Here is a 72,089-nt window from a genome sequence, read left to right on the forward strand (position 1 = left end):
GGGCATAACAATTTAGGAGAGGAGGGAGAAGGCCAATCTAGCAATGGGAAGCTAAATGTAGCGAAACACAGACTACACTGGCAGAAAGAATGGTTTTTATAACACCTTTCAAGAATATCGGCCTGCAAAGAGAAGAATAGCATTTAATTTGGATAGCCAATCTAAAAAAAATGTACACCTCTACACCTAAAAGTATAATTTGAGTAGCATCTTTGCTATACCATCCATTATTATGCACAATACTGAGCTGCAACAATGATTTTTGTGGCTCAGCCATTGATCCTGGTAATAGTACACTATCTTAGAAACTATTTATATTCAAAAAGAGCTATACAAATCAGGGCTACACTCCTCCCAAAGGATAAAATGTTTTAGGAGAAGAGAGATTTATTGATGTAGATATTTATACCTCACTTTTCTCCCCAATGGAGACACAAAGAGATTTACAGCAAAAATTTCCCCTTCTCCATTTTATCTTCACATCAGCCTGTGAGTTGTTGGACTGAGAGAGGGAGCGAGGGGCCCAAGGTCACCCAGCAAACTTCCCGAGCAGAGTGGAGACTCCGACCTGGGTCTTCCAGATCCTAGTCTGACACTCTAATTGCTACAACATGCTGGCTAAGCACATGCTCGCCATTTTCACTTGAACTAATAAGATTTGAAATCACTTTATTGAGTTGAGCCTCTAATAAAGAACAACATCCTACTAGGTGTATTTACTTATTAGCTAGAGGGGAGTATGCGTGGAAGAACAAACTTCAGCAGGGCTCTCACAGAGTCCTGAAAGCATCCTCTGATTCTCTCTCACCCCCACCCCGCCCACCAAATATGAATCAGGACCTGAATATACTGCTCATTTTCCTTTTAAAACAGCCACAGATTTTAGCACTGACTTAAACAGATTGAGATAGCCTATTTTTTCAACCTTTCTTATTCTTCGTGGTCAATAGTTCAATTTAATAACACCTTAAAACTGAAGAGAAATGGCAAGTTAAAAAAAACTGAGCCACATTTAAAATCTATCAACAAAACAATGTCATTCACTATCAACAAAGCAATGCAGACTTCTGGTTCCGGGGGGAATGCCGCGGCAGCAAGAACGATCGTGCTCCGTGCTTAAAGCAGCAGGGGGCAGGGAATCCGCCCCCCCAACACCTGGTAAGCGGCACCCCTTGGAGGAGAGGGGATGCTGATCGGGGCGCTGGTGAGCTCCCCGTCCTAGGAGCGGTCGATGCCTCAGAAGAGGCGATGAACGCTCGGATGGGAGAGCCATGGAGCAGGCGCCATTGAAATCTAAAGAGCCAGAGAAAGTGTCGGAGAGACCCGGAGCTTTGCAAAGCAAGGTTTTTTTTCCATTTATTCGGACATAATCAACCAATCTCACTGAGGTGTCTAACAGTAACTGTTTAGGATTAAAAGCACTCTGGACTGTATCTAAGACTCACTAACAGATCCAAGTCGAACTTGGCTTTTTGCCAGCTGTTGCGCACTTGAAATTCAGTCCTGCCAGCCAAGCTAACTTTCAGAATCAAATCTAATTAAAAACTTGAAGGGGTTTAAAAGCTGGCAAATGACATTAGACTGAAGAAACAGATGTGCTAAAGTATTCTCCCAGTCCTGGTTTTTGACTCAACTTAAAGTTCCAATGTTAAATGAGTTTTAAGCAGATGAATTAAATAACAAGCTTCACACACACCCTCTTTATTTCTTATTGGATTACAAATATCAGCCATTTTAAGCTTTTTGGGAATGGGAGTTAAAGATAAAGACAAAGAAAAGAAAGATACTGAAAAGCATCCCAAAGGACTCATAAAAGATCCTAAACAACTTCAGATTCAGCAACCTTTACCACCCCACAGAAGAGCTTCTGTTACCAGCCCAGCTGTTTCACCAGCCACCTCACCAGTAACAGCGACACTTGTAGCTACATGGATGGCACTCAAAAAACCTGATGCTACCCTGAACTCTTTACAAGAACTGTAAACCAAAACACTTCAGGAGGTGACATCAGTGAAACAAGAGGTGACAGCAGTGAAGCAGGAGATGGAATTAGTGAAGCAAGAGGTGGAATCAGTTAAACAAGGCTTGAATCAAAATACAGCGGTTGTAGGTCAAAACACAGCTGCCATTTCTGCGCTGCAAGACTCTCTCATCTTTGACAGTGAGACAGGACAAGTTAGAGGCAAAACACCAGAACACTCAAAGGACAACAAAGAAACCAGAAAATGTGTTGATGTCTTAGAACTGTCAATGGAGGCAAGTCAAGAGAGAGAAGAAAAATGTGATGACCATACAGCAATGATAGAACTAAAAATAAAGGAGAGCCGGATTTGTATACGCGGCCTCAAAGAAAAACTTGAGGGAAAAGACTTAAAAAACTATCTGAAATTGCTGTTGGCTGATTTTCTTCAGGAAGAGGAAACAATTGTAGAAGGCATGATTGTAACAGCCTATAGAGTCAACTCTGCTTGTGCAACAAAAAATAAAGTTCCAAGGGATTGCTTGGTTCAACTTTTTTCCAGAAGTCATCGGAACCTGATTCTGAACAAGCACTACACAAATCCACTTACAATAGAAGGTACACCGGTGAGGCTAATGAAGGAGATCCCTAGAAGACTACTGAGGAAACGAAAGGACTTTGCAGAGATTGTGGAAAGGCTGAGATTCAATGGAATTCAACACAGATGGGAGTACCCTCAAGGCATTTCTTTTCTCTTCGAAGCAAAAAGGTTCAAGATCACAGACATTGTTAAAGCTGAACAATTTCTAAGAAGATATGAAGGAGACCTACGTAAACCACCATGTCAACCATCTAAAGACTTAGCTGGAAAGGATCTCACTGAAGAAGAAAAGGCAGCAGAAGCAACCGGGGAGGCAAAACCATCATCGTCAGAGGAGGACTCTCAAGAAGATGGCTGAATTATATACAAGGGAAATTAAAAGGAATAAGGGGGGAGGGGGGGAGATTAGATTTGGAAAAAATTAATTAAATATGGGGTTTGATTGAACGTTAAAATGCTGCAAATACTGTCTTGGAATGTTAATGGTTTGAATTCTCCTAATAAGAGGAAGAAAATATTTCATCATCTACAAAAATTAAAAGCTAAGATTTTTGTTTACAGGAGACGCATATCTTAGCAAAGGATGTTATAAGGCTGGAGCAAACAAAATTGGGTAAACTATTTACATCATGTAATGAAAAGAAAAAAACTAATGGTACAGCTATGTATATCCCTTCAATACTAGAACCTAAGATTTTGTATAAAGATAATGATGGGAGGATCCTGTTGGTAGAAATTGTAAGTGGTTTCCAAAAAATCATGTTAGTTGGTATCTATGCACCTAATATTAATCAAAAACTGTTTTATAATAATTTAGCATCGATATTAGCTGAATATGCTAAAGAAAAAATGATTTGGATGGGAGATTTTAATGGAGTGATGGATCCAAGGTTGGATAGATCAGCAAAGAAGAAAAAGGGTAAATGTGAGGGTAAATTACCAGGTATTTTTAATCATCTTACAGAACAATGGGAAATGTTTGATATATGGAGACTGGTAAAAGGGAATAAAAAGGGATACACTTTTTATTCATCGAGACATTGTTCTCATTCAAGAATAGATATGTTTTGGCTTTCTAAAGATATTACAGGTTTATCTGATAATCTTGAAATTTTACCCAAGGTACTATCTGATCACAACACGATTTTGATTAAAATTAATATGGGGAATAAGAGAAACAAACCCTGGACTATAAATGAATATCTATAGAAAAACAAGAAAATAGTAGATAAGTTAAAAATAGATATACAGAATTATTTTTCGGAAAATGTTGATAAAGGGATCTCGGATGACATAGTATGGGATGCTGGTAAAGCAGTAATAAGAGGATTATTAATACAACAAAATTCAAGATGGTTTAGAGAGAGGGAGACGAAGAAGAAGATTTTAGAGGAAATTAAACAGGGAGAGAGACAACTAAGAAAATTACACGATAAATTATCTAAACAAGACCAGATGGATAGGTTAAAAAAATTACCACATCAATACGAATTTTAATAACTTCAGAAATAGAGAAAAAAATAATGTTTAATAGACAGAATTTTTTTGAACATGCCAAAACTGCACACACATGATATCCAGCACCTAGTTCATCCCACCTTCTGCTTGGCTTGGCATAGCCCTAAAGGCTTGAATAAAAAAAAGATGACAGGTACCAAATTGAATCTAGTTTGAAAGCAAAATGTGATAGGATTTTATCTAACTATAAAATGCAAAACTAGAATATCCACTAGTGAGTACCCAAGAAGAGTCTAGCTGGATCAGACCAAATCATCCAGCAATTCTGTTTCTAACTCTGGCCAGCCAGATGCTTCTGGGAAACTTATCATTTCTTTCAGCATAGGCATTCAGAGATTTTGTGCCGCTGACCACAGAGGCTCCATTTAGCCATCCCAGCTAATAGGCCTCTCATCCACAAACCTGTCCAATAAATATTCAAGATTTGTTCAAATGTTTTAAGTTCACCAGTTAACATCAAAGTGTCAGGGGTCAAGGAAAGGGGTCAACTGAACAGCCTTATATCTAAAAACAAGGACTGCCCCCCATGTGGATCTCTAGAGTTCAGAGGGCATACTGGCTGTTGTAACATCTCAAATGGTGCCCAAAGTCGGTGAGAATGGAGTAAAGCAGAGCTAGGGCCGTGGTGGAGAAAAAAGTCAGAGACAGGGGGGTGGGAAGCAAGGGATGGTGGGGGAAGGCAGTACCAACATGAACAGAGAAGTGGAAGAAGAACCAGGGAGACGTGGAGTCAGTGTGGGAGGGAAGCAAAGCCAGAAAGCAAGGAAACCATACCGGGAACCAAAGAGGGGGAAGTGGGGATCAGTGAGGGAATGGGATTTCCTCTTCCCACACAAGTCCTTATAGGTCCTCCTCTTGCTGCATCCAATTTTCTATAACATAAGTTCCCCTATCACTGGCTGATCAACCTGTAGCATACCAACCATAGCAAACCACTAGCAGATAGTATCCCCACCGCACACCAGAGTAACAACTTCAAAGGACTCAAGCAAAGAGGTGGCAGCCCAGGCAAAGGGGGATGCAAAACTCCCACAATCAGTACTAGCCAGTTTTGGCTTGGGGAAAATTCTCTCCTGTCCCCAGATACAATGATCAATCAAGCTTTGCTCTAAGCACTGTACACATTCCACTGCTCACAGCTATGATTTTTCTAGTGTAATCACAGGGTTCTGGTACTTGAAATACCAAAAAAATCAAGAACACAATCCAGCCAAGCAGAACTCTTCTGAAACACACTGATCCACATGTGAATTAAGTGTATGCTTTAACTTTCTCTTCCCATTGAAAGGTCTGCAAGGTGGTCATTTTACAGTTAATAGGACAGGAACATGGAAACCAGGGACAGGAACCTGAAGCCCATTTTTAATACTTTACTATGCACGTATCATAATGTGTCTTGAGGGAGATCGTGGCTCTGGAATCTCAGACTGAGTTTGGTGGAATTGATGTAACAACTGCACCACCATGACCTAATGTATTTTCTGCAGCCATTATAATGTGTTCATTTCCCCAATGCATTTTCAAACCAACTTTATTCTAAAATGCATGCACTAAAAGCTAGACACCTGAACCAATATCTGCAAGATCAACACAGCCTCTTCAGCAGAAACAATGATTTCAAGGTAACCTTTCCATAAATGGGATTGAGACAATTTTTAAAAAGAGACTTTAAAGCTGTGTAGTTTACTATCATTTTAATATTGGATGGGTAATTATTGTTTTATTTTAATTTCCACTTAAATTGTTTATATTGCTGCATGAATGTCTCAGGTTCCCCAAATCCAGAGCCTCTTGAATGATTTTTATAATTACAGTGTTGTGTTTATTATATGCAAATAATTATATGCACCTGTCACATACAATGGTTTCTAGGGATGTGCAGTTGGAGTTCTACTAATCAGGATCCAATCCAAATTACGGCCATTATTGCAAATGTTCCAAAATCCAAACAGAATTATTTCCAACATTTGTAAATTATTGGAAGCCTGACAGTTATTCTGGTACCTTACTGTCTAGTTTCGGTTTCCCAAATGGTGAGTGAAAGGAGAGGAGGAAGCACCACAGGTGATGTGTTTGACAGGGATAACAGCCAGCCAGAAATCATCTAGCCACTATAATGTAATGATCGGTTCAGATTGGAAGTAGAGGCTACGCCCCACCCACCCCTGCAGATAGCGTGATCACTTCGTTGGGCATAGACACAGTAACTAATCACACTATATCCCCTCCCCAAGATAGGCAGGAACATCTTTCCCCATGTTTCCACAGAGTAGAGGCTGCTTGCCCTGGAAAGTCAATATTGGGGGTGGTGAGCAAAGCCAAGCTATATTTCCATCCTTGCACCCCATGAATAGTATTTTTGCTGGGGGAAAGGCAAAAGGCATCACTTACATTTTCCGTTTCTGACAGACCGGCCAGGTATGAACCTTCTTCAGGCGTTACTTTTTCTGGCACTTCTACATTGCATACTGGGACAGCATGCTATACATGAGCCTCTTAGTATGCGTGATTGCCATTTTGTATAGAACGAATAATGTTCACATTTTCTGGCTATTGTACACACACTACCCAGATATTCAATGGTATACACCTGCAGCTTTAATATGCACAAACTGTGTGTTGCCCTTTTCACACAAAGGGGCAATTGTGCGTACCAAGAGGATCACATGTAGCATACTGTCTCACTATGCAAGATTAGAGTACCAGAAATATAATTCCTGAAAATGACTCTACTGCAGGCAGTGGGAGGAAAATCTGAGGCAACAGCTTTTCCCCTCCCCATCCTAAGAAAGACAGAGGGAGAGAAGATGTGTGAAATAGCAATATCTGAATACTCACCGTGTGAGAAAGATCAATAATGAGCATCACATTTCTGACATCCAAACCTCAGCAAAGGGCCTTGATTCCATATACACCTAAAGAAGATTCTATCTACAAGAATATCCCTAGCTAGATGAGGAACCAGAGGGCGTCAGTTAGGGCTTTGTATACTGAATCCTAAAATTCCACCATCTTTCTGTTTGTAAGGTGGAAACCAGGGGCTGGATTCACTTCCCCCCCATCTCCTTTCCCTACCAAAGAGCTAACAATGGGAAAAGACTATTCTTATGAATGTTTGACAGAGCTATGGGGGTTGATTTACACAAATGTACATGGCCACAGGGCACCGGACAAGCACTCAGACACTATAAGTCTTTAAAGCAGTATCCATAATTTGAAGGTGATGAATGTGAACTCTGATTTTATACTTTTAGCCTGGGTTTTAAAAAATCTAATCTCCCCCTTTGGACTGCAGGGTTGAACACTGGCCAGGTACAATCAGTTCTTGGCAATTCCACATATTGCCAGTTTCCAGAGAAGGTCCACTATTATTGAATTAGATATATATTCTGGACAAGCGCCTGCCAAGAGGAACGGGAACCTGATTGTAGATGCTGCTGGCAAGACTTGCAATTAGCTGATGAAGACCTTGTTCTTGCAAAGTAAAGATCTGAATCAATCATACATCCTGTCTAGCCCGATTACTTAATATTTTAATCCATTAATTACGGAGGAAAAGTTGGTTGTACTTAATTGCTTGGTATGTCCCTCTAAGGCAGACACATGACTACTGACATTTTGAAAGAGGAGTATAAGAAAAATCTTTCATCTTTATGGTACCTAAATTAAATAAGAGTCATGACTGACTGAATTCTAGCCAATAACTGTTTTAGATCATTCATGCTCAAAATCTCAATTAATAGAGTTAGAATGCTCTTCTATTGGCATAAAAATCAGCAAAACAGCACCACAGATAGACAGTGAGTTCTTATGAAAAACATCTGAATGAGTTAACTCCAGCTGGCCCTTCTTTGTAACACCCCTCCCACCTTCTGTCCTGGACATATTTCCATATAGATATAGACTTGCAGTAGCAGGAAGCCGCCCACTAGCAAGCTCCATTGCCCATGGCTGCTCAGAGTGACAATAGGAGAGGGGAAAACTTTAAAGCAGTGATGCCACCAATTTTGCCAATTCACTTCTCTATGCAACCTGAAAGTAAACCATAGCATTTTCAGTTATTGTTACAGCTACCAGTTGTCACTGCCATATACAATCCCGGTGACATTTAGGGGTGTGCACCGGGGGTTTTTTTCCTTCAGATTTGGGTTTATTAAACCTGAAATTTTTGAAAAATCTGGAAAACCTGGTCTTTCTGAAAAATTTTGGGTTAATAAACCCGAACCCAAAAAATGCCGAAATTGTTTAGCACAGATAGGAAAGCAGGGCAGTGATCCTTTTGCCTCTGCCTTCCCTGGAGTCCTGGGAAGGTGGGGGGGGGGCCTTCATTAAGATCCATTTGGCTCCCTTTATTGCTCCTACAGACTAACATGGATACCCACCTGAAACTGTCCTCTGGAAGCAGTGCCACTGCAGCACCACAAACTTAGATTGGTTTTGTGTCAGTTTAACTGCCATGGCTTCCTCAAAAGAATCCTGGGAATTGTAGACTGGTGAGGTGCCAAAAAATGTCTATTAGATGTCTGCATGTAGGGACCCATGAAACTCGTGGGGCAGAATCCCATCTCTCCTTGGTGGGGCAGAATCCCATTCCCCCCCCCCCCATCGCTGCCGTCGCTGATCCTGGGTGCAACGAGGCTCCCAGCCTCTGCTGCTGAGCCTGCTGCAACTTCCTTCCCCAATCCCCCATTCACTTCCCCCCCCAAGTTTCCTGCGCATGCACAGACAATGCTGTTTTTTAAATTGCAGGGATTTAAAAACCCTAATCATTTTTTTTTTAATTCAGATTTTTCTGCAGACCTAGGGGGTTGCCCAAGTCTACAAAAACATCTGTTGGGGGTCAGTGTGTCCCTATCTGTGGATTTAGGTATCCACAGGCAGGAGGGACCTTGGAATTAGATATATAGGGATCCTCTTCTCACAGAACAGTAATTCCCAAGGTTATCCAGGAAGAAAGAATCACTATAAAATCTGTTTAAGATCGTAGCATACTGCTGCATACAATGCTATCAAAGAGGAAACAATAATTGCACCTATAGAAAGCCCAGCTTACTTAGATTGCTGGTAGAAGCATTGCATAGTGATTAGGGGAATGAGCTAGGAAGTCCTGAGTTCAAATGCTTCCTCAGCCAGGAATAGAAAATAATTTTCTTCAAAAAGTTCTCAAAAATTCGCTCTACTGATTTCCACAATGAATACCCACCAAATATTTTCTGCATGTGAGAAGAGCTGACTCTAAGTTTAGTGACTGCGCTTGCAGCAAGCCGCTCGGAAGGTGGTGCAGCTGTGTGCCATCTCGGCCACCACGGAACCACCTCCCCATTCAGGAATGGGCTCATGACATAATCATAATAAGCTGAGAGGACATAAAGTAAGCCTACTCGAAATGTGCTGAATAAAGGCTATTATTGTTAACAGAGCAGCTTTTATAAGCATAGCTTTTATAAATGAAGGCTTTCCAGCTGTTCTCGACTACCTGGTGGAACACTCTGCCTAGGGAAGCTCGAGCTTTAGATGATCTAGTTCAGTTTCGTCAGGCCTGTAAGGCAGAGCTGTTCTGCCAGGCATATAGTGAGGGCAGTGACGGTATACAGCAAATCTGTTGGCTGGCCTGGACCTTGGGGGAGGGGGCTCCCACATTATGTGCTATTAGATCATCTGGTCTTTTTGACTAACTCTGTACCAGCCCGGTTAGCTAGTGTGTGTTTGGTCCCAGTGCCTGAACTGGCTGCTGTATTTACGCCAGGGGTACTATTAGAACCTGCACACTGCTGCTTTTTTAGTGCCATCTATTGTACTGTTTTAATTTAGTTTTAATCCATGTATTTTAAATTGTTGTTACCTGCCCTGAGCTTTGCCATGCAGGGGGAGGACGGACTATAAATATAAGTAAAATATATAAATAAAACAGGAGAGAAGACTTCGACATTGGATACTAAGACCAACCTTACGTTTTGGAAGAAAACTTTTTCTTCTTGTAGGCACCAAAAGAGAAAGTCGCAGAAGAGCTGAGCCAAATATACCAACACTGACAGCAGAGGAAAAGAATGTCAAAAATGACAACTTGCAGTAACCATGACAAAGTACTTGTCAGTGATTGATCACCACAAGACAATTGGAGGGGGGGGGTCATTCATATCCCATTGTGGATTTAGTCAGAATGCTGCTTCTGAAACTTCCTGAAACAGCTCAATAGAAGACCATAACCTTTGCCTTCTTCCTGGTTGAACAGAGTCCTAGCAAAGCATCTCCACTCAGAAGCAAAAGGCCATTCTCACGTGGGTTGCTGGAACCAAGGCAGAGGTCCTTCTTACCAGCCAGATGACATACACTTCACATCATGGTAGAACCCTCTGAGCACCTTAATAACTGGACAACACATGGGCCGAAAACGCACGGGCACTTACTCCTGTTTCTTCCCAGTGTCCTCCCCGTTCCAGCCAGGATCAGTTCAAACCGGGCGGGGGGACAATCTGTGCGCAGAACCTCTCTTGATCCATGGCGAGTCAGCGTGCTGATCTGTCCGTCAAAACAGAAAACGCTGGAGACACGCACTTCCTGGCCGTTCAGCAAAGCACGCTCCCGGTGGTGATTGGCCGACTTACTGACCAATGACAGCCCTGCTCTCCCACTTTTCAAAAAATTTGGAAACGAAAGGGGGTGAGGTTGCGCAGAGAGGGGTTTGGAGGCGTGCGATACGTCATGACGCCAGAAGAAGAGGCTCCTGTTAATCTGAGGTGAGCCAGGGTTAACGGTTGGGGTCTTCATTCGCAAAGCCAGGTTCATTTTGGGTTGAGACAATGCTCAGCCAGCAGCATCTGAGGTGTCGTTTGTTTGCAAGAATTTGGTCCTGGTTGGAACTGGAAGTAAAATGGGAGGAGATTGGGCGGAGACCGGAGTAAGTGCCCATGCGTTTTCGGCCATAGTTTCTTTATACTGAGTCAGACCATCTGACCAAATATTAGCTACACCAGCCAGCAGTGATTCCCAAGTGCTTGGACAGGGAGTAAGCATGGTGTAGTGGTTAAGAGTGGTGGTTTGAAGCAGTGGACTCTAATCTGGAGAACCGGGTTTGATTCCCCACTCTTCCACATGAGTGGCGGATGCTAATCTGGTGAACCAGGTTGGTTTCCCCACTCCTACACATGAAGCCAGCTGGGTGACCTTGGGCTAGTCACAGCTCTCTAAGAGCTCTCTCAGCCCCACCTACCTTACAGGGTGTCTGTTGTGGGGAGGGGAAGGGAAGGTGATTGTAAACTGGTGTGATTCTTCCTTAAGTGGTAGAGAAAGTTGGTATATAAAAGCCAACTATTCTTCTTCTTCTATTTTTTTGGGGGGGTCTTGTTCCTGCTACCTTTTAAACAGAGGTGTTGGGGATTTAGCTGGTAAATTATTGGCCATATGCTTTACCACTGAGCTAGGACCCTCCTATCTTTTTTTCTGCTAATCCCAACTCGTGCATTCTAAAGTGTTTGCCATCACACTGCTTGATCATGTGACAAGGTCCGAAATCACACAAAACCTTCAGTAGAGATTCTGCCTTGGCAAGTAGAACCCAGGAGCCTCCCCCACACCCAGTAACCTTTGGGGATGGTTATGGATATAAAATTCCTTAATCAGGAGTATCGATATATTTACATGTTGTTGCCACATGCGTTACCTGACCTCCTGCCCTGGTCTTGGCAACTACTTCAGAGACTCACTGTACTGTCTAAGCGTTAATAGCCTGCTGCTCTGGGCTAGCGCTCCGCTGCATTACCAGGCTGTCCAGGACAAGAGACCGGGTCACCCCTGCAGAACCAGCAAAAGGGAAGCCATGATCCTGATTGTCTCCTGATCCAAAGGGAAGCCATATCACCGAAGCGAGAGCATCACGTCGCTCTCTCCTGTAGTCCCCCCCCAGTATCCTGTGAGAAAAACATCCGCTGCAATCTGCATTAATACTCCTCTGCCGCATCCCTGGAGTGTAAAGATTCACACCTTCCTGAGGTATTGTCGAACATGAGAAGATCGAGTCAAGCCATCCCGGAGATATGCAAATCATTGGTGCCAGCTTAGTTTACAAATTGTCACTCTGCCAGATCCCTGCAGCCAAAGTCTTTGATCCCTATTGTTTTAGATAGGAGCCCTATGGGGAATCTCAAACCCCCCCCCCACCCCAGAGAAGGGTATATTTTGCCCTCCCCGACAAAGCAGAAGGTTCTGCCCTACCTATCTCTCCTTTTGCAGTGTGTGTTGAGTTTTGTGGAGCTCCACACCCCCTCCTATTCGGTGACTTGGCTGGCTCAAGGCTCCGATTCATCCCTCTCCCATCCCCCGCTATATTTCATTTTGTACCTATATGCCACGGATTTTGGACATCTCCACTTCTAGATCGGTAACGTATTACCCAATCAACAACATCCTCTCCCTTGAGAAACGTTCCTAATCCTACCTCCTTTTTATTCTTAGTTTCTTGTATGTATGTATTTGCAACACTGAATGAATGAATATATAAACACTTTTAATCTGGAAATCCTTGGTCTGTCGTTATTCTGAGATTCACTGAAAACAACCCTGGTATACACTGGGTGATTCCACTATATAAATAAATTAATGCCGCTGCTCATGCTAATTTCCCCAATCAAAGAGCAGTTTCGGTAACAATGTACATGCTGATTTTCTCTCCAACAGGGACTCCAACAGGGATTTACATGCTGATTTTCTCTCCAACAGGGACTCAAAGAAGTTTTACAATATCATTCTACCATATGCAACTTTATCTTCACAACAAATGTCCTGTGAGGGTAGATTAGGCTTAGAGAAAATGACTGGTGCAAGGTCACCCAGCAAGCTTCCATGGCAGAGTGGGCACTCCAACTTGGGTTTCACAGATCCTTGACTGATACTCTAACCACCACACCACACTGACTCTCATCAACAGGAAAGGTTATCTCTGTACCATCTATGCAACATGACATGTTTACCAGGGCCTTTTAAGCATGGCTGGTTCCTTCGTGGTCACCCCTCCAATGGGTTTGGGTCTTTGTTTTGATTATGCATGCTGTTTCCAACCGTCAGATGTCGCCTCGCTCTCCCCTCCATTTCCCAGTGTTTTGCCCATGTTTTCAAATTTGAGATAAAACAGGTGGGCAAAACGAAGGGAAACAGAGCGGAGAGCGAAGCAACCTCTGATGGTTGGAAACAGCATGCATAATCGAAACAAAGACCCAAAGTCGTCGAAGGGGTGATGGCAAGGGAAACAGCCATGCATAAAAGGCCAAGTAGAGGGGAGCTTTTTACATCATAATGAGGGGGCAGAGGGACAGGAAGCACTAATTAGTTCCTCATACCTCCAGTATACGAGGGGAAATATTTATTTGCATCTGAATCCTGTGTGCTTCATGAAACTACATTATACAGCATACCAGAAGCCTGACCAAAGCCCTGCTTATTTGAATGCCCTGACCCTCTACTCCCAAGTAATGTGACCATGATGTGACCTGTGAGCACATGAACAACTCAACAAGAGACAAAATGAAACAATATTGAAGAAGAAAATGACAGAGAAGAGGAGACATACTATTAAAAAGAACAAACATGTCAAAAGGTCACACACACAAAAGATGGCATTATTTGAAACAGACAACTTGGCTACAAGAAAAAATGTTCAGCTCATGGAATCATCATTACATTTAATTATTTTGATTTTATGCAATTATTTAGTTTATTATAAAGGAGTTCTGCTGTGATTGGAGTGTTTCTGATCTGCCACAAATGATCAAACTGTAGTAGAAAGTGCCCTTGATGGAATTTGAGGGCTTTGACAGACAGGAAAAGTCACTGTAAAATTTCTCCTCATGAAAACTCCATTAGTCCCTGACTTCATATCAACTATTATGAAACAATAACCTAAGTGAAGAAAGATAACATTTTTGTTTTCTGCTGTTTGCCAAGCAATTATTTAAAGCAAATTTAGTAAATAAATGTCCATCCAATTTATGACTATAAAATGGTTTTTAAAAACATCTTTGTATCTTTTGACAGGTTTTTAATTGCCCTGTCCGAGGATCTAGCAACATTACATTCCTACAGATCCTAGGGAAAAACCACATACAAGGGTATGCATAGATGGCTTTGAAAGGGGGTTAGACAGATTCTTGGGAGAAGCTTCACATCCAGATTAGAAACTAAACCTCTGAACATCAGTAGTAGGAGGAAACATCAAACGTAGACCTTAGTTTCTATGTTCTGTTTGCAGGCCCTTCAGGGCAACTGGTTGAGCACTGCGCGAAACATGATACTGGACTAAATGGCCCAATGGTCTTATCCAGCAGAGTACATCTTATGTTCTCATATTTAAATGAGTCCTTAACACTTCTCCCATCTACCACTTTCTGTACTCCAAACAGCCACCGCTTCTCAAAGAGTTCCAGCAACTACTGATGTTTAGGGAACAGATGAAGATGACAGCTATTTCACTCGATTTCTGGGCTTGGTTTCTTTCCAGGATCTTACAGCCCAATCCTGAGGGAGGGGGGTAATTGCACCATGGGACGTGGTCAGCGCAGCAACAGTGCAGCATAACTGCCTCCTAAGAAGCTGTTGGGGGAGGCGAGCAAGGGCCACCAGGGGGAGGAGAGCGAGGCACCTCACCAGGGAGAAACTCAACCCTTCATCCATCCACCACAATGGCAGGAATGAGGGCCCACATGACCATGTCCGGCTCGGGCAGCCCGTCCACCAGTGCCTGCTCGAAAGCAGCACTCTCAGCCATCAGCTGCCTCGTTTTCTTCTTGGCATGGTTGAATTAGTCATTCCACCATTTCAGGCAGGATGTGCCTGTGCCGGTGGTGTGACCCAGGGCTGGTGTGACCCATCTGGCCACCTCTTCCCAGAACTCACGGCACCAGGCCTGGATAGGACCCACCGGGCTTGGGGCATGGCCACAGAGGCGTTGTCCAACTCCAGTCCAAGCAGTAGGACCTTTGCATCTCTCCAGTTTAGTTGGCGAGTGATGGACTGGGACGTTTGGGATGGCATCGTCATTGCTCGCCATCCCAGAAGAATGTGTGGGCTTGGCCAGGCAGCCATGGGAAATCGCTGCTGGTCACACCCTTGGTGGGCTTGGCACCATCCAGCTGTAGCAAGGAACGTGGCCTGCTACCAAGACCAAGGCAGGGGAGGCCCATGGAAGGGGGGAACATTGCCACGATCATGAGGGGCCTTCAGGTCTCAGCCCCCGGTCATGTCTCCAAAGGAGGGTGCTTGGGCAATGAGGGTGGTAGTGAACAAGTCTCCCTTGCTGGCATGGGCTACCCCATAGCCCATGGTTGCTCCTCCCGGCATCTCGGCGCTTCGCATCAGTCACCTCCTCCTGGCCCAGTACATCTGGGTGGCAATGCGGTGGAGAAGACAGCACTGAGGATCAGCACCCTCCAGCGTGGTGTAGTGGTTAAGAGCGGTGGTTTGGAGCAGTGGACTCTGATCTAGAGAACTGGGTTTAATTCCCCACTCCTCCACATGAGTGGTGGATGCTAATCTGGTGAACCAAGTTGGTTTCCCCACTCCTACACATGAAGCCAGCTGGGTGACCTTGGGCCAGTCACAGTTCTCTCCAAACTCTCTCAGCCCCACCTACCTCACAGAGTGTCTGTTGTGGGAAGAGGAAGGGAGGGAGATTGTAAGCCAGTTTGATTCTTCTTTAAGTGGTAGAGAAAGTCGGCATATAAAAACCAACTCTTTTTTTCTCGGACAGTGACTACCTAGACAGGTTCTGACTGGACAGGGCACCTATCCAGAGAATATGCGAGGAGGTGGGACCTGCCCTCCATGGACTGGTCTCCAGGGCCCATGCCATCCCTGTTCTACAGAAGATCCTCTTGTCACTGTGCTACCTCACCGCCAGCAGCTTCCAGGGAGTCTAAGTGGACGTCCTGGAGCTGTCCCTGTCATTGGCATGCTGCTGCCTCCATGCTTTTCTGGACACCATGGTGGCAGACATCCGAGCCCATGTGTGGTTAACCACCGAGGAGCGCCATCTTGCCCCCTTCCATGCCAGTTTCAAGTAATTCAACGTTTTGTCTGCTGTCAACTGCATGCACATTGCCCTCCTGGCCCCCAAGAGGTGGCCCATGTCTACTGCAACCAACACCACTTCTTCAGCATCAATATCCAGGTGGTATGCGACTATCATGGCATCTTCACCAACCTGGTGGCATCCATGTCACCTAAAACTTTGCCACCTCGGGTCTCAGATGCCTCCTGGAACGATGGCCCAAGTGCCAAGGCTGGCTTCTCAGTGAGTGTGAGGGTATAGAAGAGTCTCAGCACCAGACACCTGTCTGATCCTTGACCACCCCCTGGCCATCCTCCCCAGGTGATAGTGGCTGCCTGCTGAAGCCATATCTCCTCACCCCTTACCCCAGAGATGATCCCCCGGATCGCGCCACCTACTACCAGGCCCACTGCAGGACATGACTCATCTCAGAGAGAACCTTCAGCACGCCAGGACTATTGGCCCTGCCCCCCCCCCCTCCCGAGAGACTGGAGGGTGGCTGTCGGAAGTAGCGGCAGCCTTACCTACAATGGTGAAGCTGGGACACCAGGTTCAATGAGTGCCTCTGTGGTACCTGCAATGAAATCTGACTGGGAGAGCTCAGCCACATGGTGTGTGGACTTTGCTGTCTCAGGTGAGTGTTTGTGCTAAGTGTCAGCCCAGGTGTTCAAAGTGCTCTCCTTGTGCTATTGCCACCACCATGAGTGGAGAGACGAATGCTCTATGTCCCCACCTCAGGGAGCAGAGAGACAGCATCTCGAGCCATGTGCACCTTACTTGCTGGAAGGTGTATGCGCTTTGACTGCTGCTTATGAGGGGAGTGAGGAGAGCCTCTGTGGGGAGCATGCCTTTTCTGGGCCGTTTCCATTGGCTTTCCACTTGGTTGGATTCCACAGACACCAGGGGCTAGCGCAAGCCCCTGTGCCAGAGATACACGACCGGCGTAAGTGCCCCCCAGGCCAGCAGAGGTGCCACATCATGGTGCAAGATGGCACGGATGCTGGTGTGGGTTCACACCGGATCCTATGCTGCTTCAGTCCCACCCCCTCAGGATTGCACAGTTTGTTTAGCAATTGTGAATTATGGTGTCTGCAGAGGGAATTTGCCTCACCCTTTCAGTGTTTGTGTTTATTGTAACATTATATAGCATTGGAAGCAGAGATGGCTGCAGTTTTCACTAAAAGGGGATAAAAATACTCGCAATCCAAACAGAATGGTGATTGCACACCTTGATTGTCAGCCACCTTGAGAACCCAAGTGATTGAAAAGGATTTATGCTTATTTTAATTAAGTTAATAAATATGCAGGACTGTGAAACAGCAGGGTATTATTGCAGCAAAAATAAGAATAGTTTTGCTGAAGCGTGTTGGAAGCATTAATCTGTAACCACACAATGATTATTTTCTTGTCGTGTATCATTAGTAACTAAATTTAGAACAGGCACGAGGGGGGATGTTATGTTGCTTGCTACCATATAAAACTTGCACTATTTTTTGTTATATACAATAATTTTATAAATTCAAGCATGGGAGCCATGTTGCAAAATGATAAAAAAAGGAAACTGGTGGCATGGTAAAGTCCAAAGCACTTAGTAAACCATAGGCAGGATCTTGCTTTGTCAAATGCACAAAGTAAACATCTTCCATACTTTTTTTTATCCAAAAGGCTCTCAAATTGGTTAGAACTTTGAATCAAACATTAAAACAACCCATATGGCTGTCACAATGCATATACTACTTAAGAGAAAGATTCATATTCCTACCTACAAACTATACGGTAGCCATAAGGTATGCTGGAATAATACAGTATCCTTGCAACAGAAATCTAACCTTTAGGAAGGAATCTAGCTGAGAAATTACAAATGGATAATGACCGTATGTTTACTGCATTAAAAAAGTATGGCCTTCAGTGGCCCTAAGGCTTTGCTTTTGATTACTGCTATATTGTTACAGAAAATAACAAAAGTAAAAAATGATACAGAATGATGCAAATGCAGTATGACTTCATGCATTTACTTATTTATAGCCACCTTTCTTTTGAAAATGCACTCTCCTGTAGCTGAACAAGGCAGACAACATTTAAAAAAAAAATCAGTATATTATCCAGAATAACTGCATTGGCAAGTGGCTATTTTCTCCATGGAAGAGTTGCAAGTAAACCACAGAAGTGCTACCGCGATGTTAGTTTTGTCAGAAAGGTGAGGGCCTTTACAAATTAAATTGCACTCAAGGAGCTGAGAAAGTAAATGGGTAGCTGACGTAAAAGATTTGTAATGGACCATGGGGTTTTTACATCTAGTTTGCCGACTCTAATTTAATCCTGTTTGGTAGTGATCAAAAAAATTTGGAGTCAAAAGCCAGCTAATACCTGTGAAATGACTTGATGCTCTCCAGCCACTTCTCAGCACACAGGTATAAGTATCAGAGTTGTGACTCTCGGGGCAGAAGCCAATAATTCACCCACTGTGACAATTGGATTTATTGATTTAAGGATTGTCTGCCTTGAGAAACGAAGTCAGGTTCGTTACCTATGTTGGATCTCCATGACAAATCACTGAATTGGAGGTTATCCAGTCAGACATTATGTGCTAAGGCAAGAAGGCTTTCTGGCTATAGCATTTTATTTGTACAGGTGCATCCTTTTTTTAAAAAGTCAGATTTTATTAATGCTCTAGAAAGTTTGCTCCACTGCAGAAGTGTTTTAGAGGGCATAACCTACCTGGAAGCGCTCCGACACAAGTCCCATTGACATGAATGAGAGCAGAAGAAGAGCAGAGTCTATTTCAGTGGTAGATTGCGCATATAGGCTTGAATTCAATGTGTTGCTTGGGTTTGGATCCAGACTCAGTTTTGTTTCTTTTTTAAAAATATATTTATTAGTTAAAAGAAAAATATACATAAATACACGATACAATACTTGATTACCATAATGATAATGTTATACAATATTATAGAATAAATTATGATAGAATAAAAAAATTAAAGTGATGATGATTATTATAAATCTAAACATAAATTTCAAGACTTCCCAGATATTGAAAATTAGGTTCATATATTATTGTCATCTATCAATTATATATTTAAATATTGCCCCCCTTTTCTCCTTTTTAACACAATATAACAAATGGATTATTGTGTGTGTGTGTGTAAAGTGCCGTCAAGTCGCAGCCGACTTATGGCAACCCCTTTTTGGGGGGTTTTCATGGCAAGAGACTAACAGAGGTGGTTTGCCAGTGCCTTCCCCTGCACAGCAACCCTGGTACTTCTTGGTGGTCTCCCATCCAAATACTAACCAGGGCCGACCCTGCTTAGCTTGAGATCTAACGAGATCAGGCTAGCCTGGGCCATCCAGGTCAGGGCAAATGGATTATTAGTAATTCATAAATGTTATTTCAACTACATCCTCCTCTGCTCCCCATTTTTTAAGAATAGTATGAATAGTATGCTTTCCATTTGTCTTGAAATTCTTTGATTGGTCAATTATTCACAGAGTTTGTTAGTTTCACCGTTATCGCATATTCAGCTAGCTTACTTTCCCAATCCTCCCTCCGTGGACAATCTTCTGCTTTCCATTCAAATATAAACCTCTCAGCCATTGTTATATATCTAAACAGTTCTTCCAAGTTTTTAGGAATGTTTTTGGGCAGAATGCCCAATACCATACTCTCGGCTTTCATAGCAAATGTAATTTTTAAGACTTTCTGGATTTCAGCATGTATTTCTTTCCAATTTTGGGGGGTCTTTTTGCACATCCACCACATATGATAGAGTGTACCATCCACCACTTTGCATTTCCAACACTTCTCTTTATAGTTTTTGTGCATCTTCTCAATGTCTTTTGGGGTAATATACCATCAATAAAACATCTTATACCAATTTTCTATTAATGTTTGACTTGCAGTGAATTTTCTATCTTTTGTCCATAAGGTTTCCCATTGTTGGAGATATATCTTTTCCTCAAAGTTTTGCATCCATCTAACCATATGTGTTTTCACTTTTTCTGTATCTGTATCAAATTGAATAGTTTGTAAATTAGTCCTAATAAATGTTATTTTGTTGCGTTATCACCTTTTCAAATTGTGTCAACTCCCTTATTGCGCCACTTGCTGTGTGTATATCTTTTTTAGTCTTGAAACTAGATGAAAATATTATAACCACTGTACCTTTTTGCCATTGTCTTTCATTTTTTGCCAAGATGTTATTTCTCCTTGAGAGTTTATCATATCTCCATATGTTATGAAATCATTATTTTCCTCACGTTCTTATCATAGTATGCTTCCATGGAGGCATTAATGGGGATATTGGAGGACTTACCATGAAATCCTGACAGGGGGGCTAAAGCACCATAGGAGCCAGCGTAACTCCACGCTGGCATCCGTGCCACTTTGCACCATGATAAAGTGGCACTAACCCCGGCGTGGGGGCACTTATGCCGGTGCTGCATTGTGGGTAGCAAAAACCTGGAATTGGGTGCCTGCACCACCATTGGGGGGTGTTCCCAGGGGCGGGGTACTTGTTAGCTTCCAAACCCCTTCTGGCCTCGGGATGACCCTCTATGCTGCAGCATTGCTACGCCAGCAAAATAGCTGGCATAGTCCCATGTAATTCCATGGAGGAGTTTCATGAGTTTTTATTTTTAATACATTTTTACCCTTTATTTTTCAGCTGGGAAGCCTCTCTGGAGGTGGTGCAGTTGCACCGCTCTCGGACGCTGCCTATGTACCCCCCCCCCTATTCAGGAATGGGCTGCCCATCTTCTTCTGGTGGATACCCATATTCTCAGTATGACTTCATTTTTGCACTGTAATTTCTTTAACAGATTTTTAAATCTATAAACAGTTGTGTAAACCTTCTTCCAAATCTGCCATTTCTAATTTTATTCTTCTTTGATAAGGGTTTCTAATCCAATCCACAATCCAAACCAGGCTGGGTGCTCGATAATATAATTCATTATTGGGCTCTGCTGGTCCTCTCTTTTTCTCATCTTGTAAAACTTTCATTCATAAACCTTTAATGGCATATAATCTTTTTTTTTATCTTGTAAAACTTTTAAGGCTGCAATCCTGAAAGGGGGGGGGTGAAGCTCCTTAAGAGCCAGTGTGGCGACTCCACACTGGCAGAAGTGCCCATTTTGAATTGGTTTACTATAAAACCAATCGGGATTCTACCTAAGAAGCAGATAGCAGGCCTTAAGAGCACAGCCTGTGAAGGCCAGGGATGGTGACGAGAGAGAAAAATATGGGCAAAAGTTCCCTCCCCTTGAGACATTTATACTTCTAAATTCCATAAATATGCCAATGAATACCATTTTATCTGTTAAGTTGTAAGCAATTAATTTTATGTTTTTAAGGCAGCAAGATGTGTTTAGGTGTGACAGGAAAATAAGTATTGCATATGTTACATAATCAGCCTAATAAAGGGTGCAACAGAACTCAAAACTTTGTACACCGCCCTTTGGCTGGTCTTCATAAAAGGTATTACATGGCTTTTGTTTTTGGATTGTGCTATGGAACAGTGCTGAAACTGCTGTTGTAGAAATATCTGGATGAAGACAATAAAGAGAAGAATTTTTCAGCCAGAAGAAAATGACTAAGGAAAGACTGTGCTAATGGGGTTCCTTGGCCCCACCCATTAGGTAATAGTACCACTGTCTATTCAAATGTGATTAGCACTCCACAGGAGGCAATTGAGAGATCATGACCCAAAACATCAGCTTTTCACCCCACCCCACTTTTAACATCCAGCCTGATGAAAAATACTGGAGAATCTGAAAGCTTGCACAGTTTGGGGAAATTTGGGTTGGTCCTAGTAAAAACTATTATATGGCTTCTGTTATTGGAGTCTACTATGCTTATAACTCATCTTATGAGTGACTTCCTCTCATGACAATGAATGCACATTCTTTTTCCCATTAGCAAGTCACAGTTTACACATCTTCATCAAGGTAATTTTCTTGTGGTGGCAATATTGCCTTTCCCAGCATTATTGCCTTTTCCAGTGACTCAAGATGAAACACTGTGTGAATCAGACATAATGCCATTCTTCTCCCCACACACATACAAAAATGGCATTATTTGTTGCAATTATGATTGCCTTTCTTTACCCAAGGCATGCACACCATTCAGTTTTAAAATACTGCTATCCAACTTCAATGAAAACAGCCAGCTAGATTTCATTACCTAATTTTGTTTGCAGCCCTTACATCTGAATTCCTTTTTGTTTTGTTCCGCCTCTGTGGAGGTCCTTTGCTCTGATTACTTTTAATTGGGAGACCCAGGATACCAATGCCAAAGACAATCATTTAGTTTATTTAGCAGATATGCCTCCTAATGAGTAATTAAAATAATCAACATTCAAGCAATAATTTAGAACCCCATTAGAAATTATATTTTAGATTCTAGAGACAGCTGTAAGAACTTTTCAGCCTTCCCTTTAGTTTGTGACCAGAAGGAAAATGATTGAAGATAGTACTAATGATTTAATGGTGGAAAAAGCCCTTCAGCAACCTTATCAATCCATAGATTTATAATTACATTTGCTACAGGCTTGCCTTTGTCCTTACCAGAAGATATTAAAGTGCATGGGGGGGGGGGAGGAGTCCAACAAAAGTTAAGTACTTGCAAGTCGCATTTGATCGTCATAGAGTTAAGCCTCATAACAAATACATGCACAGCAGAGCTGTGGCTCAGTGACAGAGCAACTGTTTCACATGCAGAAGGTCCTAGGTTCAATCCCCATCACCTCCAACTAAAAGGATCAGGAAGTAGGTGATGTGAAAGACCTCTAGCTGTGACCCTGGAGAGCTTCTGTTAGAGTAAACAATACCAACCATGATAGACTAGTGACCTGACTCCTTATAAAGCAGCATCATTTTCCTCTTCTCCTGGGACTTAAAAAGGTTTGGCTAGACAGGGCCAGCCACACCATGAGGCCAATTGAGGTGGTCACCTCAGGCGAACTGGGGGGGGGGGGCAACCTCCCAGTTTGTCCATCCAGCTGCCCCCATCCTTCCCATCCCCACTGCTTCTCTGGAGCAAGAATAGCTTGCTCTCCTTGCCCATTCTCCCCACCCCCTAGACCTCAGCTAGCAGTACACACTCTAAGGGGCTCCCAAATACCTCTCATGAGAGCTCAGCCATCACTGTAGTTACCTAAGCAACCCTGGTAACTGGCCGGGTTACCAGGGAAACAAAAAATGTTAGATATACTCTTGTGAAGTTGTGAGAGTTCAGGAAGCCAGGTTCAGCTTGCTGTGCTGTTTGTAAAGAGGGCTGTGAAGCAAGGAGGTGCTCAGGTTCCTGGGCGGAAGCAATGGCAAGTCTGATCTCGAGTGACAAAATTGGCATTGCTTCAGCATGGTGACTGGATGGCATTAATCACCCCCATATCCAATAACTGGAGTTATTTAAGAGCATAAAGTTTCTGATGAATTGGATCCCTGCTTGTAAGCACTCTTATGGTTGAATCCTAAGGGTTTCACAGAGGACTTGTACTGAAACAATCCACGATGTTACCGGGCAGCTTCTCGGTTTTTTGGTTCTTGTAGGTTATCCGGGCTGTGTAACCGTGGTCTTGGAATTTTCTTTCCTGACGTTTCGCCAGCAACTGTGGCAGGCGTCTTCAGAGTAGTAACACTGAAGGACAGTGTCTCTCAGTGTCAAGGGTGTAGGAAGAGTAATATATAGTCAGAAAGGGGTTGGGTTTGAGCTGAGTATTGTCCTGCAAAAGTATTGTCCTGTAAGTATCAAGATAATGTGCTAATGAGGGTATGGTATGTTAATATGGAACCATTGTATCCTGAAGTGATCTGTTAATGTGTGAAATCCAAAGCTAATCTGTATGGCTATTGTTGAATGTTGTCTTTGCCTGGAGGTTTTTCAGGGCAGGAAGCCAAGCCTTATTCATTCTTAAACTCTCCTCTTTTCTGTTAAAGTTGTGCTGATGTTTATGAATTTCAATGGCTTCTCTGTGCAATCTGACAAAATAGTTGGTAGAATTGTCCAGTCTTTCAGTGTCTTGGAATAAGACCCTGTGTCCTGTTTGTGTCAGTCCATGTTCAGCCACTGCTGATTTCTCAGGTTGGCCAAGTCTGCAGTATCTTTCATGTTCTTTTATCCTTGTTTGTATGCTGCGTTTTGTGGTCCCGATGTAAACTTCTCCACAGCTGCAAGCTTCTTTACATCGGGACCACAAAACGCAGCATACAAACTAATACAAAATTAGTTCCTGTTCTCCATGGAAGATCACTGCCTGCCTTCACTTTCAGAACAACTTGCATTAACTGGATGCAGGGAAATACTTCAGCCTGCCTTATTTATTCTTCCTTCTGGACTATCTGCCTGCACAGTTAAAAAAAAAAAAAAAACTTCCAGGAGGCGCAAGGCCAAAGCTTAAGCCAAGACAAGCTGCCAGTCAGCTTGTACTGCCAACTTCTCCTTCCTGGGGGAGAGAGACAAAGTGATGCACGCAGTTGCTCTTTTGAAGACTTGAAGCTTTGTCTTGCCATAGAAACTATGCTTGGTTTTCCTTGGAGCACTGTGGGATTATCTGCACCTTATTGTTGTTTTCAGGCTGCTCTCTTTGATACTGGAATGTGTGGCAATTTTGTTGGAAAATTATAAGATTTGTGTTCTTTTAATTCATTACTTCAACAACAATTTCATGAGTCACTGTCTTCCCTAAGCTGCTCACTATTGCAATACCAAGAGTAAATCTAACAATGTGGACAATTTCTGCTGGTCAGTGTACACCACTGAAAGGATCTGAAAGATCCTGCAGCAACATAAAGATTGGCTAATGTTTCACAACATTAACAATGTGATCCTATGCAGAAATCTTCCAGTTCATGATCTAAATACACTGGAATTAATGGGTTGAGACTGCACCAAAGCTCTGGAACCCTCTCCCTAGGGAGATTAATCAGTCCCCCTTATATTGCCATCTTCCACCATGGCTGAAGACTTTTCATTTGGTATTTCCCTCTGTGATCCCTCCTTCCTGCTTGAAAAGATTCTTAAGTGTAAGGATGTGTCATTGGTAACCAAGATCATTGCTTGTGGGCTTCCTAGAGGCACCTGGTTGGCCACTGTGTGAACAGAATGGTGGCCTTGATGGACCTTGTTCTGATCCAGCATGGCTTTTCTTATGCTCTTATCAAGTTAATCCATGTCATAGTGTTCCCTACTACTATATATGGGTGTGAAAGCTGGACAATGAAGGAAGTGGACAGGAAGAAAGTACATTACTTTGGAATGTGGTGTTGGGGGAGTTTTATGGATACTGTGGATCGCCAAACAGACAAATCAGTGGGTGCTTGATCAAATCAAGACTGAACTATCCCTAGAAGCTAAAATGACTACACTGAGGTATTGTACTTTGGTCACATTATGATAAGACCAGAGTCACTGGAAAAGACAATAATGCTAGGGAAAGTTGAAGGCAGCAGGAAAAGAGGAAGACCCAACATGAGATGGATTGACTCTATAGAGGAAGTCACGGCCCTCAGTTTGCAAGACCTGAGCAACTATAAAATGCTTTGGAGGACATTGATTCACAAGGTTGCCATGAGTTGGAAGCGACTTGATGGCACTTAACACACACACACAGAGAGAGATATTTTAACTCTGTTTTTAATTTGTTTTGATGATGTGTGTTGGGGACTGATTTTAACAGTTTTAATATGTGATTTTATCATGTATCTTTTAAATTGTTAGCCACATCGGTGGTTCTTATGAGAGCATAAAGGTAGAATATACATTTTGTAAATACTATAGGCTCATCCTGATAGCTGAAATGTATGACATGAAAACATAGTCCTTTTTTCTGCAGCATGAATACGACCAAATAATTGTCTTAACACCTGATGGAGATACATTCAGTGTTGGGAGAATCATCCACAATGCCTATTTAAATTATGGAATACTATGTCAATTTTGTTGATGAATTCCAGATCTGTACCTTCTCCAACTAACCCTAGAAACGTTTTGTTCATAACTTTTAACTTTCAAGAGTTAGCTTCCAAGGTGACTGAAAAGCATCCTTGCTGGTTTATGAAGGTTTTGAGGGTAGTCTCATCAAGGTTATACATATAAAGAAGAAGGACAAGTGGGATGGGACAAAAACACTGGTAGTGACACTCTTGCAAATAAATTGCAAGACATGGAGAGGAACAGGGTGAGGTAGAAGAGGAGCCTCTGAGACACCTGATGGCAGCTTTCAGTGTGCCTGTGCAGGATATGTGAAATGTAATTAAAATACTGAAAAATTAAGTATGAAATTATTAAAAGTTCAGACTGCTATCCTGTCTGAAACTGCAGAGGGAATGTGGACCTTCTAATGTGCTCTAGAAGATGGTTCCATAGCACGACTGAGAAATATGGCCTGCTGGTAAGTAAGGCTGTCATACGAGGGACACTAAATATGAAAAACAAAACATTAACTTATTCAGTGTTGACTAATTTGAAATTCACGCATTAGAGAACAGTAAGGGAAAGTAGCATAGAATTACTGTTCGCCACAGGACCCACAATGAAGAGTAAAGACTAGACCCCGGAGGCAAAGTTGGCATCCTGAGCAGACACACCAACGCGTCGCTCTTGCCTGTATTTGGAAAGAAGCTATTACTTTGCTGAAGGACTACTGAACTGATAAGCTGTTGAGGTCATTGGAATTCTACTGTGAGTTCATTTATTGGGAAAAGAAGCAAGAGACCCCTGTTTTGTATAAGAGAAGAGAGGTTTGATAGCAGGCTTGTGGAGTTTTTGCATGTGTGCTCTGCCAGAAATCAACTCCTAAGCTTAACTGATGATTTTAACCTACGGATTTCTACATACATGCTGGGGGTAACTTCTGAAAGCAAGCTGTTTGAAGCAATTTAAAAAAAAACTTTCACTTGCTAGCATTGTTTGCACTGTTTGCACTGTTAATAGTTACTTGTTAGCATTGACCAAGAAATGGGAGCTAACAAATAGATGAGAGAACAGGATGATTCATCTTCGCCTCCTGCATGTAAACAGTCAAAAATTTATGAATATTTCCCCTCAAAGGAAAATACAACAGAATTTTCCATTCCTACTTCAAATCAGTTTACACTGTTAGTCAAAATTTCAACAGCTGATAATGATTGTGAAGCCCTAAAGGGAACTTCAGCTGCTCTGCCGCAAGAAGAGGAAAATCTTAAAGGGACAGATAACACCTTGAAAGAACTGTCACATTTAATTGCTAAAACAGTGGATCTTACTTTTGAAAACATAACACAAATTTGTGCAAAAGTTGACAGACACAAGTAAGAGTGGAAGTGGGTCAGAATAATTTGAGATCAGAATAAAGGACCTACACACAAAGCTGCTTAATACTATGGGTAAGGCTATGGGTCTATCAAGGTCAGTGTTATCTATTGCAACTAGCAGCAGCTCTCCAGAATCTATCACCTCCTATCTGACCCTTTTAACTGGAGATGGTGGAGACTGAACCTGGGACCTTCTGCATGCCAATCAGATGTTCTACTACTGAGCCATGGCCCCTCCCTAAAAGTGGCTGAAAATTTTGGGTCTTGTTTAAGCACTACAGGAACACAAAGGCTGGCTTTGAAACTGCTGTTATAGATGCAACAGGTCACATTGTCTTGCAATCAGAATTCTTTATTTACTATCTCCTCTCACTGTGAGGTCAGGCCCTGCAGTGAAACAGAAAGCAAGCATTCACCTATCTGAAAGGCACCAGCCATGGTCTCACACACACACACATAAAGTTAGCCATATGGGACAAAAAGATTTTGCATGTAAGAATTCTTTTATTTGCATTTAACTCACTTCAAACTGCAACCTAAATTTTCAGTTGCTCTCCTAATTCAGTTTGTTCAAAATGTGTCTAAAAATTTGTAATGTAAGTCTATTACAAAGTAACACTGTTTAATCCAATGAAGGCAATCAATCTTAATACGAAAAAAAAAACCAACCATCAAATACAGGACCAAAGTAGTTTTGAGAAAGTCAGTTTTGCTTCCTTTATTCAAAGGAATCTGCACCAAGTAAACCACTTGAAATCTGATTTTAAATATTACCTGCAACTGCAACTTGGTACCATTCTCAACCAAACCGTGTCCATGGCTTCAGCGTCAATGAAGTCAGTTTCCTCCCAGCTCTTAGTGGTTCATTTTCAACATCCACCCCACTTCCACAAAATCCCTATTTTTCCTAGTTAAAACTGTAATGTGCAAAGATGGCCACAAGATGGTGATCAATTGCTTTTTGTTTCCAGCAGTGTTAAAGACCTTGCAGTCACAAATGTAACAACGTACAAAGCTTGCTTTACAAAAAGCTTCCAATGCATACTTACTTTTCCAAAAAGTTACACATACTTTTTAACAAGACCAGAATATCACACAAAATTTGATACATTTAGCACCAAGTTATGTCTCTGGCCATATTGAAGGCCAACTTTCAGCAAGTTGCAGCATGGAGCCCCTCCCGTTGCACACGTAACCCAGAATCAAATCATCTGCAAACAGTTCGACTGCTAGATTGAATCAGAAAGCTTGGTTCTCCATCAGTGCTACCACTCAAATCACCCAAGAGGTTTCATCCGTGTGGGACTTGTGTCAGCACACTGCAAAAGTTAATCCTGCTTCAGGCGTCCAGGGTCTTTACTTTTAATCAACAGCAAAACAAGGAAAAGTACGTAAGCAAGTTTTAGGAATGATCTCGTATGAGATTGTATTAACTGTCAGGAAGGCAACAACCAAAAAATTTATCCCCAACTTTGGACAAAGAAGCACATCATGTTACGTTATCTACTATGGGATCACAAAGTTGGTCTTGAGGGAAAGATGTTACCTCAAAAGAGTTTAAATACACCTCATAAATGGCAAAGGGAATTGTTGTTTTATTTTATTATTATTTTTAAAATTATATCCTACATCTTTCCCTGATCAGGGACTCAAAGAGGCTTTTCACATCATCCCCCACTCCTCCACTTAATTCTCATAACAACTACCTTGTCAAGGTAGGTTAGGCTGAGAGAGTGTGATGAGTCCAAGATCAACTGATGGGCTTCCATGGCTGAATGGGGGATTCAAACCTGATTGTCCCAGCTCCTAGTCTAGCACCCTAACCACTATACCACGCCAACCCTCTGCTTTTATCTGCATCCGTATTTGTACACTGATATGTTGACTGGGCTATAGTTAACGCCCATAATAAATAAACTGTCCACAAGCACAAAAACACTATCAACATTTTGCATATTTAATCAGTATCTAAAAAAATATGAAAGATAGGACATTTTGGAGGACTTTCATTCATAGGGTCGCCATGAGTCGGAAGCGACTTGACGGCACTTAACACACACACAAAAAATATGAAAAAGAAGAGGGGCCGTGGCTCAGTGATAGAGCATCTGCTTAGCATGCAGAAGGTCCCAGGTTCAATCCCCAGCATCTCCAGTTAAAGGGACTAGGCAAGGAGGTGATGTGAAAGACCCCTGCCTGAAACCCAGGAGAGCCGCTTACAGACCGTACTGACTTGGATGGACCAAGGGTCTGATTCAGTATAAGGCAGCTTCATGTGTTCAAGAGTAGTTGGTTTTTACACCCCGGTCTTCTCTACCTTTTTAAGGAGTCTACCGACTTACAATCATCTTTCCTTCCTCTCCCCACAACAGACACCTTGTGAGGTAGGTGGCGCTGAGAGAGTTCTGAGAGAACCGTGACTAGCCCAAGATCAACCAGCCGGCTTCATGTGTAGGAGTGGGGAAACAAACCCAGTTCACCAGATTAGAGTCCTCCACTCCTAACCACTACACCATGCTGAAAACAGACCAGTGTGTGGACATCAACTTAATAGTCACTGTAAACATTCACTGATGTAATTCCATCATTTTGGACCTTAGTATGTATGCAGTCACCTGAGGACTTCTAGTGGTTCACATACATTACCTTGATAATCCTTTCAGAGAGAGCACTGTACTAATTGTACTTTTTCATCCAAGAAGCTCAGGACAGATGACATACGGCTCTCATCCAGGCAGCTTATTATAGGGCCAGAGGTAAAATGCCATCATAGATCTTCAAGTTACTCCCTGGACTATAACAGCTGCCTTCAACACATTCCTTCATTTATTCTCGACTGTGACCCAAGACCTTAAGCACCCTTTGGAAGTTAAGCTGACAAACTCATTACATTGAAGAAGAGATGACAATATTCAGTTGCCTCACAAGACTTATATATATTTAAGCTCCCAACTTTTATTAAGGCTCACTTCACAAACAAGCCAGACTTTGTCTGCAACGGTGTGTCACCTCCTTTCCCATTATGCCACGATACTTTCAGCTAACTCCACCTTTCAAGATTTCCAAATGCAGGTGCCTTAATAAATAGAGTCTTGATTTCCTAGTAATAAACAGTCACCACTCCTAAGCAGAGTTATACCCTTCTAAGTCCAGTGAACTCAAAGGGCTTAGAAGCATGCTATTCTGCTAAGGACTGCACTGCAAAATTCTTAAAATGTGGTTAAGAATCCCAGATGCTGGGAAAGAAGCAAGCCGCAATTTGTTAAGGCGTCTACATTTGGACATCTCTACACATTACAGTAGAATGCCCCTGTCTTCGGTTTCAGGGCACTGCACAAGGGAAGGGGGAAGAGAGGGAGACCAAGAGGGTTAATTAACACTTGTGCATGTCCAGAACAAGCTCATTATTTTTTTTGTGGTATCTGAATGCAGCTCAGGTTTCCATAACTGAAAAACTGTTCATTCATTTCAAACATTAATACCCCAAAGCAACTACAATAAATAAATCAAAAATCCCAGCAAATGCAAAAGGTAATTTAAAAATTGTGATTTATTGTTTATTTCCAAACAAACATTTCAACTTAGATTTTTCACATCTTCTTCACTGCCGTTTTAATTTTTTTTCCAGAACATATAAAAATTGAACATTCTATACGGAATCTCATCTTTAAAAAATCAGTGCTAGTTTTAATGAGCTCTTCATCGCTGATATTCTGGAAGCAATTTTTTAAAAACGTTACATTACTTTTCTCAGATTTTAAATTGTTCTGTGTTAAAATAGAGAATTCCATTAAAACCTTTTTTAAAAAAAGATTAGAAACTTTTAATCAGCTCTTCGTTAATGACCGGTATCTCTGAGATCTGGGGTCTGACATTACCATCAACCCATAGGAATATATCACAAGTACTACAAAAATGACAATTTGGTCAAGACACTATTTGTGTTCTTCACTTAGTCTCGAATACATTTCGGTTCTGGCCACTGAGTCTTTACTGGAGAAATAAGACGCATCTTTGATCACTCCTGAAAAAGGGTAGTCCATAGCTGTGTGAAACGGCAAAGTGGGAAACAGCCCGGATCTTAAGTAGGGCGACATAAATCCAGGCAATGCCCTTCCTGGAGGGGAATAAGCCACCCTCAGAGGTCTGATCCCCAGTGTAGGATTTAACCCATAAAGATTCACCTCTCTTGCAAAGGCAGCTGGACTATTTTGAAGAGGAGAAAATGCTGATTTATTTCCAAGTGCTCTGACATCTACTCCTATGAGACTAAAATCAGAAGGCCGCTGGAAGACACTGCATTCTGGTAAGGGTGGGATTGCAATATCTTGGAGTTCTTGTCTGTGCTCATCCACATTCAGTACATGTTCTATAGCTTGCACTATATCCCCTTTGCAGAATTGCAGAATCCTTTCTAATCTGCTTTGTTTATGCCCTGGAAAGACCTTGGTAAGAATATCAAGTGGGTTTCTGTGTCTTGAAGCCACAGTAGTAGTAGGAGAAGCAGGAAAGCGGATACTAGAGATTACAAAGTCCTTGGGACATTCACTTTCATTTCCAGATTCCATGTCTGAAGAAGACAGAGATGCTGAACTATCAGCACCTTCTAACAGCTCCTCGGGACCAAAAGGATGATCAGTTTTCTCTTTACCTGAAATCTGCATGCCAGAGGGTTTCTCTCTTTGGCCTCCACTAGCTCCGGTAACTTCAGCCAAAGACATCAGGGAAAGTGAATGTGAATAAGCTACAGAACTGCCTGGCTTGCTGCAGAAGAAATCATAATTCTGAAACTTGTCCTCTGGAAAAGAAAATAATTTAATTATTTAAAGGTCTCAAGGTGACTCACAACATTAACTTTAAAACATCCAGTGTTTTAAAAACAGCAAAAAACAACAAATTAAATCCAATCCAAGAAAAATGCAAAACCCACATACAAATATTAACTAAATGCCCTTCTAAAAAGCTTAGCCTTGTATAAAAGTTTCTAGAAATCAGTAATACAGGGGCCTTCCTCACAAATTCAGGAAGGAAAGTTTCTAGAAATCAGTAATACAGGGGCCTTCCTCACAAATTCAGGAAGGCCACTCTGCAAGCATCACCACAGAAAAAGCAGGAGAGGTGGCTGCACTCACCAGTCCGCAAGAGGGGACAACAAGGTGAGCCTGCTTCAAAGAATGAAGCTGCTATACAGGGTGACACAATCCTTAAATACAGAGGTTCCAGGCCATGAAAACTTTAAAAACAACTAGCAGCACCTCAAGTTAGATCTGAAACCAAATAAGCAACCAGTGCAGTGCTTTCAAAACAGGTGTAACATGATCAAGGCATCTTGCACCAAGATCAGGCAGCTGCCATCAGGGTAGATAAAAATCAATAATTTTTTTTAATTAAAAGAATCGGATTTTTAAAATTTTAAATCATGTTTTTTATTTAAATCAGATTTTTTAAATAAAACCCTTTTTGAGGAAAATCTTTTAAAAGATAGTTTTCTATTTAAGATACATTATAGTCCAAAAGTTATTCATCATGAAAAATTGATTAGTTTTTAATTATGTAGCATGAGGCTGTATATTCATGAAATGTTTAATTTTTGGGGTAAATGAATTCCATTAATCCATTCACAATGTCATGCTCTTCCAGAGGTTTCTGTAAGATTATCTGGGCAATTTTTCTATCTAGAAGATATGATCACAGATGCTTGGTTTTGCAGTTTTCAAAACTGTTAATTTGTGTCTACAGAGATAACATGCCTCTTTTTCACAGCCAAAATGCTATAACATAAACATACAGAGTTGAGAAAAAGACCTTTATCCCATTGTTCCTTTGCAAATGCATGAACACAGAATCAAGCCCTTACCCCTTAAGCACTAAGTTTCAAGAAGTTCAATGAATAGAAGTTTGTTTGGAGTGGAATAGATCTACATAAGGAGCTAAGTGTGAAAAGGGAGGGGCAAGTAGTAAAAATGAAAGTGAAACCTTTTGAGCAGAGTACACCTCAAGTCTTGGGATCTTTGTGTTTAAACCTGAGGTTTATCATATTATTCTCTCCCTGGAGGAGAGAACCTATAATGGCAGCAGGCCCTAAAAGAGTACAGAAAACCATGATTTAAATCTACTGCCTAGTGATATAAATCAAATCCACCCAGCTTGAAGTTTCAAAGCTATTTTCAAGGGCATCCCAATGCTACACTAGTCTAGCAAGGTTGCTGTTGCATGAATCAGCATGACTAGATTAGACAGGTCTACATACTGGGCCAACCTCCATACCAAATGTGGCTGTTTTTCAAATAAGAGCACCGAGGCTCTTAACTATCTCAGATAAATACACAGATACCCCATCTAATGTGGGCAATTCCATATATTTCTGACCAACAGCCAGCATCACCAATGACTTGCTTGCATTCCGCTTCCTGCCTCTTAACCTCTTGACTCACAGCAGACAGACTCTGTACTGGAACAAAGAGGGCAGCATCTGGAGGCTTAAATAAATTTATAGCTAGGCAGTATTATTGATGACACCTAGTTCTAAAGTGTTGGATAATCTCATTCAGCAGTGGTTTCACACAGATATTAAATGGCATGGTTGATACCAGCAAACCCTGTGGTATCACATGGGTCAAACTCCATGCTGCTGATTCTAATCCCCAACCAACGTTTGACTGCATTCTGCTTAGAGAGAAAGCCATTTAAAGGCTGCCCCTTTAATTTGCACTCCATACTTCAAACAATGCGGCAGAACTGAATGATGCGCTGGTATAAATGGCAGCTGAGAGGTCTAACAATGAGAAATCATTTCCCTCGGAGACTGTATGCTAAAGCTACCATCAGCCAGGACTGACTGAAAAGGGTGACATGCACATGCATCACCCATAAACACCTGTTCTACCACCACTCTCTCAATTAATTATCCCTAAGAAAGTAGGTTTGACAGTAGCCCATAACTGGCCACATCCTCTCCATCAACCTCCAATTTTTTTCAACAATGGGCAGATAGCCACCTCCTCTAATGGCCTAAAAAACTTTGCTTCTACTAGAGAGGCATTTGTCATAAACCCATCCTGTGTCTTGGTGTGTTTACATGCATTAAAATGTGTTCCTTTACTTCGTGCCACCACCCTGTTAGAAATCAAGCCTCCCCCACTACCAGTGACTTGGATACACTAGTAAAGACTGCCCCTAAGCACGTGTGAAGGGCAGAGTTTCCCAACTACTTCAGCCCTTCTCCTGTGAGTGTGTGAGTGTTTATGCGTGAGTAAGTGATCTAAGGCACGCGAGGAGCACTTCAGTCTGCTCTCTTAAACAGGAAAAGACTTTATTGCTACAGATTAAGCTAGAACACAGGACCAGGAAAACAGCTATCACACCTACTGGTTACAGAACTAATTAAAAGAACAGGAAAATATAATGCTAAACTAAACTTAGGAGCCCCGTGGCGCAGAGTGGTAAGCTGCGGTACTGCAGTCAAAAGCTCTGCTCACGACCTGAGTTCGATCCTGACGGAAGTTGGTTTCAGGTGGCCGGCTCAAGGTTGACTCAGCCTTCCATCCTTCCGAGGTTGGTAAAATGAGTACCCAGCTTGTAAAGGAAAGGGAAGATGACTGGGGAAGGCACTGGCAAACCACCCCGTAACCAAAGTCTGCCTAGTAAACTTCGGGATGTGACATCACCCCATGGGTCAGGAATGACCCGGTGCTTGCACAGGGGACCTTTACCTTTAAGCTAAACTTAACAATACAGAAGAGTTCCCTCTGACATCCCCGCCTGGATGTCTGTGGAACAAATGCACATTCAGACCCCATCTGCTGCCTACAGGGGAATTTGGCTCCCAGTATTTGGACAAAGACTTATGGAAGTTTCCAATCTTTTTCACCCTTCCTGCCTTTGATGGTGGGAAGCCTCTTATTCAGTCCAGATTTAGGGAACTTGCCCCACATGGCAAGGTAAACCCCCATTTCCCAATCAACCTAGGGAGTCCATCCCACACATATCAGTATCCAAATCATGTTTTACAACAGCTATCCATCTTGCCCTTTCTGGCAGGTAGAACAAATGGTTATCTCTGCTAAAATTAATCTCTGCTCTCTATGACCTCTTGGTGCATTTTGTGACTCTTTTCCCTGGGAACACAAGCGGCTGTCAGGATCACCAGAACTCCCTGGTGTGCTTTAAAGCACCTTAACATCTCTGAATCACAACAGCATTAATAATGTTTATTTTTCTAAAACATTTATATCCCACATTATCTCTATAGGAGTTCTAGTTCATTATACATGAAGAATCTGCACATTTTATTTATTTACTTCACTTATACTCCACCTTTCTCCCTAATGGAGACCCAAAGTGGCTTGTAACATTTTCCCCATCTCCGTTTTAACCTCATAACAATATTGTGAAGTAGTTAGGCTGAGAGGGTGTGACTGCCCAAGGTCACCCACTGAGCTTCCATGGCAGAGGGGATGTGAACTTGGTCCAACTCTCTAACCACTACAGGCCATCAGTCTTGCAAAGCTAAGGGTATTTCCTATGGTGTAGTTGGAAGACACGCGACACAGAAACTTTGCTAAAAGTAAGTAGTTTTGCTCAGTGGGTGATCTCCTGGAAATCCTATTTACACTATTTTGGGTTCCTTGAAGGAAGAAAAGTGGGAATGAATGCTATAAACAAATAAGTATTCAAAGCCCATTGAGTCTGCCAGCTAGCACCCCCAATTTGTGACCTAGAAAAAAAATACAATAGCAAAGCTGCTACAGGGTTTTGTCCACCAATATCTGCATAGCTTTGACATAGAAAGAGGGCTAAACTAACTCTAGAACTGTTTTCTTATGAGCTCTTCTAATTATACCATAGCAGTCCTGACACCAGGCTTCATAACCAAAACACTGAGGACATCCTTGAATTTTAAATAATGCATCAGTTTTCCTTTCCATTTAGTTAGTGGAGATGATCAAGGCAGACTAGAGGGGACATTGTACTGAATAAGAGTGGCAGAGGACTAAATTGAGAACTGGGTTGCCAACAACCTGGGGGGGGGGTCCTGCCTCTTTAATAGAAGCTTACCTGCTTGGAACCAAGCTGTTGAAGCTTTTCATGGCATGGAGGTGAATATCATCATCTGGTAAATAACAACCCCTTAAGTCTCTAATAATGATGCAGGATATTTTTCTTCAGGTTTTTGGTAACCCTAATTAGGAACCAGGAAACATGGGTTCAAATCCCCACTCTACTGTGGGGCCCTTTGGCCAGTCACTCTCTCAACTGAACTCATCTCAAGGGATTGCTGAGAGGATAAAATAAGAAAGGGAGAACCATGAACACTACTCAGAACTCTTTGGAAGAAGGGTGGGATACAAAATAGACTAGACAGAAAAATGAATGAGGCAGTTAGCCTCACGTACCCTCCTATTTATCAGAGTTTCAAAATGAGAGATTTCACTTTTTACAGAGGTCAGCGATAATGAGTCCCTGTGTGTCATATGTTTTTCCCAATTAGATTAGCACATTTAAGGAGATAGTTTTTCTCAAACTGCAAAGGAACAAATTGAGCAAGAAGGTGTTTCTCTGCTTTAAGTGCATGTGACTTATGAGACGGCAGTGGCTCTCTGGAAAGGATGGGTTTATTTAGTTTAATTCATTGATGCTTCATCAATGCTCCATACTCATGCTGTGAGTGTGCATGCACACACACATTTAAAAGTTCTACCCTCCCCACTAATTTGCATAGAAAGCTCCCATGTAGCACAAACAATTAAGAAGTTGACCTACGCAAGACCCAGGATAATGAATAAAAGTTCCGCAGAACTACCATCAAAACTGTCATTTATTATAATGGGATGTATGCAGATGAGCTTCTGTCTTTTATTCATTAGAGCTCTCTGTTCGAGAGACCGTCTGCGGATTCAGTCTACTTGGCCCAGATCATACAGAAACAGTGTTTTCAGTCTTAATAAGCTATTTTCAGTTTCAAGACATTCAATATTTATATAAGCCTTGGCAACAGTACTTCGTGCTCTTCATCATTACTGCATATGTAATGTATCATTTTTTGTATCTGCTAAATGTAATAACAGCTGACAGCCCAACCCAGAACGCTACATGAGAATGCAGTTGCAAGCCTGCTGCAACATTCAACTTGCTTACTTAGGAATAAGTGACACTGAAAATTTATCCTGTGCAGATTTGTTTGAGACAGAACACCTAAGAGCCAATCATGGTATCAATTAACTAGTACCCAGCCTTTCAAACGCTAACAGGCCCAGGAGATGACTCAGAACTTCATCCTAATATAAAAAAGTTAGTCCTACACAACCCTACTGAAATGAACTGATCCATCACAACATTTGGAGGATTCTGTCCACAATTTGTTCTCATTCTCAAGATAGTTACATTTTGCTGGGCTTGGGCACGGGAGGTCTTCAACTGTAGGAAAAAAATAGTCAGCGGAACTGTTTGTTCTGAGCAACTCTACATTCCAGCAGCAAGTCCTACTGAGAGTGCCATCCTAAAAATACTTTCCTGGGAGGCAGCCTCCTTGAAAAGAGTTGACTAGGATCCTGAGTAGACCTCCAGCATCGTGTAGTGGTTAAGAGTGCTGGACTCTAATTTGGAGAACCGGGTTGGTTTCCCCATTCCTCCCACATGAAGCCTGCTGGGTGACCTTGGGCTAGTCACAGTTCTCTTAGAACTCTCTCAGCCTCACCTACCTCACAAGGGGTCTATTGTGGGAAGAGGAAGGGAAGATTATTATTTGAGACTCCTCAAAGGTAGAGAAAACCAGGGTACAAAAACCAACCCGTCTTCTTCTGAGTTTACTGGGTTTACCGACCCACTTTCTTAACATATTTCTCAGGCAGTACCAAATCCACACGGCAAGAGTAAAGCAGACTCTTATTCGTCTCAGTGGGGAGCCGGGTTAGTCTGTCTGCAGTAGTAGAAAAGGGCAAGAGTCCAGTAGCACCTTAAAGACTAACCAAAATATTTTCTGATAGGGTATGAGCTTTCGTGACCACAGCTCACTTCTTCAGCTCACTTTTGTTAGTCTTTAAGGTGCTACTGGACTCTTGCCCTTTTCTTATTTGTCTGTTAAATAGGGCTTACCATCAAATGTGCCTTGATTTGGACTTCGTTGGATGGGAGACCACCAAGGAAAACCAGGGCGGCTGTGCGGAGGAAGGCGCTGGCAACCCACCTCTGCTAGTCTCTTGCCATGAAAACCCCAAAAAGTGGCCGCCATAAGTCGGCTGCGACTTGACGGCACTTTACACACACACACACTTCCTGACTGTCTAGATCAGTGGTTCCCAACCTTTTTTTGACCGGGGACCACTAAGACTTTTTTGTTCGGTGCAGGGACCCCAAGGTTCAAAATAAAAATTCCTAGAATTTGAAAATAAACTTTAACCATAACTGTTAGTGAAACATTAAACTTAGAATAATATTTGAACATATTTTTATAACCGAAAACTTTTAATTGAAAATATTAATTTATTATGGGTTGATAACTTTGTTTCGCGGACCTTCACTTAGTTCTCGCGGACCCCGGGGGGTCCATGGACCCCTGCTTGGGAACCACTGGCCTAGAACCACACCCATACGAAACGAGCGCGTTACTGTTCGACGTTTTCCTAATATTCAGACGCCGTCTGCGGTCCCATTAGCACTCTGCCCGTGCTCAGAGGCCCCACCTGCCCGTCCCAGTTCTTCCCTCGAGGACTGTTCAGCCCCGCGTCCCCGTCCTTTCCCCCCCCCCCTTTGGACCTCCCCTAACCCCATCCTGGGGAAGCCCACCTCTTCTCCCGCGCGGGCCCTCCTCCGGGCAGCAGCAGCAGCTCTTGGCGGCGGGGGGCGGCCCCGGGGCCCCGCTCTCCTCCTCGTGCGCCTGCTGCCTGCGCAGGGCCACCTGCGCGGCCATGACGCGCTGCCGCTCCGCGATGAGCGCGCACTTGGCGCACCCGCACGCCCGCCAGCGGCACGCGCGCTTGTGGCCCTTCAGCGCCGACACCACGCCGTGGTTGCGGCAGCGCGCGCACTTGGGCGTCCGCGGGGAGCAGGCGGCGCGCGCCTCCAGCCCCGACGGCGGACAGCAGCCGCGCACGAGGAGGCCGGGCGGCCGGAGGAAGGCAGAGGGCAGAGGCGCGGCCTTCGAAGGGGACGCGGCAGCGCGCGGCGGCGGCGGGAGAGGCGCGCTGCCCGGGTCCATGGCTCTGCGGAGCGCTCGCGGCGCGTCTGCGGCCCCGGCGGCGCGGCCCGCCGAGGGGGAGACGGGGACCCTCGTCCCGCCCGCCCGCAGGGGGGGGCGTGGCCGCCGGATTGCCTCACCCACAAGCCTCGCCTCGCCGCTGGAGAGGCGAGGGGAGCGACATCAAGCGGGGGGGGGGGCGCGAACTTTTGGGAAAGTTGACCCACGCTATTCCGTGTGGCTATGGTGGACTGTGGTCTTTGTAGTCAGAAAGGGCAAGAGTCCAGGAGCACCTTCAAGACTAACAAAAATATTTTCTGGTAGGGGATGAGCTTTCGGGAGCCACAGCTCACTTCTTCAGATAGCTGTGGCTCACGAAAGCTCATACCCTGCCAGAAAATATTTTGGTTAGTCTTGAAGGTGCTCCTGGACTCTTGCCCTTTTTGACTACTGCAAACAGACTAACACGGCGACCCACTGTGGTCTTTGTGAGCGTGGAGGTTTTCAGGACAGGAAGCCAAGCCGTATTCATTCCGAAACTCTCTTCTGTTAAAGTTGTGCTGGTGTTTATGAAGTTCAGTGGCTTCTCTGTGCAATCTGACAAAATAGAACTGTCCAGTCTTTCGGTGTCTTGGAATAAGACCCTGTGTCCTGTTTGGGTCAGCCCAGGTTTAGTCACTGCTGATTTCTCAGGTTGGCCCACTCTGCAGTATCTTTCTTGGCCAACCTGAGAAATCAGCAGTGGCTGAACAGGACACAGGGTCTTATTCCAAGACGCTGAAAGACTGGACAATTCTACCAACTGTTTTGTCAGATTGCACAGAGAAGCCATTGAAATTCATAAACACCAGCACAACTTTAACAGAAAAGAAGAGCGTTTCAGAATGAATAAGGCTTGGCTTCGTGTCCTGAAAACCTCCAGACTAACAAAGACTACAGTCAACATATTGTCAAAGGCTTTCGCAGTCAGAGTTCATTGGTTTTTGTAGGTTATCCGGGCTGTGTAACCGTGGTCTTGGTATTTTCTTTCCTGACATTTCACCAGCAGCTGTGGCAGGCATCTTCAGAGGAGTAACACTGTCCTTCACACAGCCCAGATAACCTACAAGAACTACAGTCCACAATAGCCATGCAGATTAGCTTTGGATATCACACATTAACAGATCACTTCAGGATACAATAGTTATTAGCACATTAGCACTCTCATTAGCACATTATCTGGATACTTACAGGACAATGGTTAGCACATTACCTTTGATACTTTTTGCAGGACAATGATTCAGCTCAACCCAACCCCTTTCTGACTATATATTACTCTTCCTACACACTTGGCACTGAGAGACACTGTCCTTCAGTGTTACTCCTCTGAAGATGCCTGCCACAGCTGCTGGCGAAACGTCAGGAAAGAAAATACCAAGACCACGGTCACACAGCCCGGATAACCTACAAGAACCAATGAACTCTGACCGTGAAAGCCTTCGACAATATTTTGACTAACACTTTTTCTTTTTGCTTGAACCTTAGTCAGTGGAAACCATCTGTTCTGACATTTGAGTTGCAAAGCCTGGGCTGGCTGCGTTCAGTTCTAAAAAGCACACAGGCACACATTACAAGGAGGGGGGGTATATTTAAGATGTCAAAGAATGCAAACTCAACTAATCTTGATCTTGCGCATGCTCGGTTGCTTGAGAATCGAAACGCTTTGCATGGTTCTGATGGGATTTAGCGATCTTTGCAGAAGTCCCAGCAGCGGATCTTTGCAGAAGTCCCAGCAGAAATCAACCACAAGTCTACCTTTTGCTCAACTTGCTATAAAGCACATTACAACCCCGTGCTTCTTCATGCCAGAATCTGTATATTAGGGTGTTAATCCAGTGCTAGAAAAAGAACAGAAGGGGGCATTTCTGGGCCTTGAGCGGTTTGCTTCCTTGTGGATCGGGAGGAGGTGATGTGGCTCAGTACTCTCCATACATCTCAGGGGATAGATTCAGGTCTATCAGTATTTGTTTATTTATTTATTTTACTTGACACATTTATTAGTCCCCTTTGTACCTGGAAGAACTGAAGGCAGCTTTTGGGGGGGGGGGCTGTCAAGTCACAGCTGACTTATGGCAACCGCGTAAAGTTTTCAAGGCAAGAGACATTCAAAGGTGGTTTGCCATTGCCTGCCTCCTTGTTACAACCCTGGTATTCCTTGGAGGTGTCCCATCCAAATACTTGTCAGGGTTGAGGCTGAGAGAAAGGCCCAAGATCACCCAGCAAGCTTCCACGGCATAGTGGGGATTCAAACCTGGGTTTCCCAGATCCTAGTCTGACACTTTAACCACTACACCACACTGGCTCTCAATGCAGATTACAGTTTAAATAAAATGAGTATATAAAAACACATAAAAGACTACAGTTTAAAATCTCAATTAGGACTGCCAATAAATAAAATCTAAATTAGTCCATGCACTCCTAAATAAAACTGTCTTCAACTGCCTCCTGAAGATCGAAAGTGAGGGGCCAGGCGCACATCCCTAGGGAGGCTGTTCCATAATTGTGGGGCTGCCCTGGAAAGGCCCTCTTGTGTGCCCACCAGATGAGCTCCTCTAGTGGGACGGTTAGCAGGGCCTCTCCCTGTGATCTTAAATCCTGAGCAGTATGTGGTCAGTCTGCCCAGTTTGCCAAAAAACTACTTTTTTTGGTCATCTCTGAATATTAAGGCACTTTCGTATATGACACAAAGGGTGCAGTCCTTTGCGTTAGGGCTGTTGAATTAAAAAAAATTCGGTATAGTTCGGATTCGGCCGAATTCAGCCCGTTTAGATTCGGGATATGCCAAAGTCCGAACTCCCCCACTTCGGATCCGTTCAATTCGGCGGGAATTCAAAGTTCGGAAAAAAATTCGGCCGAATAAAGCCATTAAAAACACAATCGCGCCTTTCTGCGGCTCTGGGGGGGCATTTTTGGGGTTAGAGGTCCCAAACTTTCAGCAGAGCTTCAAAGGACGTTTATTGAAAGACTCCCCAAGTTTTGTAAAGATTGGGTCAGGGGGGGCTGAGATATGGGCCCTGAAAGGGGTCCCCCCCACCCTTAATGTGCATCTCTCAGCAGAGCTTGCCGCCCACGCACAAAGCTCCCAGCCCTGACAACAACTGAGACGTTTGCAAAGCAACTGCAAAACAACACAACCTTGTAAAACAACACCTTTGCAACAGGGAAAACCAGAAGACACACAACTGAAACCTCCCCCCTCAAACCAGGGAGCGAGAGACTCGAGGGGGAACACACACCCCAGGCAGAACCGACAAAAGCCCCCTTTGGCTTCCCCCCCATCCACAGAAACTGCTCCCTCCCCACACACACACAGACTCTGCTTCCCCCCCCACACACACACACACACATACACAGGAGAAAAATTATAGATTAAAGCCCCCAAAGGGGTCTTACTGTGGCTGTCTTCTGTTCCATCAAGAGGGGTTGAAGAGGACTTGTAATCCAATATGATTCCAATTAGGCACGCAACGTTTTGCTCTGGAGATGCACAGGATCGGCTGATCCATTCATCCCAATAGGGAAAAGGGGAAAGGGGAAAGCCCATATCTCGGGACCCCCTGACCCAATGTTCACAAAACTTGGTGGGTATCTTAAGAACACTGGTCTGAAACTCCGCTCAAAGTTTGGGATCTGCACCCCAAAAAATGCGCCCCCTGCAGCCATGGAAAGAGAAAAGGGGGGGAGGCGATATTTCTGCCCCCACTGAACCCAACTTTACAAAACTTGGGTAGTATCTTAAGAATAATTGACTGAAGCTATGCTAAAAGTTTGGGGGCTATATCCCCAAAAAAGTGCCCCCTGCAGCCACATAAATGGAAAAAGGGGGGAGGGAAAAGGGGGAGAGCCCATATCTCGAGACCCCCTGACCCAATGTTTACAAAACTTGGGGGGTATCTTAAGAACACTGGTCTGAAACTCCAGCGAAAGTTTTGTGTCTGTACCCCAAAAATGCGCCCCCTGCAGCCATGGAAAGAAAAAGGGGGGGAACCCATATCTCGGGACCCCCTGACCCAATGTTTACAAAACTTGGGGGGTATCTTAAGAACACTGGTCTGAAACTCCAATGAAAGTTTTGTGTCTGTACCCCAAAAACTACGCCCCCTGCAGCCACAGAAAGGAGCGAATGTGCACAAGCACCCCCCCACACACACACACATGAGGATTTCGCTCTCTCTCTCTCTCTCCCTGGCCGGGCCACACATCAGCTGATTCCTCCAGTACTCAATCCTGACTGATTGGCCAGAAGAAGACCCAGCTTGGCCACCGATTGGCCGGGGGAGGAGAATGCTGCTTACTGACGGTTATGCTGCTTACTGACGGCCCCGAATTTGCCGAATTTATTCACGAACTCCCAAACTCGCTGAATTCGCCCCCCCCCCCCGGTTGCCCGCCAGTTTTGAGTTCGGTTCCTCCCGAACTAAAAACCACCGAATCGGGAAATTCGGCTGATTTTCAGTTCGGGCCGAACCGAATCAACAGCCCTACTTTGCGTATTTGTTCAGGAGTAATTCATATTTAGCTCACTGGAACTTCCAAATGGCATTCTAAGATGGGGCTGTAAAAAGGGTGTTTGAACTTCTTTTCGTGGCATATATGAATGTCCTTAGTGAATTAGGAAGCAATCCAGTTGAACTTCCCAGCCTATCCAGATTTGACAGGACAGACACAAAATAAAGCTGTTTCATGTGTGAAAACGTGTGGCTTTTGCAGAAGCAAAGTATAATGTCCAACAGTAGCAGCAAACAGCAAGTGTGTACCACAATTCTGTGTGTGGCAGTCTTGTTCCCCCAAGCTCTCTCCCTTGAGATGCATCCACATGGTTGGATGCATCTCTTCAGGGACATGGTATAGCCACTGAGCCAATCATCATAGGAATTTGTATTGAAACTGCATCTACACCAGGGCTCCCCAAACCTTTTGAGCCTGCGGGCACATTTGGAGGTCTGACACAGCAGTGTGGGCACAGCAACAAAACAGCTGCCACAAAATGACTGCTGCAGGAGTTGGAGCTAGCCATAAAACAATTGCCACAGCTTAACTTAGGTCAAATAGGTCCTTGTGCTGTGGCAGTTTCTGCCAAAGCAACATTTTAACACAGCCAATCAAATCTTCAATAGTCAAGCAGAAGCCTTGCTGGGCAAAAGCTCTACCTGGCCCCATCCACTTCCTAAAAACACTTGGTGAGCACCAGAAAAGGCGTTGGCAGGCACCATGGCACTCTTGAGCATCATGTTGGGGACCCTGGTCTACCCTGTTAGTTTGGGGCTACTCTTCGCGTTTCTGATCCTGCAAGTAATAGGCACCATTAGTGTGTGGCCAACAGAAATGTCCAAGTGGGAAGTCACACACATGCATGTGTGTGTGTGTGTGTGGGGGGGGGATTACACTAGCACGACAAAGCATTGATGGTACAGTGGGAGACAGCTGGCATATCTGCAAGGGATGCTCCCATTCATGCATTGTACATACTTACTGTTAGCAACGGTGCAGTGGGGAGTTGTTGGGGCAATACATGGAATAAGCGCAGTGGTAGACAGTGGCAGAAATCACAGCCTGAGGCACAGTCCCATGCTTTGTTGCTTACCTGTGTGGGGAGACTTGTCCTTGCATCCCAGGTGGAGGGGGTGGAGTACCTGCAAGAGGTCTTAGCAGAACTAAGGCAACACTATTTGTTCTTTTGCTTGGTGATTATTGTAAAGTGCCCTTTCTCTAGAGTTCTCTAGAGATTGGTTATATTTTCATGGTGAAGAGATCTGGAGTAAGTCGTTACTGTGTGTGTAAATTGCAGACAAATTATGGTGACCCCAGCTAAGGGCTTTCAAGGCAAGTGAGAAGCGGAGGTGGTTTGCCATTGGCTTCCTCTGCAGAGTGTTCCTCAATGGTCTCCCTTCCAAGTGCCAACCCGGCTTAGTTTCCCAGATCTGATGAGACTGGGCTACACCATGCTGCCTCCCCATGCCACTCTTGCTTTGCAAAATAAACCGTATCAGTAGACTACATGGACTCTAGTTAAAATTGAAAAAGTTGACTACGAATAACTGAAGTTAGGCTGGTGTGCTGACTGCTTCTATAAGTGAAATCACCAGGAGTGAAAACAACTTCAGAATTCTGCTCATTTTCCCATTCTATGTTAAAGCAGCACGAGCCTGCTCCACATCTGTTGCTGGAAAAGATATATAATCTTTTCTTTGTCTTCAGCAGTTGGCCAGGGCTCCTTAGAAGGGAAATCATCTTGTGTCTTCATTAGGCAGAGTTATTGTATATGGTAAAAGAGGGAAGTTTTTGATCAGCTGCTCCAAAGCCAATGATTGGGATATAAAAGCAACAAAGGAAAAGTAAAACACAATAGCTATAAATCCATATATTTACCATGCTGAAGGCCACCACAAAACTACTCAAAATCCTGTTCATTTTAAATTACAAATCAATCATCATCATGATCTTATGAGGAAAGAAAACTGGCATTGCTTGTGAGGAAGGTTCAATGCCAAATGCCATGTTTGTGAAAATTGATCCCTTAAAATAATAGAATGTAAAACTGCCAGTCAATGCTAAAATAAAACATGACCTCTAGCTGATTAAAACCTAAGCAAGACCAATGAATGGCTTATTTTTAGCTGCTATTAAAAGTACAGGTAAATAGCAAGGAAGGTCGATGATTTGTCAGAAACCAGGACAAGTTGAGATCTGAAAAACAGACTGGGAGAAGTACGAAGCAAAGTACATTGTTGGAAATGTTTTACAAGCAACGGGACATATTACATCTGTCAGTGACGACAGATCAACAACAAGGCCAAATCTGTGGATATTTAAATCCAAAGACTGGAGCCTCAGCCAGACAAGGTAGATCTTTCTACAAATCTGAGAAAAGCCCCAGGCTTGAAGAAAAATCTGAAATCTAAAATCAAAGAGATTTGGTGGTTAAAGCAGTGCCAAACCTGTAGGAAAGGAGAGCCCGCTGGCCACTGTGGACAAGACATTGCTAGGCAATCACAACAGTATTGCAAGTCTTCAAGCTTTGATCTGTCAGTAAAAGGCAGGAAGAGGGGTCAGGGGGCTCTTTCAAAGGCTGTTTTGGTTTTTGAATCAAGACTCATTGATGCCAGGCCCATCAGCAACCATAGGGTGACTTCAGGGCCGTCTTAACAGTATATGGGCCCCTGGGCAAACCAGTGTGCTGGGGCCCCTACGACAACCACTCACAGGAATAAAAAGTAAATGTTGTTGAAGGCTTTCACGGTCAGAGTTCATCGGTTCTTGTAGGTTATCCAGGCTGTAAGACCGTGGTCTTGGTATTTTCTTTCCTGATGTTTCGCCAGCAGCTGCAGGAAAGAAAATACCAGGACCACGGTCACACAGCCCGGATAACCTACAAGAACCGAAAAGTAAATGGTCGATAATATTAAACATATATTTATTTTATTGGCACTTCAACAAAACTGCACTACTAACCCAGGGATACTAAATCAGAGACAAATCACAATGTCCATTTGTAACACAATAACATTTTGGTTCCCCATTGGGGAGAAACTTGGGGTATAAATGAAGTAAATAAATATAGTTGAAGATGGAAGGCCCAAAAAAGGTTGATGGGTGGGTGGGAGGAAAGAAGGAAACAGGGAAAGCTGATATGGGGGCTGCCAGGAGGAGAGAAATAGTGTGGGGAGAAGGATAGAGGGGAAAGGCAAGGTGGTCTCTGCAAGTCCTTGCAGGTTCCGCATTGTGCAACTCAGTCCAGTCCAGCAGCCAGGCTGGCACCGTGCAACTGGGCTAGACTTTTCCCAGGGAGAATATGCCAGAAGTAGGAAAAGCTAAACACAGGTGCAGATAAAGGCAGGTTTGCTGGTGGGTGGAAGGAGAGAAGGAAGCAGGAAAAGAGGAGATCCTATAGGGGCTGCCAGGGAAAGGAAGGAGGAAATATTGGGAGATGCCCCTCACAAGTTCTTGCAATCCCCCACTTATAAATTCTGTTTCAGTGCAGAGCTCTGGGTTGGATTACTTCAGCAAATTGATTCATAATCTATAGTTTCCTAGTTGTTTATTTTTCCTAGTATCTAAAATTCTAATTTTTGCCACCCAGATAATGTGCTGAAAGTTTCTTCTGCAGACATCTAATCTAATGACAGATTGTTCTTGTCTGAGGGAGATCAAAAAGTGTTCCTCCTTTGCTGTAGCCAACACAATAATTACTATTAGTACCATTGTCATTGTTTCTGTTCCACAATTCAGGTCTGGGAAGATTCCATTTCCTCCCTTCCATGAACTTCTTGCAGTGTGGTAGACCAACAGGCAACATAATGAATATCTTGTGTAAACACCGTGTTATTTTCACTGACTGAGAGTTCCCTCTGTTCTCAGCTTCTTTGTAACTTTTCACTCAAGCATTCAGAAGCCAGATAAGAAAAGCTGAAAGACCAGAGGGGGAACTTGACAAATTTCTCTTATTTTCTCAGAAGACCACCATGGATGTTTGCCCATTATGCTCATAACATCTTCAGCCATTGAGTGCTGGTGGTTTATCTTCTTTCAAATATCAGATCCATATTTAAGGATGGATATCCAGCCTTACAGCTTAGAAAATAGGTCAAGAAGTGACATTTCATACATATCTGTAGATTAAAAAATGTAGCATCACTATTGGCTTTCAGATTAACAAAGAACTCTATCATATTTTAGCTTTTATTATCACAATTTATATAAAAACAAAAGGTTAAGTTTGCAATTTTATGCACACTTTCCTGGAAGTAGATTCCATTAAACTTAGTAGCATTACTAAACTATTATGAGTGTTGAATCATTTTAATTCTCAAGATTTCCTTCAAAGAATCCTGGGAACTGTAGTTTGATGAGGTTGCTGAGAATTATCTTAAGGAAGCTCAACAGAGCTATCCTTAGAAGAATTACACCCTTCCAAGCCCATTGACAAGGGCACATTAGAAAGCAAAAAGGGCCTTCCAATGGAGGGGGAGGGAAGGAAGAAGAGCAGGCTGCCCTCCTGACAGAGGGAGAGGGCTGCCTGCTCACACCTGCAGGCTTATGATGGCTCTTGTCTATCTCGCGTAGGACTGGAACTGCCGGCTCCCACCCACTTCACATAAGGCAGGGGCCATTGGCTCACAGCAATGGCAACTTAAGCCCAATTTATATGGGGCTGCCATACTCCCCTTTTCTTGGGGCTGGGGTGGCTCCAGTGTGGCCAGTTCCCCAGGCCATTGCCCCACCAGGACTTTTCCTGGTGGCCTTAATGGCCAATCTGCCACTGCCCATTGACTACAATGGATTTAGGTGTAATCCTGTTTAGGATAGCACTATAAATCCCTCTTCACAGAACTACAATTTACTTTGTTCCTCAGGGAAAGGGAATGACTGTTAAACTAGTTTAATTGTAGTGTACACTATACATATGACTAATGAAATTCACTTCTAAAACATATGTACTAGATTGATATGTACTTGACTCAAGTTCTATTGAAATCCATGGGACTTACTTCTGAGTAAAGGCTGTTAGAAACCAGCCTAAGAAATGTATGTTTAAGGAGATACTTTTCATGAAAGTTATTGCATTTCTGCCAGTTTTTGCTGTAATAGAAGTATATGCTGCCTAATCCTACCTAATAGCTTTGCAGTTGAGAGAGAACTGACATGAACCAAACTATAGGAGGAAAGACATTTTATCACATGATTCTCTCTGCATACTCCCCTCACCTCCTCTGCTGAAGTATGAGAGTGGGATAGAAACAGGAACATTCCTGAGTCCCTGGGCCTTATGTTTGATAGGTCTGCTCAAGAATGGCAGCAGTCACAAAGACAACTACAATCTCACTCTACTGCAGTATTTCGATCCAACATTAGAAACTGAACAGATCATGTCTACCCATTGGTGCCATCAGTACCGGAGTTTGGGCTGAAAGTCTGGAAACTCAGCCACCTTGGCTCAGCAATGGGGCCCCCCAAATGAAGACTATAGATGAAGATTGGCAAGTTCACCTCCATCTTTTCTCTGCCTCCAGGTGCATGATGGAAACTGTAGAATGCCTGCTATTAACAATCAGGTGTTCTGGGAACTACACTTTCCAGAAAACACCTGGGAGAGGAGGAAGTGGAGGAATAAAAAAAGATGGAAGGATGACACTGGAAGAATTTTTTCTCATCTTTGTTGCCTCCACATTGTTCTCCATCAACATGACATATAGATTGAGTTGGGGAAAGAAGTGGACATAAAAAATATGTGTTTGCTCCGATTTTCAATCCAAACCAGAGAGAAATTTGGCAGAAGGAAAGTTCGTCTCATATTCTAAGCAAAAGGAATACAAATTTCATCAGCATCTCAAGTTGATTAGATCTCATGATGAGGGAGGGAGAAGCCCCGTAACACCATTTAGTCAAATTATATTATATAGTCTGAAATTATATGACTGAATCAGTACTAATACACACTCCAAGCAGAAAACCTTTCGGTGGTGCAACTTCACATAGTGCAACTTCAGTCAAGTGCTGATCGATGAAGTGATAACAAATCAAGTGATGTACCTGCATGCATAGACAAGCCCTAACTTCTGTGCAGACACATTTAGCCTTCTCACCAACAGAACTTGGTCCGGAAAGAACTAAGTAGCATCACCTGGTTTATTCTTCCCTCCTGCTCTGAAACCAGTATGGGTCATGTGCTTCAGGATAGTTGAAATCAAGTATGTATTTATTTAAAGCTGCAATCTTAAATACAAGATTGGATTTCCAGGTGATGTGCCTAGGAATTCTGTTAGTCCCACAGCTTTTGAAATAGTATTTAAGTTTGCATCTCCTAAGGTGAGCTTAAAATGGGGCCCATTTTAGCAAAGCTACTAAGTAAATTTTCCCCTAGGTTTAAATATCAGACTACAAGAATTAATGGCACCACTCCTGTTTGCTCATCGTTCAGAACAAGGCTGGTCCCTTCCAGAAATCTTCACCTCAATGCAATTGATTGCATGACTGAAAGAGGAACTTGTTGACATTAGAGTAGATGAACCATGATAAACAGACTGACACCAGCATTTGTTGTCTCTCCACCTAGTCTGCAATCTCTTGTTTGGGGTGGATTTTTGGGTAGTGATTTTTTCTCTCTAGGTTTCAGTGCAATTTACATCACTAATGTCCTAGACACTGTGGGCAGTTTTAGAACTTCTTTTTCTTGGTCATATTGGTGTGTGTGTTTGGGGTGCGGGGAGGCCAGAAGATGAACTCTAGACACAATTCAGAACAGAACAGTCAGCATGGCCACTGCCAATGAGAAAGCCTTTCTTTGAGAAAGTGCCTTTCACATACATTCCAAACTGGCCTGACCAAGTTGCTGCCACTACAGTCCGTGAAGAACCAATGCCCTTTGGAACAGAGGTGATTCAGTCATGCTAGGTTTAGGAGGTGTAGTGGTTGGGCTAGGATCTGGAAAGGCCAGGTTCAGATCCCTACGATGCCTCAGAAGCTCGCTGGGTGACGTTGAAGCTCGCTGGGTGACGTCTGTCTAACCTATCTCAATGGAGTTTTTGTTAGGATAAAAAATAGGAGGGGAGGAGGATGTTGTAAGCCACTTTGGGTCCCCATCAGGGAAAAAAGAAAGGTATAAATATCTATACAGACTAGAAACACTACACACCCACGTGGTCTGATAAATCATTTCCTTGCCAGCTGCCTAAATGAAAGGTATAGAGGCTCAGTCAAACTGAACCATACAAGACAGAAGTGACTCAGTATGGTAACTGCAAGGAAGCACAGTGGATGCTAGTGATGTCAAGACAGTACACAGCTGCCTTTGATAAAATGGAGGAAAGTAAAAAAAAGCCTTTTAATTTACAAGATTAAAATTAAATAACTAAAGATTCTCCAAGATAAATACTTGTTGGAATGTTATTCCAGAGCTAAACAATATTTTTCTCCCTCTCTGAAGAGGGCATGACATTGGAAGTGGATTTCTAATTCTATGAAAACACTCTGCAGCATTCTCAACAGGCAGAAACCATGTAAAAAATTTAGGCATAAGTAATATTTGCAGCCAGTATGGTGTAGTGGTTGGAGTGTTGGACTAGGATCTGGGGGACCCAGGATTGAATCCCCCCTTTGCCATGGAAGCTCCCTGGGTGGCCTTGGGCCAGTCACATGGTCTCAGCCTAACCTACCTTGCAAGGTTGTTGTGAGGATAAAATGGAGGAGAGGAGAACAATGTAAACCACTTTGGATTCGCATTGGGGAGAAGGGCAGAGTATAAATGAAGTAAATAGTTATGGACACGGATGAAGGTACTGTCCCCAGTGGATTGTTCTGAATTAGTTTTGTATTCTTTTGCAGGACAAAAGTGTAGAATATGCGCAAGTACAATCTGTAACATGTTTACTCAGAAGTAAGCCCTACTGTGCTTAACTGTGCTTACATCCCATTAAGTGCAGCATTAACCTCCTTAGCCTTCATCAGCGGGATGATATCTGCTAGTCTTGGCCCAAACCGTAAGTGTTCAGTGGAAAGTCTAAATTCAATCTTATGTATGTGCAAGTGTACACACAGAAGCTCTTCCATGAGATCAGTAATCCTTTCACTCAGTTTTCCTGATGTAAATTGCCTTTTAGAGTTGCTATTTGCCTTATAGGAAAAACCATCCAGACATTCACATTGGGGGGAAATCTTATACTTTATTCCTTTCAAAACAAAGATCCTGAAAATCAGCACAACCAAGGACCACGTTTCATAAATATGCACCTGACATGTCAGATAAGAAATAACAGAAATGTACAACACTCACCTTTATTTGAAAGCGAAGGCAGCGATAAGAAAGGATATGGTTCCACTAATGTGCATGTTATATACAAAACCGATGCATGTTGTCCTCCCTTGTGGGGGAAATAAAATCTTTAGGGATTTAAGAGATTTAGATCAGGAACATGGCCCAGGGGGAAAGGGTTAGACACACTTCTGTTGGGAATGTGCTTTAAAGCAATACTTGCAATGGTCTTTATTTGAGCTTTAACATTGGTTTTACCAAGGTTTGAGGTGTTTACTTTTTCCTGTATTTTAGCAAAACATTGCAACATGTTAACACGTGCTTTCATGAAAATATTGCTGTGGGTTTTTTGTTTTAAAGTTTTTATTTCTTAGGATTTTTTCTCTGGCTGCTTAGCTTATAGCTCAAAGCTATGTTTGTACAACAGAACAAAAGTTGGTACATTCTGGGGGGAGGTAAATTTAATATATTAACAGGGAAATTTACACACCGATATATATGCAAAATATGTTTTAGAAACTCAATATATTTTTCATTACTCAGATGTAGTTCTCATTAAAGAAAAGTTTTGTGACTCCTGCTTCAAATACAATTAGCAGCTATCACTATAATTTTGATTCAACTAATGCATCTTATCTGAGGCATTACATAAAAAAAATTGTGAAGATCAGCATTTGTTTCTCTTTGGTCCTTAATTTTGAGTTTGACTATTGAAAATGGCCTAGCAAGAGAGCCCGTGTGGTATAATGTTGGATTAGGACCTGGAGGAGCCAGGTTTGAATCCCCACACCATCATGGCAGCTCGCTGGCTGACCGTGGATCAATTACTCTTTCTCAGCCTAACCTACCTCACAGAGTGCTTGTTGTGAGGATAAAAGAGAGGAAAAGAATGGTGCTGCCAGCCACTTTGGCCCCCAGTGGAAAGAAAAGGGGGCGCGCAAATAGCTTAATTAATTAATTAACTAGTCTATGAGCCACATCACGGACAAGACTGTTATACATCTTGTTCAAGTTTGCTTTTCACAAATCAAAAATCAATGAATACGTTTAACAAAATGTTCAGAGGTGGAAAGCAAACATCTGTCCCATGAGTAAAGTTGAATGCTCCAAACAAAGCCTTCAAAAATCTAAAAGATTAACAGAATAGAGAAATACAATTCATTCTCTTGAAGTTATCCCAAAAGAAATGTGATTGTTGCTTACAGAAACATATTTTGCCTGTGGGGCTTCTATTTCATTTTTAATTTCAATTAAACTTTCCCTCAAATACCCTCCCATAATCCCTTTCCCACAGATTTTAGACAGCTTTCTCTCCCCAAATCATGCTGTGATTGAAGTGCTGTAATAAGCTATGAAAGTTTCACACCTGCCCAGAAACCCCAGGGAAAACAACGACATACACACTTTGGTATGACCTATGGGTAGCATGGGTCAGCTGGTGAGAATGCTGCTAATTGTGAAACCAAGGCTAATGACAGGGCAAGATGGCCTGCTGATGAGAAAACCCTGAGCTTTATATAATGCACAACATCTTCAGTTAAGAGCACAACAAAGTCATCGCTTCCTAAGTCTTGACACTGACTTAATTTGACAAAGGTGAGTGGGAGGGGGAAAGGTAAGAATGAAAGAAGGGGTGTGAATATGGGTGTTGCTGATGAATGACTGAAAAGCTACCCCTTTTCTGCAATAGCACCTCAATGACAATCAATTAGCTAGGCTTAACCCTTGCCTCCTTGGGGGTATTTCACAGAGGTGAGCAGGAGATTCCCTCATTGCTCAGTGGTTTTTCATAAATGTTTCTTTGCCAAGTTCTTCCTTCTGCTCTTTGATTATCTTGTGCACAAGTCCCAGGTTTCCTTTTGAAGGCATAGCAGTATTAGTTGTATTAATCCAACTGAGGGCATTTTCAGATTGCATGTGAAAAGGCAAGAATGTAGCTTTCTCCCTATTCAGTATCTAGATCAGATCAGCAGTATCCATGAGAGGATACAGGGTCTTTACCTGCTTCAGTATACCCAATAGGAAACGTAGATTTTTTGTGGATACATGTTTCTGTGTACCAAAGATGATGAATGTTCTGTCCACAAAAAATGGCCACTAGCATTATTGACAGGGTCACATATAGCATGCTTACCTGGTATGTGAGATAGGTACAGTACAAAGGGGTTGTATTGTAAAAGAAAATCACTGAAGTGTGTCTCCAGAGAAAATCAATAGGAGGAAAGATATTTGCAAAGAGGCTGTCTCTGAAGGCATGAAGAATTTTATAGAAGGCTGAAAGTCTATATGTGTGTGCAGAATTATTCTTGAAACAGGGCCATTGATAACAATTCCTTAGAAATTGATCTTGTATCTTGTCATCCCCTATTGATAAATTACTGTTCTGTTGTTTTCACAAGGGCTGGTATGGTAAACTATGGTCTTTTATGCATGGGAGTTTTACCTTGAGTTTGTCGCTCTCTTGACCCACATTTTTCTGGTCCAAATTCTAAAAATGCTATGCATGGTGTGGTTTGTCCTGAAGAAATTCCTGGAGTATCATGAACACTGCAGAATAACCAGCAAAAATCCGGAAGCACGTGAGTCCCCGCCCCAGTGAAAACACTGCTTTGTAATTGGCTGTGGTGCTTACTGTGATAAAAATGTAATCATCATCACCCTGGTCCCTTCTCCCCGGCAAGTGGCCATTTTACAACCCAAGCTCTTTAAAGGGGATGGGGTGAGCGGAATAACCCAAGTTATTTCACAAGCCATTTTACAAACTGGAGCTCTGTATAGGGGATGGGGTGAGCAGGAGAAAACCAAGTGCTGTGTTACAAGCTATTTTACAACCTGTGCTTTCTTCTTCTTCTCCAGCTCCCTCTACCGATTGTTTTCTCCAGGTATGATGATATATCAATAGATCATTAAAATTTAAATAAAATTGAAGAGCAACTGAGGCTAAGATCGGGCACTCGCTCACCGCCCCCCCCCCCTCGGTGAGTAACTCATCACCGAAATGCAGGAGGGGGAGCGCCTGATCTATCATTCATACCAGGAGGGGGAAAAATAGCGGAGGATGTCCAGAGAAAGGGGTGGCCACATGGCTGTCTCCTTCTCCAGTATGGCTTCCTGGGGCATTGTGGAGGGGATGGTGAAAGGTTGGCTAGAGGAGGAGTTGGAGAACGGGGGCATGTGGGGCACAGGCAGACAGACCCATGCTTTGGCTTATGCATGGTAATGGCAAAAATTTGACCTAGGTTGATTTCAGGGAAGATTGAAGAGTCGCGTTAAAACAGGATCGGGAAGACCCGCACATTGCATGGGCTGGGTGGGAGTCAACTCTGAGGGACGGAAAACTCACGCATAACTCCAACGAAAAACCAAGTCGGAGCAGCGGAGAGTCAAAGTTCCCATGCATAAAATACCAGAGAGAAATAATCTGCAATAGGCTACAAAGCTATGTTACAGTGTTTTCAATTTACAGCATTATTCAAATTAACACTGTCATAACCAGAATAGACTTTTGGCTTGTTTTAATCACAGTTTGGAGCTGTGGTGTATTTTGTTCATTTCTGCATAGGTGACTAAAATTTCAGGGAAACATGTCACCATATCCCAATACCTCTTCAACCTTTTTAAAACCAAAATTCCACAGGATTTTGAAGCTAAGTGGCTGTAATTGGTATGCCCAAACACACACCTATTCAGGACTATGGTTCTGAGTGCACAAAACAGCTAAAAACCTTTAATCGTACCCATATATTCCCTCTGTTTATTTTCTGTTCCACAGTATTTTTGCCTGGGACTCTGTGCAACTGACAGTCGAGCAGAGTGCCTACAAAAGTCTACCAGGGTTGGATTTTCAGTCACAACAGCTTTTCACACAGCTGCAATATCTGATCTAAGGGCTGATTGATACATGCAGCAGAATGAGGTGGTAGAATGAACTGCACCACTTTCAGACTCCAGGCAGTGAATTCCAATTTTGAATGTTCCTTCACATTAAAAAAAGAAAGAAAGAAAAGCAAATCGATAACAGAACGGCTCTTTTCCCTCTCTTTACTTGCCATGCTTGATTTTCTTTGGCTGTAGGGGAACATTCCAAAATGCGATCCTCCACCTCCATCCTGAAGTGATACACTTTGTTCTATCACCTCAGTATTTATCACCTCATTCTCCTGCCTTTATAAATCAAACTTGAGACGACAAAGGCTATCTAAACCAATTGAAGAGATCTCTGATTAAACCTACCTTACAAGGCTCTTGTGAGGATAAAATGGAGGAGAAGGAGGAATGTTGGGTCTCCATTGGGGAGAAAAGTGGAGTATAAATGAAGTAAACAAATAAATAAAACTTCATGAGAAGGGTTGTGTGTCAGAGATGACTGTGCTGATTCAATTAATCTGTGGGCCATGAACTTTGCTGAAAGTTATTTAAGTTGTTCTCCTCTCCTCAATTTTATTCTCACAAAAACTCCGTGAGAGTGTGTGATGGGCCCAGGGTCACCCAGCAAACCTCTACGGCAGAATGAAGATCTGAACCGGGGCCTCTCAGATCCTAGTCTAATACTGTGACCATTTCACTAAACTGATTCAACAAAAGCATCAATTTTGCCCTTTCTGTCAGCTCACCATATAATTAGTGGCACCACCACAGCAAAAATGCCCCCCCAAACTGTGCCATCACACTTATGTATAAACTAAAAGATGACTGTGGCGCTCCAGAGTCATCTGCTTGAGAAAGCCTCAAATGCAGTATAACGAAACAGCTCAGTGCTCGACTAATACCTTTTAAAAAGCCAACAGACCATTTTTAAGTGCCACCCTGAAGAGCTATTAAGAAATCTGATCGAGCATGATGCTTCTCCTTTCATAGGTAGCCTGTTGAAAATATTGTTTGATTGTAATCTTTTATAGCCCTCGGTGACAGAATGTAACACTACTCCAACAACCACAAATTAAAATGCTAGAGTTACCTATTTTTCTTATAGGCTATTAGTTGTCAAGAAAGTATCACATTTTGTATTCATGACCGTACCAGCAGAAGACTAAAAGAAACCTTTCTGAACATACAAAACAGGGGGTTTTTTGGCAGCACATTTTTCTTGGTTTTGCCTCGGGGAAACAGAAGGGTGTTTTGGTTCTGTTTGTTTTTTACAACATGTTGTAGACAAAAACGTGGATCTTGGCAGCTTTGCCTAACTTGTGCAACAAATGCATAGTCCATTGACAATAGAGAGGCAAGAAAGATGTGGCCTCTACACAAAAGGATTTAACCAGAAGGAAAAAAAAAACTTTTCTGCATACTGGTCTCTCTGAGGTACTCATTTGCAACATGGTCTTTGTGACCCCGAAGCTTTTTATGTTCCTCAGTTTAGTATAAAACTCTCACACATGTGAGCTTTCCATATCAGTCTCATCCTGTTTAAATGCACAGCTTTTGATTCTATAGGCAATGGGGGATTTAGGGAGCAACCCTAGGCAGGTCTGCTCAAAATTAAGTCCTACTTTATTGAATGAGTCTCAGAAAAGTGCTCTTAGGAGTGCGGCTTTATTTTTTATTTTGATAAATACTGTTAAAATTAATGAGTAAAGCACAATACTGTATATATTTCAATGGAATAGGAATTAGTCAGGCCAACATCAAGCCATTCATTCTCTGATATGTTTCTTCTTTGAATTACCTAACCCTGTCCAGTAGGGAACAAAGGGACTGGATTGTTGATTGTACTGAAAATAAATATTTATGGCTGTTGATTCCATACAATTGATTCATACACATTTACATATTCTGCTGTTCTCATCAGGTAAAAATTTCCACTGAACGAGGGGGATTTTCACTGATTTTCCCCTTCTCCTGCAAACCTCTGACTTGCCCTTCATGGGGGTTCCCTTTCCACCTAGGAGCAGCATTTGAGGGGGGCATAGGGGTTCCAGCGGGAGTGGGATCAAGTCCAACAATAAAAGCCATCTTCACTCTCTTGATTCTTCCCAGTCACTTTGATTAATACGTTTCATGATGTACGCCTTTAACTAGCTGTTCTTTCAATAAAGATCTTTTTTAATCAAACGTGGTTCATTTCAACATTTTAACATTAAATTTTTAATTATGCAGACATGTCAACAACATCTTTTAACAGCCTTCCGCTTCTGATCAATTTGCAACATTATGAAATGCTACTCAAAGAAGGGAGGCTGCTTCAAGAAAAAGCTGCCTTTCTATATTTGCTCAGTGCTAATCCACCCCCCCCAAAAATGTACTGCCAGAAGCCAGACAAAAGACAAATTACATGGCTGTTGAGTAGTTTATTTTTCCAGATGGTCAACCCTCCACTATAGTTCACGGCTGAATAAAAGTCTCACTAAAGGAGCTGAAAACAAGCACTGCCGTGACATCCAAGTCAATTTAATAATGAAAAAGCACAACCTGCGCTTTTTAACCAAATTATCTGAGAATTTAAAAAACTGTCCTGAATTGGACAGGGTAGAATCCTACCAGCTGGGTGGAATATTTACTATGTTCTTAATAAAACAAACTTGTTTAAGCTACTTTTCTTTTTGTTTTTTCTTATTATTTTGATTGTTTTCTTCATTGGAGAAATGTACTGTCTTCAGGACAGTCAGATCTAACCCCTCATTTTTCAGGTTTGGGCAAAATAAATCTCATAGTGCTTCTAATGCATGTCATCAAGCTTCCGTATGGCTTCTTGTTATTGCCCGCTTGGAATGTTTTGCATTTAAGAGATTTTTCATGTGTTTGTAGCTAGCTTTAGAGATCTACAAAACCTAAAGCACCAACAGAACAGGTTTTATCTAGAATTATGATTATTAGCAATTCTAAACGTCAAACTAGAAAAATGGAACATCCAAATTAGGACCAATTCCAGCATTACATTTTTGTACAGTGATTTAAACATCTGCTTTCTGAGTATTATATTCAAATGAAAAAAGTATTTTGGAAATTGGTTCTTGTAGGTTATCTGGGCTGTGTGACCGTGGTCTTGGTATTTTCTTTCCTGACGTTTCGCCAGCAGCTGTGGCAGGCATCTTCAGAGGAGTAACACTGTGTTACTCCTCTGAAGATGCCTGCCACAGCTGCTGGCGAAACACTGTGTTACTCCTCTGATTACTCCTGTGTACAGATGTGTAATATCAGACTGCACAAGACACAAAAGATGAAGCTGCTTTCTTTGTCTTTTAAGGCTATTTTTAAAAATAAAATTCAACCCCTTAAGTAATAATGACCTCAGCACAGGAAATTTCCTGGGGATTAGACCCCTGCCAGTTATTATTAATCCACAGGAAATGCTCCAAACTTTGCTTCTTGCTATTCTAAATTGAACAAGAAAAACCATAGGTACATGGGTTATTTGCTTTTCCACTGGTAAGAACACAGCCATCCCTGTTCCCTTCTGAGCAGACATACAAACTCAAGCCAGGCATAAGCAGCACCACAAAACTGCAGCTGTCAAGATGTCTAATGGAGGTCTGAAAGATGGCTTCTTCTCACACTTTAAGAGATTTATAGTTTTAAAGTCTCAGTATGTATTTTAATGTTATCGTATATTGTATTTATTTCTGTTGGAAGCCGCCCTAAGTCTGGCTGTGCTGGGGAGGGTGAGATACAAATCTAATAAATCACTTGAGCCAGTTGAGGCAACTGAGCCTTGTCTACAAGATAAATCAGCAGCCGTTTTAATTCCAGGTATGAAGTTCAAATGATCATATTCTAAAGGATCATGTGAGTAATTCATTCTGGAAAGCTCCTCTGAAGCAGAAGTGTGCCTATGTACAGAACACCACACAGTTTTCAAGTTAAATCTGATGATTTAGTAGCATCAGCATGCTGGATAAGTTTCTCTCAACACCAGTATGTTGAACATATGAAGCGGCCTTATATGGAGTCAGACCATTGGTCCATCAGCGTCAATACTCTCTACTCTGACTCGCAGTAGTTCCACTATATATATATATATATATATATATATATATATATATATATATATATATATATATATATATATATATATATATATATATATAGTGGAACTACTGCGAGTAGTTTCCACCATTATCTAAGATTCACAGGTAGACTATGTCAAGCAATATCATGTAGGGACTGCCACAATAAAGATGTTCCCAGATTTCTTCCAGTTTCTGCTCATGGACAGAACCTGCAGAAAAGGTTCATTGAATGCTGTTTTGTGTCCCCACTGGAGAGAAAAGCTAAATAAAGTTGTGTAGACTAAATTCCTGTGTAACACTTGAATATGGAAGTGCAATGTTTTTATTTATTTATTTCTATCCCACTTACCTCCCCAATGGGGACAAAAAGAGGCTTACTATAAAAAAATAAAGTACATAAACCCCCCCCCCCAAAAAAAAAAAGGATAAGGAGGATGGACAAAAGTCTTCTAATAGCCCATTCTTGAAACCTGCAGCAACTGGGGATGGCATGGCTGCGGTGCTGTCGCAGTGCCTCCACTAGGGTTGCCAACCTCCAGGTACTCTTAATGAACAAAGTAACCTGTGCTGAAAACAACAACAATTGTGCTGTTGTTGTTGTAACCTCCAGGTACTAGCTGGAGATCTCCTGCTATTACAACTGATCTCCAGCCAATAAAGATCAGTTCACCTGGAGAAAATGACCCCTTTAGCAATTGGACTCTATGGCATTGAAGTCTAGGGTTGCCAGGTCCCTTTTTGCAACCAGCGGGAGGTTTCTGGGGTGGAGCCTGAAAAGGGCGGGGTTTGAGGAGGGGAGGGACTTCAATGCCATAGAGTGCAATTGCCAAAGCAGCCATTTTCTCCAGGTGAACTGATGTCTATCGGCTGGAGATCAGTTATAATAGCAGGAGATCTCCAGCTATTACCTGGTAGTTAAGCAAAGCAAGAGTAGACACTTATGGCACAAAAAGCACTGCAAAGGAATGCTGAACAACATGTTTGTAATGACAAATTAAACAAACAATACAACCAAGAACAGAAGGAAATTCCTGTTACATGTGTAGAAAAGTCGCCATGTTCCTGCAGTGTAGACAGGTAAGTGAAGTGACTAAATATCAAAGTCCTGGAATGCCATGAATAGAGAGAAAATAGGCTTCTGGTAATGAGTCCTATTTCGCTGGTGCTTTGTCAGTTCAGGCAATCCTGTGACGCTCCGTCAAGGTTCCACGGAACATATGTTCTATAAAATACAAAAAGCAATGCTAACTAATACACTGAAGTGAGATACAAACTATGTACAAGACATAGACAGGCATAAAGACATACAGAGATACAAATAGATACATACCCGGACAAGAAGGCATATAGCCTGACAGTACTAACGGATGGCGAATCTGCGTCATCTAACACAATGTGTTAGCATTACACATTTAAAGAGAAATGCACCAATATGCAACAGCTGTGGTGTGAGCAAGCAAAATCCACCTAGGAAGGAATAACTCATGAGTAGATCATATGTGATAGTGTTACACATTAGGAAAGAAAAAAATACACCAATTAACAACAACTGTAAAAAGAGCAAGCCAAATACATGTGAAAAAGAACAACTCATAAGTAAACCATCTGTTAATGGTACCAAATGCCATATTAAAGAAAACTGGACAGTTCAAAGTTGGTATTTAATCCATTGGGGGCTAGGGTATCAAAAAGAAATATAAAGCGGGCCTCCTGTTGGGCTAAAATGCGATTTATATTTTGAATATGAAAAGATTTCCCCCGATACAGCCAGACTACAAAAAACTGCATCTCATGATCAGCATGTTTCATTTGTTTATAATGAGATGTGAGTGGGGCTTCAAGATTGTTGTTCCGCACACGTGACCTATGTTCCCCTATTCTAAGTTTTATAGGGCGTTTTGTTTTACCTACGTAGAGTAGACCACAACAACAACGAATAATGTAAATGACCCACTTGCTGTTGCAGTTACTAAAATGATTGAGTTTATTGAGTATTGTATTGTATTGTATAGAACATATGTTCCGTGGAACCTTGACGGAACGTCACAGGATTGCCTGAATTGACAAAGCACCAGCGAAATAGGACTCATTACCGGAAGCCTATTTTCTCTCTACTCATGGCATTCCAGGACTTTGATATTTAGTCACTTCACTTACCTGTCTACACTGCAGGAACGTGGTGACTTTTCTACACATTTCTACACATTTCCTTCTGTTCTTGGTTGTATTGTTTGTTTAATTTGTCATTACAAACATGTTGTTCAGCATTCCTTTGTAGTGCTTTTTGTGCCATAAGTGCCTACTCTTGCTTTGCTAAACTTCCTTGTAAGGCACTAGTGATTTGGTTTGATTTCCAATTACCTGGTAGTTGGCAACCCTAATAAAGTCCCTCCCCTCCCCAAACCCCACCCTCCTCAAGCTCCGCCCCCAAAACCTCCTGCCAGTAGTGAAGAGGGACCTGGCAACCCTAGCCTCCACAGAGGTTTTGCCACTGCCACGGGGGGGGGGGAGGTTTTAAATTTTAAAAATCCTAAAATGAGGGGAAAGGCAAACAAGAGATGTTGCGCCACCCAAAATGGTGTCACAGCAACGCCATTGCATTAGGGGGCGTTCCCAGTGTGAAAGGGGTTAGGAAGCTGCCTAACGGCAGCTCCGCCTCCCAGAACGCCCCGGGAACACCTCTCGAAAGAGGCTGCCTCCAAGCCCCTCATGGAGGCCAAAGGCAGTGGCTGGCAGTGCAGAGCTGCACACCAGGCCAGCTGGGCCGAGCTTGACTTGCAGCTCTGTGCCCCCGCAGCCTTCGAGCCCCACATGGAGTGCAGAGGAAGAGGAGGAGTTCTGCCCTGCCCTGGCCACCAGGTAAGTGAGGGGGCGGAGAGGGAGGGAGGGAGAGGGGGGAACTCTTTTTATTTTATTTTAAAATGGTAGCAGGGCCAAAGTGGCCCCAAAATCCACTTTTGGGGATTTGCTTTTCAGACACCTTTAAATGCCACCTTTTTTCGGGAGAAGAAACACCCTGAAAAATACCGATAAGGGTTGTTGTTTTTCGGTTTGGCTTTGCCAATCGTACATCCCTAGTTGTTGCTAAGGACCTCAGGAGCACAAGTACCAAATCAAGAAGGAACGTAAGAAGAGTTCTTAGAACACCAACATGAGACAAAAATTTTACTAGCTGGGAAACCTCCGTAAATACAGATAGAGGAGAGACAACATAGAGGGTATGTTTCAGTAGAAGCCCCAAGACTCAGGCTTTCAACCTGACTAGAAAATAATGTCCGACAAAACTGTTGTGTGAATTCTGAACAGGAAGTATTTTCTTTTGATCTGAAGCATCAAAGATAGAGACAGGTTTCAGGAAAAGGATGGACTGGTACTAAGAGCAAATGATCATTGATGGAGTCAATAGAGAAATGTTAATTTTTCACTTAGACCTGGGGCTCATGAGCTGACTGAGATAATGAAGAATTTTCTCCTCAGCTAATATTGAATACTGGCCATTATTTAACCCTTTCACCCGTCTTGTTTAACTAAGCCATCAAGAGACTCTTGTCTACTTTGTCCCTATGTTCCGCTTATGTGTTCTAGTCTAATCAGGATGATCAGAGCGATTCTTTCAGTAATGTTTGGCTCTGGTAAAACCCGCTACGGCACTGAAAGCTGGTTTTCACATTCTTTTCATCCCATTCAAACCTGTGACTCAATGATTAAGAAAGGAGTTTGCTGTTTAGCATAAGTAGTTTAATTGCCTAAAACAGCCAATCAGCAGCAGCCGCAGTCTCAGAACAACACCGCTGTTCCAAATTACAACAGAGAGCCCAATCCTGAAAGGTGTTGAGCATCCCTATGAGAAGCTAAATTCCTTTGTCTCCTGACTGAATGGAGAGAAATTAGCCCTTCTTAGGAAGCATCTGGCTCCTCACAATATCAGGCCTTGAATTAGCATTGATGGTGGATGCTTTCTTGAAAGCGTGCAATTATGGTCAGCCAAACACATTCTTTGTACAATTCAGGATTAATATTATACCTTTAAACAACCCAGAAGCCAAAAGCATAATTAAGGACTGCCATTTCCCATATTGTCCAAGTAACACTCCTACAATATAAGCATTGTGACTACTTTGAAACCTAGGAATCTTGGGAGAAAACTTTGTGTCTGGTGTTGGGAAACTGAATTCAAACACAGCCCATGTTCCCCAAATACTCATATTCTTCCCTTGGCTTTGTGCTGTCCAGCAGTCCCAATTGTGCTGCAATATCATCTGTGCACACATTCAGTGTTAGATTTTCTAGCTGACTGAACCTGAAAACCTTGTGCTTTAAGTACTAAATGTTTCCCCAAGGCTTGAATGGACTTTAAAGGCCATAGGTAAAAAAAGAAGGAGAAATAGAGAGGGGAAAGCTGCTTGTTAACTTATTTCAATAATCTCATGCTGGGAATAAAAGACTTTCAGGGTTAGGAAATGGAAAAAACACTTTTAAACAAATCTTCTTTTGTTGCACAGGTGGTAAGACTTGGAAAGACAAGATATATGGAAAAGCATGATGAGGCTCAGTATCTTGATAAGAGCAGAAGCCGCACATTTTTTTAAAAAAATGCCTTGTTTCCTTGACACAGAACATCTCTAAAATGAAAGGTTCGATATACAGATGATGTTTTTATATTTTTAGAGGTACTCACTCCTAGTGCTAAATGAATCTAACAGGTAACATTCAAAATTTAATTCCACATTTTATAATTCAGATTAGATTTAAACGTTTGACCGTGATTGCATGTTTTTGTGTGGACTCCTGTTTTTGCAAGAATTATATGTGTATAGCAAGGTTTGCATACTATTTTTAACCTCACATTCAATTTCAAAACATTTTGTATCAAAGAAACATGACATCCAAAAGGAGCAGAATATTTCTGAAAATTCCACATGTAAGTATTACTGTTTCAAGGTGCAAACCTGCAAATGGGCAAAATCAACAACTGCCCTTAGAAGTGTCTTCTCGGGGGGCCCACCTTATGGAATGGCCTGCCTGAAGAGATCAAAAAGGTTCACACTCTCCTGGTTTTCCCCAATCTATGCAAAACTGAATGATTCAAAAGAGCTTTTCTACAAAGGCAATAAAGTTGCACTGTACTAAATGGTTCACAAAATTACTTAGATAAATTATTAGGGACTGTGGCCTCTATTTCTGTGTTTAACTTACTCAAATTAGGATCCTATTTTGTAATTTTTGTATAGTTTAATATCATGTTAAGACTTATGCTGTCCTTCAGTTCTGTTTTTAGATTTCTGATTGATTCTACAACCCTATTGCATTGTTAATCGAATGTCCCATCCTTTTGATTCTATGGGCTCTCTCTGCGTTATCCGCCCTGAGTCCAAGTGAGAAAGGGGGACTATAAATAACATATATTAAAATAAAATAAATAAATGTTCTCCTCCATTATTTCAGGTCCAAACCACTGTACAATTGGAAAGTAATCTCAAGGTAAACCTATCGAACTGACAGAAAATACAACATATTGGGATGGTTTGAAATTTGATTTTAAAAAAAACCCCAAAAAAACCCCCAAGCTCTGTTGTTTATGCTGTTCATGCCACTAGCTCTTTTCAGACTTTACAAGTATGGGAGGGATAGGATCATAGTGGCAAGCTCCATTCTCAAATTGTAGGCATTCACTGAAACATATTAGAGCCTACACACATGTGTAATTGCACATCGGTCTCTCTTGAATAATTGGGAACTTAGAAGAAGAGACAAGGTTTCCAGCTGTGTGGAGAGAGCTGTTCACATACGCATATGTAGGCATGTAGGCTCCATGGAGAACCAGCATGGTGTAGTGGTTAAAATGTCAGACTAGGATCTGGGAGATCCAGTTTCAGATCCCCAGTCTGCCGTGAAAGCTCACTGGGCAACCTTGGGCCAGTCACACACTCTCACCCTAGCCTATTCACAGGGTTGTCATGAGGATAAAATGGAGGAGGGGAGAACAATGTCAATTACTTTGGGTCCCCACTGAGGAGAAAGACTGGGTATAAATGAAGAAATTTTTTAAAATGTTCCACTGAATGTTCACAATTCAAGGGCAGACGTGCCCACTACAATCCCATTCACCCTACACCCGTTCACTGTACTTACTTAGAATTATAGAGTTGGAAGGGGCCATACAGGCCTCTAGTCCAACCCCCTGCTCAAAGTAGGATCAGCTTAGAGCATCCCTGACAAGTGTTTGTCCAGCCTCTGCTTAAAGACTGCCAGTGAGGGGGAGCTCACCACCTCCCTAGGTAGCTCATTCCACTGTCAAACAACTACTGTAAAGATTTTTCCTAATATCCAGCAGGTACCTTTCCACCCTCAATTTAAGCCCATCATTGCAAGTCCTATCCTCTGCTGCCAACAGGGACAGCTCCCTGCACTCCTCTAAGTGACAGCCCTTATAATACTTAAAGAGAGCAATCATGTCCCCCTCAACCTCCTCTTCTCCAGACTAAACATTCCCAACTTCCTTAGCCTTTCCTCATAGGGCTTGGTCTCCAGGCCCCTGATCATCCTTATCGCTCTCCTCTGCACCCGCTTGATTCTGTCCACATCTTTTTTGAATGTAGGGCTCCAGAACTGCAGAAATACTCCAGGTATAGCCTGGCCAATGCAATGTACAGCAGAACTATGACATCTTGCAATTTGGATGTTATGCCTCTGTTGATGCATCCCCAATATCGCATTAGCTTTTTTTGTCACTTTATCACACTGGCTGCTTATATTTAATTAACGGTCCACCCATACCCCAAGATCTTGTTCACACACAGTGCTACCCAGAAGTGTGTATGTCCTTCATTTTTGGTACCCATATGTAGAACTTGGCACTTATCCTTGTTGAACTGCATCTTGATTTCTAGCCCGCCTTCCCCAGCCAAAGCCAGGCATATCTCATCTTTTATGATTATATCCAGCTAATTACTCATTTCTGAGTTTTAGGAGGCTACTGAAAATTCCTTTCTTTTACAAAGCTTTTGAAAGGAATTGATAGCTTGCCTGAAAAAAACACTGGAAGGGTATATATTTTAACAACAACAAAAATAATAGTATTGTAATAGGTCATTGATTCATAGGGTCCCCATGAGTCAGAAGCAACTAGATGGCACTTAGCATACACAATAGGTCATACATTAAAATAGCTTTGAAATACTGCTGTATAGCTTACAAAGGTGTTCACATATGAAAGTATCAAGAATATTCCCATGATTGGTAGTATGGTGGTAGTATGGCGGAAACTGAAATCAAGATTAAGTTTTGATGGGTCATTATTGATGGCACCCTTTAATGCTTGTGGTTCTGTAACAGACAGGAAAAAATATGGGACAATACAATATCAGGACTTGGTAAAAACAGATGGTACTCTCAAGACACTATCAGAGATACAAGTTAACTATCCGCAGATGCCCTGGCCAATATACCACCAATTAATTTCAAGATTTAAAGACGACTGCTGGATTAGGGGAGTACTAAAAAGAAAAACAGACTTCGAACAGATGATAAGCAAGCCAACAGAACATCTACTAGGTAAAATATACAAGCTATTGTTGTCATACGATACAGAAGATGAGCAAGTCATGTCAAATCAAATGGATAGAAAACTTTAATGAGATTATAACAACAGACGAATGGGAACAGCTATTTCGTAGAAATCTCAAATTCACCCTCTGCCAAGGGATTCATGAAAATTGGTTGAAAATGTTACATAGGTGGTACATCACACCGAGCAATATACAGAATATGAACAGTTCGACATCTGGTCTGTGTTGGAAGTGTCGTAAAGCTAGAGGCACCTTTTATCATTGTTGGTGGACATGTACTTCAGTCCAAAAATTTTGGAAGAAAATACATAAGAACATAGAAGTTATCATCGGTCAACCTATAACATATGATCCTAAATTATTCGTCCTGAGTAAAACACCAGACAAAAGCAGTACAGACCAACAGGTCATATTAAAATACTTAATTACAGCAGCAAGAATAGTGTTAGCATCACTGTGGAAAACTGATAAAATACCAAAAATCGAAACTTGGATTGATAAAGCCTACGAATATATAACAATGGCACACCTAACAGAAATATTACAAAAAGACACTCAAAGCACGAATAAAGACAAATAGAATTCCTTCTATGAATATATTAAAATAAAAAAATAACAACAAAATTTTATGAGTCATAAGAAAGTTGTTGACGACCAAATCTATTACGTTAATAAATGACGGTAATATTGAACCCTATAAGGGGATAGAACTATGCATATTTTTTCGAATGTTAAATATTGTTTAACCGATGTCTTTTCCCTTCCCTTTTCTTTTTCCCTGTATCCTTATTTAATACTGAAAAGTGAAAACTAATAAAAAATATTTTTTAAAAAAGAATATTCCCATGATTAAAGTGCTATAGTACACAAAATAAAGAGTTTTCACAATGCCTCCTATCACAATACTCCTCTAGATCTCTTTAACAATAGCTCATTGGTAGAATGGGATATTGTAACAGAATAGAGAGTTGTTACAGGTGTTACAACATTTTTTCCAACCCCATTCTGGGTTTATTCCAGCCACTTAAGGTAATCAGTATACAGCAACTCTTTTTTAAAACTCCCCAAACCTCCTTGATCAGCATGCTAAGATTAGTCTCCACAGAGAGCAAACGCACTGCCTTTTCTATAGGGATAGGAGAATACTTTCCTCTTAGCAGTTAGATCTTCACTCGCTTAACTATGGACAGATGGTGGTGATGCTTAAGCTATTATTCTCATTTAAGAGTGTTTAAAAATGATAATTATGTGCAAAGAGAGATCTGTAGCTCATTGATTTAAAAAAACACTAATTGATGGTAGGCAGTGTCCTCAATGTGCAAGGGGAGGTACATTTGCCTATAGAAGAAACACCTGTTTGAGATGCTCAACCACATATGAACAATGTTTATCATCGTGAACGAGTGCTTTTTAAAACTTTCACTGTTTTCTTGTGTTACTTTGCTGTACCCCCACTTGCCACCTCTCATGATTAATATACTGAGGCAACAAATTTGTGGATGTGTACAATAGGGATAGACACGGAAGGCATGATGGCTAGATCTGGCCCCCAAAGTCTTTGAGTCTGGGCCCTAGGTTCTAGTCCATGCTAACCACCCTATTAGGCTCAGTCTTTCTCCCTTTGTTCTTCTTTCCTTATAGAATGACATCACCACTCTCCACGTTTCTGCACAGCTGGCACTGACTTTAGGCTTCTGGTCCATGTGAGCTCTCCCCTCTAGCTGTCAAATAGAACTTCACACCCACTGATCTCTCTTCCCCTTCATGCTCCCTTTACAGAGCACAAGCATATTTGCCATTGGCCCCCTTTGTTTCTTTCTATGGCTCTCTTGCGTGTATAAAGTAGCAGCCGACTTTGGCAACCCAGTAGGGTTTTCAAGGCAAGAGACTAACAGAGGTTGGTTGCCATTGTCTGCCTCTGCACAGTGACTGTGGTCTCTGAGGTCTCCCATTCAAATACTAACCAGGGCCAACCTGCTTAGCTTCTGAGATCTGACAATATCGTTCTAGCCTGGGCCATCCAGGTCAGGGAATGGCTCTCTTACATGTTGGAAACTACAATTGAGCAAGAGAGAGTTGCCCGAGACTGAATAGCGAGCTGGGAATTGAAAACTTCAAGTCTTAGGCACAATGTGTTTTTTTCCTCTCTAAGAGACGTTTGTTTCCTCAGGCATTCAAACATTTTTAACAGCTTGACTACATATGAAGCATACATACTAGGTGCTTCACTGTTGTCTTGCAGCCACTAGAACTTGACAGTTGTCCAAATTCTGAAGTTTTTCAGGTGACGAAAACTATCAATTGCCTTCAAGAACATAAGACTACAATTTGAAACAGCAGTGGAGTTCCTATGCTATTTCATACTATCGAAATTCTTTATTAAATGGCAGTTAAGACTAATTTGATTGATATTAAAACTAAATGCTATTACTCAGGCCTAATGGCAGTTTAGCCTATAGTGCTACTTCAGTTTTCAACAGAAGATGCTTCTAAAGACTCCAAACAAAACTGCCAAAATATCCATTCTGAGCCAGAATAAACAAACAAATCTCCTCAGCTAACAGGTAATGAATCAAAATTTTAGATTTTAAATTTGTCTCACTGAAGGTGAGGTAGTCTGTTAATTTCAGGGCTGAAATATTAATTTTGTTTTCCTGGCATAAACACCAGCTATAAACCCACTTTTGCTCACCAGTTTAGGCAGCACTGATGCATTTGGTCAAACACAGACGGACTCTTTTTCAGCGTTACTTTGAAACGTCATTTTTGGTTTGTAAAACAGAAAGCAATTGCTTCAGTATTTTTCTGTTCCATAATCCTGTTTGTGGAGAGAAAAATGAGCCTCCCTTCTTATAACTTGGTACATTTGCAGCCTCTGATTCTGGGATGCTAATTGAATGCGACTTAGTGTTTCTCAGAGGTAAACACTTGATTTCCAAACATTCATTTAACTAAAGCTGTTTGGTACGTCAGTGAGTTGCGCAGGCTTGCATTAGCTGGCAATCCCAATTAGCAAGAAACTTTTAAAGACAACCATCTCTCCTCCCAACTTGTAACTTGCACTTTACAGATTCACCATTTCCTTAAAACAACATTTTGAATGTTAGCTAATATCACAACTATGTCCCCAGCGTGATGAATATGTACTTCAACAGCACCTACATTGTGTGCTCTCCCACCTCCCTTTCAAAGTCACCCTTTCCTAATTTTTTCCCCCAATTATCGTGTTTTCTCAGGAGAGAACACTGTCGTGCATTCACTGATGGACTCCATCTATTTGTTATCTTCTGTCATGGCTGTGTTTTCAACAAGAAGAGCATCTGCTACAGTGAAAGCTTACTTTGACACAAACAACTATTGACTTAAAGCACAGTGTAAATTTTGGTTTGGAGTAACCCTGTGACAACAGAGGCCTTTTTCTTTTTTCACAGTAGACTGTTCAGATTATATATCTCTGTCATCACTGAAATTTGAGGTAATTATATGTTTTTTCCCTTAGGACAGATTACTGGATGGCAACTTAAATTATGACTAATAAATTTACGTTTCAAAGTAACATAAAGTTCTTTTTCCAAATGTAAGTGGTTATACAATCCAAACCACTGCCGGGTTCTCGGGTCAACATGTATGAGGCTACTCACACAGTCCTCATGGAACATTTCTTGACTCCTAAAAAAGAACAGGAAAACTTCTGCTTGCACAGAGTTCCATGTGAACACTGGAGCATCTTCAAGTACACCTGAACCATTGCACTGTAAATGCAGTGTGTGTGTAAAGTGCCATCAGGTCGCAGTCAACTTATGGCAACCCAGGCCATTGCCTTTCTCTGCACAGCAACCCTGTTATTCCTTGGTGGTCTCCCATCCAAGTACTAACCAGGGCCAACCCTGCTTAGCTTCTGAGATCTGGCAAGGTCAGGCTAGCCTGGGCTACCCAGGTCAGGGTAGATGCAGTAAAGAGCTCTATATAATCAGAAGTCTGTCTTTCTTCTTTTATGAGTAGTATTGCTCCTCATCGGCACACATACTGCTCTCCTGTGTACCTACAGAACACACTGCTTCAACAAGAATGAGAAACCTCTGCTTGGACTGGGTTCTACAAATCCAATTAACATTTTTCATTGGTGCTTAATCAATCGGCATATCATGCTGTGGATTGAAATATTTTTATTTATGAATTGATTTCATTTATACTCCGCCTTTCTCCCCATT

General features: G+C 42.3%; 1 protein-coding gene across 1 annotated transcript; it reads right to left on the minus strand.

Moving 5' to 3' along the window:
* Window positions 1-31,337: 31,337 nt before the first annotated feature.
* DMRTA1 (DMRT like family A1) lies at window positions 31,338-39,598 on the minus strand. Its single transcript, XM_056848964.1, has 2 exons — window positions 39,187-39,598; window positions 31,338-32,200 (listed from the first exon to the last, which is right to left on the minus strand). The coding sequence occupies exons 1-2, from the start codon at window positions 39,596-39,598 to the stop codon at window positions 31,338-31,340; spliced, it is 1,275 nt and encodes a 424-aa protein (XP_056704942.1).
* Window positions 39,599-72,089: the final 32,491 nt, after the last annotated feature.

This window comes from Euleptes europaea, chromosome 4 (assembly GCF_029931775.1).
Source record: "Euleptes europaea isolate rEulEur1 chromosome 4, rEulEur1.hap1, whole genome shotgun sequence".
Classification (NCBI taxonomy): domain Eukaryota; kingdom Metazoa; phylum Chordata; class Lepidosauria; order Squamata; family Sphaerodactylidae; genus Euleptes; species Euleptes europaea.

Excerpts from the sequence above, each read along its gene's own strand:
- DMRTA1 (XM_056848964.1), bottom strand. The coding sequence starts at position 39,598 with ATGGACCCGGGCAGCGCGCCTCTCCCGCCGCCGCCGCGCGCTGCCGCG. Across the intron at positions 32,201-39,186 it reads GGGCCCGCGCGGGAGAAGAG|AGGACAAGTTTCAGAATTAT; the intron begins GTGGGCTTCCCC and ends TTTCTTTTCCAG.